At 40.2% G+C, this 72,089-nt stretch overlaps 1 protein-coding gene across 2 annotated transcripts; it reads left to right on the top strand.

The window, feature by feature from the left end:
• The first annotated feature begins 49,239 nt into the window (after positions 1-49,239).
• Positions 49,240-61,486, top strand: PTHLH (parathyroid hormone like hormone). 2 transcript variants are annotated; one of them, XM_029206027.1, is made up of 4 exons: positions 49,240-49,514; positions 50,029-50,151; positions 56,135-56,557; positions 61,011-61,486. In XM_029206027.1, the coding sequence occupies exons 2-4, from the start codon at positions 50,051-50,053 to the stop codon at positions 61,018-61,020; spliced, it is 534 nt and encodes a 177-aa protein (XP_029061860.1). In that variant the 5' UTR covers positions 49,240-49,514; positions 50,029-50,050; the 3' UTR covers positions 61,021-61,486. The 2 variants fall into 2 exon arrangements, with proteins under 2 accessions (XP_029061860.1, XP_029061859.1); XM_029206026.1 differs by lacking the exon at positions 49,240-49,514 and adding an exon at positions 49,565-49,863.
• Positions 61,487-72,089: the final 10,603 nt, after the last annotated feature.

The raw sequence follows: 72,089 nt of genomic DNA, 5'->3' as shown, positions 1-72,089 counted from the left end.
GCCTGCCAATGCAGAGGATACGGGTTTGTGACCCGGTCCGGGAAGATCCCATATGCCGCGGAGCGGCTAGGCCCGTGAGCCATGGCCACTGAGCCTGCGCGTCCGGAGCCTGTGCTCCGCAACGGAAGAGGCCACAACAGTGAGAGACCCGCGTACCGCAAAAAAAAAAAAAAAGCTCAGCAAAACAGCAAAGTTGATATTTGCTGTGTCAAACATTAAATTTTTATGTGCTCAAATAGATCCCAAGTGGTTTAGAGATTTACATATAATCCTACCATAGAGTAACTATTGGAAACCCTAATATTGAACAAAACAATAACTTACCCAACTTTAATTTTACAATATAAAATTCTTAAACCACGAATTGAAAATAGAAGAGCGACATGTAGGGGAGTTATTTCCACCAAACACGACATAGGGTTAACATGTGTAAAGAACTCCTGAATCTTACAAGGAGAACGTCAATATTCCAATAAGCGATAATAGTTGCTCCTAAAACCCTTCCTATATTCCCAGCGCTTTATTCATTCTCTGATTTAATCTTTTCAACAATCATGCAAGGTTAAGTGCTGTTATTCTAATTTTGCTTTTGGGAAAACTGTAGTTTAGCAAGATTAAGTTATTTACCCCAGTTTATATCACTAATAAGTGGCAAAGCCATCTTACAAATGGGACGCCAATGTCTTATTTTTTTCCTGCCTTTCCCTGCCATGTAAGTGAAAGCTTGAAGACTATGAACAGAAACGACATATATACTATATTATCTTCAAATATAATCTAAGTAACCTGAAGCAAATTGAGATAAAAAAAATATTTTTTAACTTAATGGTAACACAAATACCGGTAGAGGTTTGAAGATGTAGGAAAGAAGGAAACCTTTTACAATATCGATATTATGATTTGACAAAACCTATATGGAAAGAAATCTGGCAAGCACTTTTTTTTTTCATTCTTAGGGACTGTCTAAATATTCACATTCTCTGTAAAGCCTCCCCTGGCAGCTCCTTGCCCAGGCAGAGTAACACACCTTTCCTCTGTGCTTGGAAAATACTGATCTCTGTGTCTACAGTACACAGAGACTGACAGGCACACACAAAAACTTATCAATACATATTTATTGACTGAATGAAGAAATAACTCATCGGAAGAGGAAAAAAATTATATACACGGAGGTATTCTTTACAGTAGTAAAATATGAGAAATGAGGTCAATAAAACAAATGGTTAAGCGAGGGCATCACAAAAACATGATTGACTATTTCACAGTCTAAACAACAGTAATATGCAGTCATCAGTGAAGCCTGAAAAATATTAGCCATTATGGAAAAAAAAGGAATACAAAATGCAGTATAATTGCCCTAATATTAAAATATGTTTGGGGAATTCCCTGGTGGTCCAGTGGTTAGGACTCGAGCTCTCACTGCCAAGGGCCCGGGTTCAATCCCTGGCTGGGGAACTAAGATCCTGCAAGCCGCGTGGCATGGCCAGAAAAAAAAAAAAAAAATGTTTGCATAAGGACAAAAACTAGAAGTGAATGTGTTTTTTAAAAAAAGTAAAGTTAATGGTTCTGCGAGAGTGGTAGGATTAGATTTTCTTTAATCATGTCTCACAGTTTTCTTAAACGTACTTAATTATTGCTTATATTCATCTTAAAAAATGACCTAAATTGCTTATAAGATTCTTTGGAGGACAAGAAAAATTTTTCCTAGTTTCCAAAACTTCCTGTCTTGAGCATTAAGAAGCTCAGAGCTGTGGTGACTTCCTTAGTCATTTGTTTCTAATATTATATAATTATTTCCCCCACCTCTACTGCTATTAATACTTAGTTCTTACCTTTTACTCTTCTGTTACTGATTTGAGGGGCTTATTATATCTGCGCCTTTTATTATAAGCTGTTTCAAATCCTTTTTGGAAGTAGAAGGCTTATAAATAAATAACAATGAGACTGCCGTAGAATAAGGAAGCCATACATAATACTAAGGCGTTACTCAATGAATTAGGCAGATTCCATTAGCCGCCTAGAAAAACCATCTGAAGGCTAATTAAAGCTGACTATTTACTCTTTCGATCTTCTACTTCCTTCCCTGCCCCCAAAAGAACTAACACCCTTCCACTGAACTCCACTGCATTACTTACCCATGATGCCTTTTTATTTTAAACTTGTAACAACAGTAACTACCCTCAGCACAGGATGTACTGTAAGTATGAATGACCGGCTGAATCAAGTGGCATCATTTGCTTCCAGCTGGACATTACCCGCACCCATTCCCTTCCATGCCACCACCCTCCTTCCTCCCTCACAACCATTCTTCTCTCAGGATATGACCTGTACTTTAATCCTTCTTGCTCCATTTTAATGCTTTGTATTTTTAGCTGTTTTGTCATTCGCTAAAATCAAGACTCACATAACTCAGTTATTCATTTTATAAGCCATTCCACTTACAGAACCAAGTTGCTCATTTCAGCACAGCTCTTAAACTAATATAAAAATACATGTGAATTCATCACATCTGACTTTTTTTCAAGGTTTATTAACACTGCTTTCCACGCAGTTTCCTTTAAAAGAAATGCCGTCTAAATAAAACCAGCCTGAAAATCTGTAGGAGACTAGTTCAAGTGAGATATCAAAAGACTGATTATCTGAATGGACTGAGGCAGATACAATGACCTTGAACCCGTAGGGTTCTTATCAGCACTGCCTTCCGCCTTCCCCATTCATCCTATCACCATTGGTATAAATTGATATTGAACATAAAATTGAAAAAATCAATAGCATGTTATGCTGTTTCGTATCAAAGGAGTTGAAAAAGTAAAACTCACACAATATTTATATAATTCAACTATGTCCCACTGTGTAATTTGAAGATCTTCCAGGGGCTTGAAAGATTAAATATTATTTTCAGTGTGCAAAGGAAATAACTTACTTGATACCTGGCAATTAAGCCTTTGCAAACTCACAGGTTGACATGTTATATTTGATTTATACCAAAGAGAGTCAAAGTTGAAAAGAGTTGGAAGAATATATTTTGCAAAGTAAGTACAATTCTTAGCAAACCTAATCTTTTCTAAGTATCCAACAATATTTTCCCAACTGCCTCCGTTAAGAGGGATGAATGAAGAGGAAACCCGTACATTCTACATTGCATTTAAGGACAGGGGTTACATTTTTAACAGTGTTAAATAGAAAGTCTTGATAGTCATTTCAAAGGAACCACTAATACCAAAAAAAAATAAAACTGAGAGAATGCCTATTACAGGCATGTTCTTGCTTCTAACTAGTTGACTAACAATAGAAACACCTTTGGGATGTTCCCATGAAATGAGCACCAACATGATTTTCCCTTAGCCATGTGCCTTACCCATGGATGAATCAAGTCATTTAGAGAAAGCAAGTGGCAAGTAATTGCTGCTCCCTGCGGCATAATAATATGATTAATAGCTACAGAATCACAAATGTTAGTTCAACAAAGACCTTAGACTACTTCTAGTCTCCTACCTTTATTTTATAGGTGAGGAAACATGGGTAAGAGAGATAAAGTGTCTTGCCCAGGGTCAAATAATTAGCAATAAACAGCAGCGGGACTGAGATTCCTAATCCGGTGTCCTAGCTGCCATGCCATACTGTCTTTCATTCACCCTTCCGTCTGTCCATCCACCCAGCCATCCATTCAGTTTATTCTACAGGCATTTGTGAAGCTTGACCACATGCCAGAAGCAATGTATGGCCCCAGTGAATCATTCCTGCCCATGTGTATGCTCCTGTGCAGTGTAACTCTGCTGTTCCTCCCATCAGGAGATAGTTTATTTCTCCACCCACCGAATCTGGCCTGACCTTGCCATTGCTTTGACTTTACAAAAAGGTGGCAGAGGTGACATTAATACAGTTTCAGAGACTAGACCTCAAGAGGCCTTGCAGCCTCTTCTCCCCCTTTGGTTGTTCTGAGATTGCTGTACAAGGAAGCCTGGGTGAGCCATTAGAGGTGTGAAGTCATGTGGAGGAGAACCAAGATACCTCAGCCAACAGCCCCGGTCAACTGCCAGACATGTACATGAAGCCAAAGAAGACTAGCCAGTCCCCAGCTGATGTGCCAACTGACTGCAAATGCATGAATGAGCTCAGCCAATACCCCGTAGTGCAGAGGCCAGACATCACAGATGAGCCCTGTACATGTTTCTGACCCACAGAATCACGAGCAAATAAAGAGCTGCTGTTTGTAGCCTCCACGTTTCGGGGTGGTTTGTTAGGTAGCGATAGATAAGTGATCCACTGTGTTAAGAGCTAGAGTCTAGGGAAAGAGATAAACGAAGAAGGAGATGAGTAAGACAGTCTTTGTCATCAAGGAACTCACAGACTGGTGATGAATATAAACACAAAAGCCATCCTTTAAAAATAGAATCATAAGTTTCATGTAAGTTTTCTAAGAGAGAAATTTTAAAAAGGCTCAGTCGAGGTGTTGAAGGTAAATTCAACAGGGTTTGATGACTGAATAGGATGGTTGAAGAGGGAGTGTAGTGTGATGTCTAGCTTGATTGATCCTGGTAAGAGTAGGTTGCAGAAAGCCTGAGAAGGAGTAGGTTTAGGACAAAGGGGAAGAAGATGGGGAGTTCAGATGTGACATGTTGACTTTGATGAAAAACCTGGAAGTTTGAAGATGAAGTTCAGGCCTATAGAACGTCCAGGTAGAAAAGGATATTTAAGCCTGAAGTTCTGGGAGCAGATTAGGTTGGAGAACAACTCTGAGAATCAGATATTAATAGCAGTGTAGGCCACAGGCAGGGGTTACCTTGACCATGGAGAGGGCATCAAGTACACTAGAATTGAGGAAGTGGAGATAGGCAGTGGACCATTCTTTCTAGAAATTTCTGAAGTCGAAAGGAGAGACATACTGGGACACTTTAGATCAAGGGCAACTTTGTTTTGTGCCTCATGTCAGACTTGAAGTAAGATGCTGCACTTCTTCACCTTCTCCCCTTAAAGAAAAACTACTATATGGAGTGCCAGCTCAACACACAAAATCTACTTAAGAATTTGGGATTGAGCATGGGTAGATACATCACTCAGCACATAACATTTCTTTCCAAAGATCCTCATTAGGTGTCTTTCAAAGCCATTCATGAAGTTACAAGCTGCTGAGTCTCATTGTCTCTTCCTGGACACTTTCATGTCCCTTACATCTTGTATGGCCCTTTCTTATCCAGTGCAACTGAGCTCTGAGCCTGTTTTCTCGCGGCATCAGTCTACCCACAGGCCCAGGAGGCCCAGCCTCTGAGTGGGCTCATCAAGGCATTCATCCCAAAAAACACTTCACGGGGGTACCACTAAAAGAAAAAAAATTAGATTTATTCTTCTTGGTACATTCTGAAATGGGTTTCCAGAAGACACAGTAGAAAAAAGAGAATAGATCAAGGAGAAGCAGCACGGTGCAGTATCAGGCTGTGCATTTAGAAGATAAATGATCAAAAGTTCTGTAGTTGGATCTTGGCCAAGGATGATAGGGATGAGAGGCACAATGGGATAAATTGGCCTCAAGCCTTTGAATTAGGCATTGTTGGTTCTTATTTAACTAACTCGACCTACTTTTTTTTTTCTAATTGAAATATGTTCCATTTCCAAGAAGAGCTACAAATCAAAATGAGGAACTTCTTGTAATTTGAAATTTAACCTAGAAGCCGTGAAAAATAACTGAAAATTAAAGTTCTTCTTCAATTTTTAATTGACATTGCACACCTACAAGGAAACTATATATATAATTATATATAATACATAAATGAAATATATAATATATAATGAAATATATAATATATATTGTATATAATGAAATATATATTATATATAAATGAAAAATAACAAAATATTAAAGTTCCCCTTCAATTTTTATTAACATTGCACACTTACAAGGAAACTACATATACACCTATGAATGAGGCAATTTATTAACCCATTCTAGTTTTTTCATTAGCATTTCCTCTTACAGTGACAAATACAACTGCACAAATTTTTGAGAAAATTATTATCACTATTTTCTTTAGCTACTATACCATATTGGAATTTCCAAAGACCTCTGGCTCTATTTCTTATGCATTTTGTAAAGCAGAAATAACACTGGAATGAACTCTGAACTAGAAACTGCCCCTTATAGAATGAGAAAAGTCATTTCTGTTAAGGCAATTATCCTTGTTCAAAAAAATCTGCTGAGGTAAGAATTAATAGAACAGCCAAATTTTCCATCTTTTACTTGGAGGAATAAAAATTATTCCAGTATGTATCCAGCGCATCTCAAGGGAAGTTTCGTGATGTTTTCATATTTTACCAAACCACTTAAGAGTTTTGTGATGCAAATGAAAATAGTAATTTTAGCTGGCAATAAAAATAATTCTTCGACATTGGAAAAATTGGCTAATAATTATACTAATTAGGATTAAGAAACTATGACACTTCAACAAGTATTTTAGGGTCTGGTATAATTATAAAAGTCACATTTTTTCGAAGAAGTATTAATATAAGTTATTAAACAGTGGAGTGTGCACTGTCGTTAAATAGGCCTCATGCCTCTGCTCCTTTTCAGAGGCTCTGATGGATAGGGACACAAATATTCATAAACATTTGGATCCCAAGCAAGCTATTTATTTTTTGATGGTGAGATGATATTTTTTTAAAGATTTAGAAAGGAATTCAGATAACTTCAGAAGACCTTAAGCCTCCTTTCCCCATATTTTTCACCCAATCTTTAAGCTTCATATTTTATTTTTTTAATTAATTAATTTATTTATTTATTTATATTTGGCTGCTTTGGGTCTTGGGTTGCTGCGTGCGGGCTTTCCTTAGCTGTCGTGAGTGGGGGCTCACCGCTTCATTGCAGTGCATGGGCTTCTCACTGTGGTTGCTTCTCTTGTTGTGGAGCACGGACTCTAGGTGCACGGGCTTCAGTAGTTGTGGCATGCGGGCTCAGTAGTTGTGGCTCGTGGGCTTTAGAGAGTAGGCTAAGTAGCTGTGGTGCATGGTCTTAGTTGCTCCGTGGCATGTGGGATCTTCCCGGACCAGGGATCAAACCCATGTCCCCTACATTAGCAGGCAGATTCTTAACCACTGTGCCACCAAGGAAGACCCTAAGCTTCATATTTGCTGATACTGTTGCAATAAGGAGGCTTGGGCCATCACAGCCCCAGCAGACATCCTTATAGTTCTGAGAAGCTTCCAGTGCTCCACACCCTATAAGAACACCATATAGGTGACTGGAAGTATAAAAAAGTTTCTCTTTTCCCAAAATATCTTGCATCTTCATGTCACAGTAACTGAAACTTCACCATGAGAGATTTTATTCTTTGATTTCAAAGAAAGTTTGCTCTCAATGAACAAATATTTACTGAGCAATTGCTCAGTTACATGCTTAGGTGGGTGGCATATGCCCTGCGAGTTATAGAATATGAGAGAGGGTTGCTGCCATCCAGGAGAAACATTCAAGCTGGGGAAACATGGAGACTACAGAATCCAAAGCAAACGTCGCTGTGTTGGTCTGTATGATCTCTTGGTATGTCTGTCAGAAGAAAAAAGATACCGCAGAATATAGGGAACTCTGTATAGCCAAGGGTGTGTAAAGCAATGTAGGGGAGGCTCCAACAAATGTCTCTTGCACTACAATTCTGCCTAAGGCCAGACTGCCACTGACCACAGCAGCCCAGCAGTCAGAATGAATCACCTGGGAGGATCACATCTCAACATACAGGTTTCTCTTTACTGAAAGATGTGCTGCCCTTGTCTCGCTGACCTCTGATCTTTCTCCGTTACCTTCCACTACCCTCCACGCCCCGCACCTCCAAGTATACACACTTCTAGAAGTAGAGGGGAGAAGAGGATTCTGGTAAGGCAGGCCTTCGGAGAAAGAAGTGAATGTTTAGGTGGTCTCAAAGGACCCCGGGACAGAGCCAATGGCAGGAAAGTCTTGAATGGATCCAAATATTAGATTTCTTTTAGGATTTCCTGAACCATCCCAGGATCAAATGAGGTGCCCTTGACGTACTTTCTTCTTATATCTGTTGTAGTACAGAAGAAATATATTTCATTGCAACAAAGAAGGGAAAGGGGAAGAAAGAAAGTTACTTGGAACAGGTGGGCATGCAGAGTAAGATGGATGACAGTTGGGCAGACCACCTCCATCCCAGGTCAGCCGTCAGTGGCCCCCTTGTTTTCTGTGCCTGGGCAGGAGGCAGCGCTCTGAGATGACTCAGTCCTGGGCTTGTAATGTAGTGTGAAAACAAATAACACAACACCTTAGTCTGTAGAAATTTAATATCGTGTCTATTTAAAGATAATATTAAAAATAAAAACAGTCCTCATTGTGAGTACAGCTCTTCTCTTTTTAATGACATAAACTTAAATAGAAAAGTGCTGCAAAATATGACATGGGGATAGTCAGAGAATCCTGTAAATATATTTTAAACTGTGTTTTGTTTTGTTTTATTTTAAAATAAAGTTTCTGCTTTGAAGTTATTTATTTATTTGGCCATGCCACGCAGCTTGCGGGATCTTAGTTCTCTGACCAGAGATTGAACCCGCTAAGCCCTAACCACTGGACCTCCAGGGAATTCCCTAAACAGTGTTTCTAAAATAGGATTATGGGTTTATTTTACCAAACTTCATTTTACTGATTTACAGATCAGCTTTAAGCAAATCCCAGAACAGGCCTCAAACTTGGCTCTGCTTTCCCAAGGGTTGGGGCACCCATAAGCAGGTGCTCACGGTTGGGGGGTGACAAGGGATGTGAGTAAAGACTCATCAGGGGAGTCGACATGGAGTGCAGATTGATAGTAAAAGTAGATCCCCAAATTAGACTTTTGAAAGCCCCAAATGATGGCTTCAAAGAAGGCTGATAAATGTATTCATTCATTTCCTTTGGCTGTGCAGACATGGGGGACTTTCTGGTCAACATGCCAGGGATATTAATGGAGCCTGGCCTCCATCTCTCCCATGGAATCAGTCAACGTCTTCATTGTAATACCTTCCTTTGTAGATAGCATCTACATCCATCATTTCTTTCTTGAAATACCATCTATGTAGGACCAAAAGAGTGACTATTACAGAGGCTCATGAGAGAGTGACTGTTTTCCACTCTAAGTTAGGAACAGAAAATTGCCAAAAGGCTCAGTAATTCATATGCTCTTCACCTCTATCTCCTGCCCTGACCACAAAGGAAATACCTATCTCCCATCCCCTGAAGAGGACGAACAGTAGCTTTCCTCATGGCCTTTGCTCTCTCCACATTTGAAATATCCTTTCTTTCCTCTGTTCAAATCTATTTTCCTCCCTCTGTTCAAAGCCTCACCCAACCCCCCAGCCCAAAGTGAATGCTTCCTCCTTCGAACCCTCATTCAGGATCACCTCTAGACCTACTTCTCATCTACCATATATTACTGAATATTGTCAGAGATGAGTCATTTTAAATGGATTTCTGGGCCTCTGAAACTTCAGTTTGGAAAAGATTCTCTCATGGAGCATGGTATAGATGTAGATGTCTGCAGATTTAGTATGGTGGAATCTAGGAATGCACATTTTTAATCAGTTTCTCTGGTGATTCTGGTGCAGCTGGTCTAAGAATCAAGAATCATATTTTGAGAGGCACTGTCCTAGATACGCACACACACACACAAGCACACAGAGAAACTGTCCTTGGAATTTTCTCACACCATTAGTAAACAAGTATACAAAAACGAAACACTTTCATAACATTCACTTAAGAAGAGGGGGAAAAGAAAGCCCACTACGGAGTCCAATATTTTAAAACATTTCCTTGTATCCTAACTTCCCAATTACTGGGGTAATAAACACCTCTAACAAAGAAGGCTTTAGTGTCTTCATCCACTTACCTCACTCAAATCATGCTCTATTCACTCACCCTTGTTATTCTCTAACCTAATGCAGAGCATTCGAAATGGAACTTTTGCCTTTAGAAGGATAAAACAGAAGCTTCTCACTATTTCGAGAGGAGAAAGATTTTCCCTACTCCCTGAGGACTGAAAAAAAAATTGGAAGAATAATATTCTGATTACAGACTCTTTTCCCATTCCTCAAAAATTATTATAGAAGTAAAAGATCAAGGGATTTAGTAAAAGACCACTTCCATCCTGATGGGCCTGCAAAATGCAAGGATGTAAAGGGTTGGTACTCAGATTCAAAGGTGAGCCAATCTACCCTAAAACAAAAGTTATAAAACCCGCTGAGGGACAGGCTCATTTTGGCATCCTGTGATTCCAGATAGAGGGACCTTACTGGACACCAGTCCTGACAGTTCTCAGCTGCTCAGTCACCCTCCTGCTCCTTTGGAGAAGACCTTGAGCATTTCTGTTGGGTTAGCCACTCACAAACGCCACGTGCCATGGGTTGAGTGGGGCAGGTCCCCCTACATGGGCAGCCTGCAGGGCTCCCAATTGTCCCGCAGGGACCAGAGAGTGGGATGCTTCAATCAGGTGAGTGTAGGAGCAAGGCCATTCAGCCACACATCTGAAGCCACTTCTCCCATCAGTATTAAGGCTTCATTTTACCTCTGTCTCTCAGTGTCATATGTCAGGTTTCTCAACCGGGGAAGGAAATAAAGAAGTGAGAAAGAAATGAAAATTAAGAGAGGTCATTTCCTTACTGCATTTACTACAAATAATAATGACTATTGTTTTCTGAAGCCCCAGGCTGGGCAGTGGTTGCTTTGTCTCTGACTTCTGCGGCCTTATCTTACCTGATAAGTAATAGAAATTTCCTGGCTACATGTCTATTCTCCTGACTAAACTGTCAGTCCTTAAGGACATGAACTGGATATTATTCATAATTGTATCCCCAAAAGTTAGATACAGTCAGGACCAGCTTCATGGGCCTGTGATCTGTGCTGTCACTCAGGGTCCTGAGTTTGGTTTAATGATCTGTGGCACCATATTGACTTTCCTATATTTTTTAACTAGGGGGTCCCACATCTTTACTTTGCAACAGGCCCTGAAAATTATGTATACTGTCCTTGGGGTAATAGGCACTGAGTGTTGCATGTTAAGATAAAAGACAAAAACAGGCTCAAGGACTGACTCCTGGCTCTGCTATTTGCTATTTATGTGACCTTGACAAAATTTAACCTCCCTAAGCCTCAGTCTCTCACCTCTAAAGTGGGAATAATAATAATAACCATAGTTATAATGAAAATTGAATTCATTACTCCAGGTTAGGTGCTTGCTACAGTGCCTGACACATAATAAAATCTCAGTAAGTGTTCAATACTCCACTTACTACTGCTACTACCACTACTACTAGGACTGCTGCTACAACAACGTAAAAACCAACTGGATCCCAAGGAGAGGATATTGACATGGGCACAGAATGAACATCTTCAGGAATATTATCTGCTTGCTTGAGTTCTAGCTCACAAACTTCCCTCTGCTAGCTTTTAAGAAACCTCTGAGAGAATGGAAATTACTATTTCACGTTTTAGGAAACAAGAGACAACAAAGAGCATTTGCAATTCCCATCGCAAATAGTCATCACTAAACTAGATCTCCTAAAAGATTTCTGATGAGGAAGTAAGGAGATTGCCTGTCCATTATTCTGCATTCCTTGGGCCCATCCCACAAGTGAACAGTTGAGTTCTCCTCTCCTCTATCTCATCTAAGGAAAAGGGGGAAAAGAGAGTCTTTAGAGAGGCCCTCGTGTGGGAGATGGGGGCAATTAGAAAGCAAGCCTGTGAGGCAATGTGCACCCCAATTATTTAGGGACGACTCTTTTTTTGGTATTTTAGTCTCTTTTTCTTTAATTTTTTTCAATACATTTAACTCCCAGACAAATCATATTATTTGAAGTAGGTTTTCTTAGAATGTTCTCAATTTGTCACCTCACGGCTAATTCTTTTGTACTTTTCTGAACTTGTTGGAAAGTTTTGAATCTCTGTTTCTTCTTGACTAGTTGGGTCAGGTGGATTTCCAGGATGATTAGAATCAAGGTTTTCTCAGAAGTGGTGGGTCAAAAATCTTTGCTCTGCAACTCGTGAAATTTTCATTATTTCTCTCTCTTAGTTTTAGAAGAGGAAAGGATGTCAAAAGTATTTATAAGTCTTTTGGGGGCTAACATTCAAGTAACTTTAGAGTTTATGTCTCACTTCTTCAAATCTTGGCTTTTAAATGTATTCTATTCTTAATATAGACATAGTTTACCCACATGTCTCCCCAGCCCCATCGTAGCCGTCAATGACCTATGATGGTTAGACAGAGCATAGATTTTTGTTTTTTGGTGGTTTTGTTTCAGTAATTTTTTTTTAATTTTGAATTTTATTTTATTTTTTATTTTATACAGAAGGTTCTTATTAGTCATAAATTTTATACACATCAGTGTATACATGTCAATCCCAATTGCCCAGTTCATCACACCACCACCACCCCCGTCCCCCACAGGTTTCCCCCTTTGGTGTCCATACGTTTGTTCTCTACATCTGTGTCTCAACTTCTGCCCTGCAAACCGGTTCATCTGTACCATTTTTCTAGGTTCCACATATATGCGTTAATATACGATATCTGTTTCTCTCTTTCTGACTTACTTCACTCCGTATGACAGTCTCTAGATCCATCCCCGCCTCAACAAATGACCCAATTTCGTTCCTTTTTATGGCTGAGTAATATTCCATTATATATATGTACCACAACTTCTTTATCCATTCATCTGTCGAAAGGCATTTAGGTTGCTTACATGACCTGGCTACTGTAAATAGTGTTGCAATGAATATTGGGGTGCATGTGTCTTTTTGAATTATGGTTTTCTCTGGATATATGCCCAGTAGTAGGATTTCTGGGTCATATGGTAATTGTTTTTAGTTTTTTAAGGAACCTCCGTACTGTTCTCCATAGTGGCTGTATCAATTTACATTCCCACCAACAGTGCAAGAGGGTTCCCTTTTCTCCACAACCTCTCGAGCATTTGTTGTTTGTACATTTTCTGATGATGCCCATTCTAAGTGGTGTGAGGTGATACCTCATTGTGGCTTTGATTTGCATTTCTCTAATAATTAATGATGTTGAGCAGCTTTTCATATGCTTCTTGGCCATCTGTATGTCTTCTTTGGAGAAATGTCTATTTAGGTCTTCTGCCCATTTTTTGATTGAGTTGTTTATTTTTTTTAATATTGAGCTGCATGAGCTGTTTATATATTTTGGAGATGAATCCTTTGTCCGTTGATTCGTTTGCAAATATTTTCTCCCATTCTGAGGGTTGTCTTTATGTCTTGTTTATGGTTTCCTTTGCTGTGCAAAAGCTTTGAAGGTTCATTAGGTCCCCTTTGTTTACTTTTGTTTTTATTTCCATTTCTCTAGGAGGTGGATCAAAAAAGATCTTGCTGTGATTTATGTCAAAGAATGTTCTTCCTATGTTTTCCTCTAAGAGTTTTATAGTGTCTGGTCTTATATTTAGGTCTCTAATTCATTTTGAGTTTATTTTTGTGTATGGTGTTAGGGAGTGTTCAATTTCATTTTTTACATGTAGCTGTCCAGTTTTCCCAGCACCACTTATTGAAGAGACTGTCTTTTCTCCATTGTATATCCTTGCCTCCTTTGTCATAGATTAGTTGACCATAGGTGCATGGGTTTATCTCTGGGATTTCTATCTTGTTCCATTGGTCTGTTTCTGTTTTTGTGCCAGTACCATATTGCCTTGATTACTGTAGCTTTGTAGTATAGTCTGAAGACAGGGAGTCTGATTCCTCCAGCTCTGTTTTTTTCCCTCAAGACTGCTTTTGTTATTTGGAGTCTTTTGTGTCTCCATACAAATTTTAACATTTTTTTTGTTCTAGTTCTGTGAAAAATGCCACTGGTAATTTGATAGGGATTGCATTGAATCTGTAGATTGCTTTGGATACTATAGTCATTTTCACAATATTGATTCTTCCAATCCAAGAACATGGTATGTCTCTCCATCTATTAGTATCTTTAATTTCTTTCATCAGTGTCTTATAGTTTTATGCATAGAGGTCTTTTGTCTCCTTAGGTAGGTTTATTCCTAGGTATTTTATTCTTTTTGTTGCAATGGTAAATGGGAGAGTTTCCTTAAATTCTCTTTCAGATTTTTCATCATTAGTGTATAGGAATGCAAGAGATTTCTGTGCATTAATTTTGTATCCTGCAACTTTACCAAATTCAATGATTAGCTCTAGTCGTCTACTGGTGGCATCTTTAGCATTCTCTATGTATAGTATAATGTCACCTGCAAACACTGAGAGTTTTACTTCCACTTTTCCAATTTGTATTTCTTTTTCTTCTCTGATTGCCGTGGCTAGGATTTCCAAAACTATGCTGACTAATAGTGGTGAGAGTGGACATCCTTGTCTCATTCCTTATCTCAGAGGAAATGCTTTCAGTTTTTCACCATTGAGAATGATGTTTGCTGTGGGTTTGTTGTATAAGGTCTTTATTATGTTGAGGTAGGTTCCCTCTATGCCCACTTTCTGGAGAGTTTTTATCATAAATGGGTGTTGAATTTTGTCAAAATCTTTTTCTGCATCTATTGAGATGATCATATGGTTTTTATTCTTCAATTTGTTAATATGGTGTATCACATTGATTGATTTACGTATATTGAAGAATCCTTGCCCTGGGATAAATCCAACTTGATCATGGTGTATGATCCTTTTATTGGTTGTTGGATTCTGTTCGTAGTATTTTGTTGAGGATTTTTGTATCTGTATCCATCAGTTATATTGGTCTGTAATTTTCTTTTTTTTCTTTTTTTTTTTTTGTGGTACGTGGGCCTCTCACTGCCACAGCCTCTCCCACCGCGGAGCACAGGCTCTGGACGCGCAGGCCCAGCAGCCATGGCTCATGGGCCCAGCTGCTCCACGGCACATGGGATCCTCCTGGACCGGGGCACGAACCCACGTCCCCTGCATCGGCAGGCGGACTCTCAACCACTGCGCCACCAGGGAAGCCCCTGTAATTTTCTTTTTTTGTAGTATCTTTGGTTTTGGTATCAGGGTGATGGTGGCCTCATATAATATGTTTGGGAGTGTTCCTTCCTCTACAATTTTTTGGAAGAGTTTGAGAAGGATGGGTGTTAGCTCTTCTCTAAATGTTTGATAGAATTCACCTGTGAAGCTATCTGGTCCTGGGCTTTTGTTTGTTGGAAGATTTTTAATCACAGTTTCAATTTCATTACTTGTGATTGGTCTGTTTGTATTTTCTATTTCTTCCTGGCTCAGTCTCAGGAGGTTATACCTTTCGAAGAATTTGTCCATTTCTTCCAGGTTGTCCATTTTGTTGGCATAGAGTTGCTTGTAGTAGTCTCTTAGGATGCTTTCTATTTCTGTGGTGTCTGTTGTAACTTCTCCTTTTTCATTTCTAATTTTATTGATTTGAGTCCTCTCCCTCTTTTTCTGGATGAGTCTGGCTAATGGTTTATTATCTTCCAAAGAACAGGCTTTTAGTTTTATTGATCTTTGCTATTGTTTTTTTTTCTATTTCATTTATTTCTGCTCTGATCTTTATGTTTTCTTTCCTTCTGCTAACTTTGGGTTTTGTTTGTTCTTCTTTCTCTAGTTCCTTTAGGTGCAAGGTTAGATTGTTTATTTGATACTTTTCTTGTTTCTTGAGATAGGCTTGTATAGCTATAAACTTCCCTCTTAGAACTGCTTTTGCTGCATCCCATAGGTTTTGGATCATCGTGTTTCCATTGTCATTTGTCTCTAGGTATTTTTTGATTTCCTCTTTGATTTCTTCAGTGATCTCTTAGTTATTTAGTAATGTATGATTTAGCCTCCATGTGTTTGTGTTTTTTACGTTTTTTTCCCTGTAATTCATTTCTAATCTCATAGCGTTGTGGTCAGAAAAGATGCTTGATATGATTTCAATTTTCTTAAATTTACTGAGGCTTGATTTGTGACCCAAGATGTGATCTATCCTGGAGAATGATCTGTGTGCACTTTAGAAAAAAGTGTAATCTGCTGTTTTTGGATGGAATGCCCTATAAATATCAATTAAATCTATCTGGTCTATTGTGTCATTTAAAGCTTCTGTTTCCTTATTTATTTTCTGTTTGGATGATTAGTCCATTGGTGCAAGTGAGGTGTTAAAGTCCCCCATTATTATTGTGTTACTGTTGATTTCTTCTTTTATAGTTGTGAGCTGTTGCCTTATGTACTGAGGTGCTCCTATGTTGGGTGCATATATATTTATAATTGTTATATATTCTTCTTGGATTGATCCCTTGATCATTATGTAGTGTCCTTTCTAGTCTCTTGTAACATTCTTTATTTTAAAGTCTATTTTATCTGATATGAGTATTGCTACTCCAGCTTTCTTTTGATTTCCATTTGCATGGAATATCTTTTTCCATCTCCTAACTTTCAGTCTATATGTGTCCCTAGGTCTTAAGTGGGTCTCTGGTAGACAGCATATATAAGGGTCTTTTTTTGTATCCATTCAGCAAGCCTGTGTCTTTTGGTTGGAGCATTTAATCCATTTATGTTTAAGGTAATTATCGATATGTATGTTCCTATTATCATTTTCTTAATTCTTTTTGGTTTGTAGGTCCTTTTCCTCTCTTGTGTTTCCCACTTAGAGGAGTTCCTTTAGCATTTGTTGTAGAGCTAGTTTGATGGTGCTGAATTCTCTTAGCTTTTGCTTGTCTGTAAAGCTTTTGATTTCTCCATCGAATCTGAATGAGATCCTTGCCAGGTACAGTAATCTTGGTTGTAAATTCTTCCCTTTCATTACTTTAAGTATATCATGCGACTCCTTTCTGGCTTGTAGAGTATCTGCTGAGAAATCAGCTGTTAACCTTATGGGAGTTCCCTTGTATGTTATTTGTCATTTTTCCCTTGCTGTTTCAATAATTTTTCTTTGTCCTTAATTTTTGCCAATTTGATTACTATGTGTCTTGGTGTGTTTCTCCTTGGGTTTATCCTGTATAGGACTCGCTGAGCTTCCTGGACTTGGGTGGCTATTACCTTTCCCATGTTGGGGAATTTTTCGACTATAATCTCTTCAAATATTTTCTCTGGTCCTTTCTCTCTTTCTTCTCCTTCTGGGACCCTATAATGCGAATGTTGTTGCATTTAATGTTGTCCCAGAGGTCTCTTAGGCTGTCTTTATTTCTTTTCTTTCTTTTTTCTTTATTCTGTTCTGCAGCAGTGAATTCCACCATTCTGTCTACCAGGTCACTTATCTGTTCTTCTGCCTCAGTTATTCTGCTACTGATTCCTTCTAGTGTAGTTTTCATTTCAGTTATTGTATTGTTCATCTCTGTTTGTTTGTTCTTTAATTCTTCTAGTTCTTTTTTACACACTTCTTGCATCTTCTCGATCTTTGCCTCCATTCTTTTTCCAAGATCCTGGATCATCTTCGCTATCATTATTCTGAATTCTTTTTCTGGAAGGTTGCCTATCTGCACTTCATTTAGTTGTTTTTATGGAGTTTTATCTTGTTCCTTCATCTGGTACATAGTCCTCTGCCTTTTCATCTTGTCTATCTTTACATGAGTGTGGTTTTTTTTCCACAGGCTGCAGGATTGTAGTTCTTCTTGCTTCTGTTGTCTGCCCTCTCAGAGCATAGATTTTATATACATTTATGCAAAGGGCACTCACCTACACCCTGGGAATTCAGGCCCAGTGATTCTTCCTTATGAGAAATCTATGAAAGAATTCTCATTTTCACACAGCTTCGATTTTCCTCCCTTCTTTCTCCAATAATTCTTAAAAATTAGGAAAACAGAAGGGTACACTGCAGCCCTATAGAAAGATGATACTCTTCATGACTAGCACTTCTCTAGAGCACTAGTGACAGTTATTAATTTCACTGAGCCTGGATTTCTCAGCATCATCTATATTTTAATTTCTCTCCTTCATTGACTACATGCAGAGACATCTGTCTTCCAATTTTTAGATGCTCTGAATCTCCTAGATGCTTAGTTACTTATAGTTAATTATAATGTGCAGTTGAAAACATTCAGAGCTTCTTTTTTTTACTTTAAGGCCTTCCTGAATAAAAATATTTAAGGGTGAGAGGAGACTTTATTCTAAATACTGTTAAAAATATGTGACCAAGTTACCAGGAGTCCAGAATATCCTTTGAATGGTGGTCATGAATCTCAGTTCACAATGTCAGCTATGTAAGAGATGGAACTTCCTGTAGTTTTCATGACTGAACTTCATTTTAATTATAAGCCCTCATGCTTCAGGTAGGATAAATTGAAGCCCAGTTGATTTAGGCCTGTCGTTCTCTCCTTAGAGGTGTGTCTAGTTTCCAGGAAGTCATATGTGGTACCCAAGTCTGAGAGAGGTGTCATTTTATCAGAGTCTTCACCTGTGTGTGGTGGCATCTGTCCAGCTGTCCTGTTTCTCTCTGGTCTTTGACTCCATATAGGTCACTGCTCAGTTGTTCTCTCTTCCTATCCACAGGGCTCCTCCACGTCTATGTGTTGAATCTGTCTGTTTGTCTGTCTATATCTGTTTATATCTGTCTGTCTGTTTATGTCTCTCTCTGCTAATATCCATGCTTCTCTCCTTCTGGTGCCTGGTATCCTCCTGCTTCTCTTACAGAAGGGTGAGCTCCAGGAAACTCAATAGGACTATTGATAAGTGGTAATTGTGTCAGAACTATTCTTGGGTGCATGAGGCTGACTATAAAGTTCTGGGGCACGTGGGAATTCTGTGAGGCTATCTCATGTCCATCAGCCTGGACACACTCTAGAGCAGCTTTTCTACTTGCCACCTTCCTAAGCCCTTCTTGGAAAAAAGGGGCCCAGGCCTCTACTGCTCTCAAAACCTCAGGCAACTTGAGTTTCAGTTGTTCTCTTACTCTGAACCTGAGAGAGAAAGAAAGGTAAGGGTCTTTTTTTCTCAAGAACACACACTTTCTGTTCACTTTCTACTGCCCCTTAAATTTTCCCCCACTGCCTGGTCTAGGGATTCTTTGCTCATGTGCATACTTTGGGGGAGAAGGCCACAGGATGCCTTCTTTTCTCATCATAAGCTTTCTCTCAAGTCTATTTCACTTCCTCTGCATGAAGCTATCCTTTCCCCACAGCCACCTAGACTTTTGAAACTCAAAAGCCAGGAAATAAAGTCCTTCCTGGCTTTCTGGTTTTTCATGCCTTTCTTATAGCAGTTATTATACAGCCCCCAGCAACTTCCTGAATGGAAGTAGTAGAAACCTCTAGAGCTGTGCTGTCCAGTATGGTAGCTACAAGCCACATGAGGCTATTGAGCACTTGGATGTGGCTAGTCCAAATTGAGGTGTGAAAAATACATCCTGGATTTCTAAGACGTCTTTAAAAATGTAAACTATCCCATTAATTATCTTTTATGTTAATGCCATGTTGAAATAATAATATTTTAGACACATTTGATTTAAAAAAAGACTATGAAAATTAATTTTACCTGTTTTTCTTTTTTACTTTTTTAATGTGGCTACCAGAAAATTTTAAATTATATATGTGGCTTGCATCTGTGGCTTACATTATATTTATATTGGGCAGCACTGCTCTAGCAGAACAAGTAATGGGAACCAAAAATAAATAAGTCAATATTTTAAAACTATTATCACACATCTGCAGCATATCCTGCCCAAATTTGCTATTCAACAAACAGTCTGAAATTCAACAACTATTAAAGATGTGCTATGCACCACATTTACACAAGAAAATAGGGGAATAGGGCTTCCCTGGTGGCGCAGTGATTGAGAGTCTGTCTGCCAATGCAGGGGACACGGGTTCGTGCCCCGGTCCGCGAAGATCCCACATGCCGTGGAGCGGCTGGGCCCGTGAACCATGGCCGCTGAGCCTGCGCCTCCGGAGCCTGTGCTCCACAGCGGGAGAGGCCACAACAGTGAGAGGCCCGCGTACCGCAAAAAAAAAAAAAAAAAATTGGGAGAATAAGGATGAATAATATCTTTTCCAGCAAAGAATTCACAACTTGGTAGGACAGACTCATGAGTATGTAACTAACAACCAAAAATGTCATGTGATAAGTTCAGAGCCCAGGCATTGTTTCTCCTTTGAGGGCAGAATAGGAAGAGCTAAGTTGCTATCTGGGACGCATAGACCCTGGTGGGGAAAGGGCATTGCAGGTAGAGAGAACCACATAGGAGAGTCAGCGTGGTCAGGAAACAGTGAAAAGCTTAGTGTGACTGAGGACAAGCTGGGTCAAAAGAGAAGAGTCTAGAATCTTTGACTGGGACCAGATTATGAAAGACCTCTAATGCCTAGATGAGGGGGTTGGACTTTATTTTCTAAGGGAATGGGGACCCATTGAAGAATTTTAGGCTGAAAAATAGCATGGGTTAGATTGGAAGTTTAGAAAAGAGAACTGTGACAGAAGAGTGGAGGAGAGATTGAAATGGGGAGGGAAAAGCGGCTGGTGGGAGTTGGGGGGGCGTGTTTAGGTTCTTATCACTAGGTTTCCTCTAACTTTGGGAGAGGGTGATTCTAGAGCAGATCTATATGGTTTAATCATTGTTCATACTTGAAAATAAACTTTAAAAGAGGGCTTCCCTGGTGGCTCAGTGGTTAAGAATCTGCCTGCCAATGCAGGGGACACGGGTTCGAGCCCTGGTCCGGGAAGATCCCACATGTCGTGGAGCAACAAAGCCCGTGCGCCACAACTATTGAGCCTGTGCTCTAGAGCCTGTGAGCCACAACTGAAGCCCAGGTGCCTAGAGCTAGAGCCCGTGCTCTGCAACAAGAGAAGCCACCGTAATGAGAAGCCCGCACACTGCAGTGAAGAGTAGCCCCTGCTCGCCACAGCTAGAGAGAGCCCACACAGCCAACTTCTTGGGGAAGACCCAACGCAGCCAAAAATAAATAAATAAAATAAATAAATTTATTTAAAAAAAACAACTTTAAAAGACACTTTTTCCAAAATCCTACTTAAAACACAACTTGTCTAGTCTTCTATTCAAGACTATTCTATTTCTGGTTGCTCAGCAATCAAATGTTCAGGAAAAAAGTGTCAGCGGACTGACCCTCAGTCCACTTATGGCTTCAACTGGTTATATGCAGTTAATTCTTGTGTTTTCTTAGTAACACTTTCAGGGTTGATATGAAGAGCCTTCGGTAAGGTGAGTCGTGTATGAAACTGACTCCCCTATCCACTCTGGGGAGGTGAGCAGGGTATGTATTTTCTCGTAACTGGTCTAAAAGGGATCCAGTCAGCTCATCCTTCCCCGCGCCCCCCCCCCAAAAAACGGCTTCTTCTCAACACAAGGCACAATGAAGTGGCAAATGTCAGCGCCACTCCACCTCCTAGAGAAACAACAGCTGATCAATACAGCTAGAGGAGAAAAGAGAGCCTGGAACTGTTATTTAATAATCTCCACTTGCATCTTTGCATTTGTTGATTGACCATTTTATCAATTTCTAGATGAATCTGGGAGGATACACCAAGTTCTTGAAAAAAAAATCGTGCCCTTTTCGAATATGTTGATGTAGGTGGGGGAGATATGTATTCATTCTCTGGAGTTAACTGAAAACACTATTGACAGTAGGATAAGTCTGTCTGAAATAATGTTTAGAAATCAGCAAAAAAAAAAAAATTTTGACTCTTCCAATGTGAGATGCCTCTTAGTACTCCTGAAGGTAAATAACATAAGTAATTATCCATCAGTCCTATATTGTATCACACTACTACTGTGAACAGTATGATGGCTTTGAAATGTACAATTTAAATGATGGGAAAGATTATGAGTTTATACTTTTTTCCAGGCAATATTTCTGAAAAACTTATAGCATGAGCCAAGAGATTCTTGAGGTTAACCCTTGGATCCAGGTAAGACTGAGAATTACACCTGGTGTGCTCCAACCTGTGTTTAAAGGGGGATTTCCACCTAATTGCCTGCATTTAACCAGTAAGAGGAGTGGAAGGTTTTGGTCTCCTGGCTCTTAGGCTCAAAAAAGGCAGAAAATTGTTTAGAACAAAGTTGAGAAGAGGGTATCAGTAAGGAATAAATGATCACAAGAGTTAAATTTTTAAAATTGGTGTGACCAAAGTCCAAAAATTGGGTCCTATAGTTCCAGGTGAGGGTGCAATCACCAATAACAACTTATGTTTGCCTCACTGCTTCTCTGCGAAAGGAAATAAGTACCTTGACATATTTTTGGAAGTAGCACATAAATCAAGAACAAGCTTGCTCAAGTTGACTTGGACTTAAGAACCTTTGCAATTATGTGGTATGACCAAGCCTGCGAAATGCTTTGTTTTTACACAGTACCATAAGTACCTTAAAAAAATCTCAGAGCAGTGTAACTGTAGTAACTATGCAAAATAGTCAGGTTTGTGAGCAATAGCATGGACCTCTATGTGAATCAGAAAGAATAGCCAGGGATAGGCAAACCCAAGAGCTTTTCAAACAAGCATCCTGGCTGATTGAACTTTAAGCAGTTTTGCTTTCTTCTTTTGTTTTAAATGGAAGATAATTTATTAATCAAAGGAAATTTTTTTAATTGTTCTGTTTTTTAAATTTTTTATTTATTTAATTTATTTATTTTTGGCTGGTGGGTCTTCCTTGCCTTGAGCGGGTGGTGGCTTCCTTTGTTGCGGAGCCCGGGCTCTAAGTCTGAGGGCTTCAGTAGTTGTGGCTCACAGGGTCTGGAGCACAGGCTCAGTAGTTGTGGCGCACGGGCTTAGTTGCCCCACGGCATATGGGATCTTCCCGGACCAGGGCTCGAACCCGTGTCCCCTGCATTGGCAGGAGGATTCTTAACCACTGCGCCACCAGGGAAGCCCTGCTTAATTATTCTTATTCCAAATATTGGTCTTTAATATATTTTAGGTGGCCAAAAAGATTTTAGGGGTTTTTTTAGAGTAAATATTCGTATCTTTTTTATTTTAAAAACTAATACTTAGTTTAAATTCTGGGAAAAGTTCAGAGTCCCACCTTGGACCATTAACAAAAACAGACCCTGAATACAAGGCAATAAAGAACCTTCCTTTCTTTTCTACTTAAGCCATATTTGAGACAACCAGTAACTATATTCAAACAACATAGAATTAATCTGCATGAAATAAAACTCTTAATGTCAACAAAAATTCTAGTTCTTGATGGTACACATTTGGAAATCATTCCAGACTTTTGTTGCAGAATCTCCCACCCCTTTTGCAGGCATAGGATTTGCATATCTTCAGAATTAAAACCACTTCAAGCTTTGTAATCGGTAGATCATTATTTTGCTAGGACATACCATGATGGTTTCATCAACCCGATCAAATCTTTGCCTTCAGGCGGACATCTGCAGTCGTTGGCCTCCAGGTGCTTGAGAGTCCCTGTACTTCAAGGCACTCCCCATAAAGAAAAAAAAAGAGAACCTCCAGGAAGTCTGCAGGTGCAAGTGTGTTTTAGGGGAAATTAATGATGGATTGCCCTTTTATGTTTTATATTCAAATATGTTTGCACTGGTGTACTTCTGACCTTAAGTACACAGAACATGAACTCAGAGCCTTTTCTTGGTACTTGTGATGGAGTTCCCCTCTCTCTTGGCCAAAACATGTATTTTTAAGAGTACTGACTGAAATATTGAGGAAATGAGTTTTCTGGGGGGGAAAAATCTAAAGAATCTCAGTAAAGGACCATTGATACCACAGAGAATAAATTTATGGATACCATTGCCCTCATCACTTTGGACATTCATCTGTGAGTGAGTCAACATTTACAGGGCTGTTTTGGTCCAGAAGCCGAAGACAATGTTAAGTAGATGGCTTATGCCCAAGACCCCAGATTCCCAAAGCCACTGATTACCACATGCTTCTTTGCAAGTTTTTGTTCTTTATCCTTTTGGTTAGTTTCTTCCTTCTGTGCTGGTTCAAGAATCTAAATTATTAGTAGACACTCTTATCCTTTAATCATGGTACTCCTGATATTCTTGCTCTCAATAATTATTAGAAATAGGATTCATCCTCCAGACATGGGGAAAGATGAAGTACCTACATTAAATCAAAGAAAAAGCCACTTGGTTATCACAGGATTGAAGTAGCATAAGGTACACATGGATTATGTTCCACTTAAGTAATTTCCTGTCTCAGTGTTTCTATGTTGCAGCCAAATAACTCCAGAGCCACTTTCACTCCAGAAGATTCCACAAATAATTATCCAACAGAAAAGACTCAGAAGACCTGTCACTTGAGATAGCAAACACAGTCACGACCAACTGAACAGTGGTACTAATCTGGATTCATCATTTCCCGGAAAGACAATGGCCTATCCTTCCACTTAGACTGAAGAATGACCAGAAGGCGAGACTGATAGATGAAAAATGGACCTGCTGGCAGCTAGCTGGTGAGGAGGGCACTAAGAATGGAAACATAAATCACTACTTGCAAAACTGTGCAACTCACAAAACAGATGACATGACATGAAGATTAACTAACTAAGCTCAAACCCTCTTAACCCCAGCTCCTTCAGACCCAATTGTTCTAATAGTAATTCCACATCGACTCATGTGTTCAAAGACCACTGAGTGTTCTAGTAACTCACGTAGTCTACAGATTCTTGAGCTATCCTTGCTAAGCCCTTCCTATGACTAACTCTTGCCCCCAGACCCTTTAAGTACCCTTACTTGGTTTCCCCTTTTGAGGTTCCTCACTATTCCCCCGATGTGTGTTTCCCTTCCTGCAGCAACTAAGGAAGACTAACTTTGTTTGACTAAGTTATGTTCCTTTAGTCAGCGGATTTTAACCTAAGTACCCGTGGAAGGGAGTTCAGTATAGTATTATGGTTAAGAACATGGACTCTAGAAGCAAATTGCCTGGGTTTGAATCCCACTCTAACAATCACCAGCTGAGTGACCTTGGACAAATTACTTCTCTATAAACCAGTTTCCTCATCTGTTAACTGGGGATAGTAATCGGATCTACTTCATAAGTTTTTCATGAAGATTAAATAGTTAATGTATATAAAGTGCTTATAGATAATGCCTGGAACATATAAGTTGTCGTTGTTACTGCCAAGGGTAAATCAAGTATTTGGTAATTATCAGGGAAATGCAAATCAAAACCACAATGAAATATCACCTCATACCTGCTAGAATGGCTGATATCAAAAAACTAGAAATATCAAGTGTTGCCAAGGATGTGGAGAAAAGGGAACCCTTGTGCACTCTTGGTAAGAATGTAGACTGGTGAAGCCACTGTGGAAAAGGGTATGGAGTTTCCTCAAAAAATTAAAATTAGAGCTACCATATGATCCAGCAATTCCACTTCTGGGTATTTACCTGAAGGAAAAAAAAGCACTAATGTAAAAAGATATATATACCCCCATGTTCATTGAAGCATTATTTACTATAGCCAAGACATGGAAGCAACCTAAGTGTCCATAAATAGATGTCTGGATAAAGATAGATGAATGGATAGAGAAAATGTGATGTATCTACATAGATATAGATATAAATAGACACATATAGATATAGGTAATGGAATATTATTCAGCCTTAAAAAAATAAGGAAATCTTGCCAATTGCAACAATATGGATGAAACTAGAGAACGTTATGCTAAGTGAAATAAGTCAGAGAAAGACAAATACTGTATGATTTGCTTATATGCAGAATCTAAAAAAAAAGCAAACAAACAGAAAGTCCAAACTCATAGATACAGAGAAGAGGTTGGTGATTCACAGAGGCAGTGGATGGGGGGTGAGTGAAATGGGTGAAGGGAGTCAAAAGGTACAAACTTCCAGTTATAAAATAAATAAGTCCTGGTGATGTAACATACAGTCTGGGGACTATAGTTAATACTGTACTGTATATTTGAAAGTTGCTAAGAGAGTAGATCAAAAAAGTTCTCATCACAAAAAGATTTTTAACTATGTGAAGCGATAAGGATGTTAAATAGACTAATTGTGGTAGTCATTTCTCAACGTATACAAGTATTAAATCATTATGTGTAATCATATAGATTGAATGGAGCAGGAGAGGGTGAAAATCTCCCTTTGGACATCGCCTTGGGCTAAATCCTGTTTCCACAACAGGCATATGTGGCAGATGCTGTTCCTTGGCTACTTAAAGACCATTCCCAATCCCCTTCTCACTGGCCCCTCCCCGCCCCGTATGGTCTGGAAAGCTCTCTACTCACATCCTCAGACTTCCTTGCAGCTAGGGTAGAATGCCAAGTTCTGGCTGAGGAAAAAGAAGATGTCTTCTGAGGGAGCTCCTGGGAGAGATTTTTCTTTCTTTCTTTCTTGCCTTGAACATGAACGTGACACCTGAAGCTGTGTGGGCTTTTATGCAAACAAAGTTACAAGCATGAGGAAGAAAGCAAGTGTATGAGGGTGGTTGGAAGATAAAGGTGGAAATAATCTGAATCCTTGAGCAGAGCTGCTGAACCAATGTCAGTAAACACCGAACTTCGGATTTCTCGTTATGAAAGAGGAAAAATCACCCATTGTTTACTCTACTGTTAATCAGATTTTTTTGTCTTTGCTTGCCCCAAAAGAATTTCTATCAGATACAGCATGTTATTCAGAGGTTTTATGTATATGCTTGTGGAGAATTAACATCAATGCTTGCTTTGTGTCCCATCAGTTCTAATAATGAGTCCCTCACACTCCAGTGCTGCACAAAACTGAATACTTAGCAGTATCACTTGGAGATCTTTTAAGAAATAAAAATTACTAGAACTGTTACCCAGAAATATTGCTTCAGTAGATAAGAGGTGTGGTCTGATGTGGTACTCATAGTAAATCTACCTTAGCTTAAAAGGCAAGAGAAATATATCCTATTTTTGTGACATATTCCCTTTCTAAAAGAAGTTAGGAATTCTAATATCCATAGCTATTATCCAAGAATATTCAGGCAATCAAGAAAGGAACACACACTATAGGACTTTGTTTCTCAGTGTATGATCTTTGGAGCCCATCCCAGAACTACTGAAATGGATATTCTGAGGCTGGGACCCAGGAATTGGTATTGTAAACAAACACACAGCAGATGATGTTACAGACTACCATTCATTCCTTCAACAATATTTATTTTTTAATTTTTTAAATAAATTTATTTATTTATATTTATTTATTTTTGGCTGCATCGGGTCTTCGTTGCTGCGCGCGAGCTTTCTCTAGTTACAGCGAGCAGGAGCTACTCTTTGTTGCGGTGCACGTGCTTCTCACTGTGGTGGCTTCTCTTGTTGCGGAGCATGGGCTCTAGGCCCGCAGGCTTCAGTAGTTGTGGCACGCGGGCTCAGTAGTTGTGGCTCGTGGGCTCTAAAGTGCAGGCTCAGTAGTTGTGGCTCATGGGCTTCGTTGCTTTGCGGCATGTGGGATCTTCCCGTGTCCCCTGCATTGGCAGGCAGATTCTTAACCCCTGTGCCACCAGGGAAGTCCCAACAACATCTATTGATCAATCACCATATATCAGGCATTGTCTCAGGCAGTGGGCTAGCTGTGAACAAGGTAGACCAGGCCTTAACCCCTGTGTGGCCGCCATGGTGGTGGCGGTGGAGTGGGGAGATAGACAATTTAAAAGGAAAGGAATAAATCAATAGGAATTTCAGATAGTAAGTTCTATAAAGAAAACAAAACATGATGATGTAAGAGAGAATATATATTTGGAATGGGATGGAGGAAGACAGGGAAATTCCCACAAAAGAGATGACATTGAAACTTAATCCTGAAAGTACAGAGAGAGCCAACCTTACAGTGAACTGGGAGAACAGTCTGCATGGAAGCCACAAGGCAAACACCTTGAGCAGAAATGAGCTGTTATATGTGAGGAACATAAAGAAAGCACGTTTAGAGGGAGAGGTAAGAAAAGAGATCAAAGTAGAAATGCAGGGTTTGTTGGCCAGTATAAGTCTGGAAGAAATATCATACTATTTTTATGGGAAGCTGGAAAAAGGATTCTTTGAAACAGAGATTTCACTATGCCATAAATTAGTGTGGAATTAGGTTTGATCATACATAAATCATGCAGGAGATTGTGTCAATAAAGAATGGGACAGTTAAACAATAAAATGTATTTTTTTCTAAGCCTGTGCTACTCAAATTGGGGTCCATGGACCAGCAGCATCTACATCACCTGAGAACTTATTATAAATGCAGAATTTAAAGACTTACTTCAGACTTCCTAAATCAGAATCGCATTTTAATAAAATCCCTAGGTGGCTCATGTACACATTAAAGCTTGAGAAGTACTGCTGTAAGCCAATGGTCATCAACTGTGGCTGCACATTGGAATTGCCTTGAAGTTTTAAAAACTCTGATGCCTGGGTCCCAACGTTAGAGATCTGATTTGATTGGGGCTGCAGAGGTGGGAGGTGGAGGGGACATTTGGATGTTTATAAATTCAGCAAGCATTAAGGCATGATTGTTAAGCATTGACGTGCAAAAGATCGTCTGGGAAGCTCACACAAATGTGGATTCTTGGACTCTCCCCAAAGATTCTGATTCAGTAGGCCTGAGATGTGTTTCAGAAACCTGAATTTTTAATTACCGCACCCAGTGGATTCTGGTGTAGGTTGCCCACAGACCACACTTTGAGAAACAATGCAATAAGGAACTGTTGAAGGAAAAATAAAGAAACACTATGAAATGAGGAAGCCAATTAATTTGCTTGCTGATGTGTATCTCCTGGTGAATCTACTTAGTAACTTCACATCCTCTGAAAGCATAATAAAACAATGTAAATTTCTGATAATTATCATCAACATCAAAGATATCCTCCTGTCAAAAATGATGCTGGCTGTGAAGATTCTACAAAAACTTTCTGTAATCTAAAAAAGTCCAAGGTCATGCTCAAGCCTGTATCAAGGAAACCTGACATGTGGGGAGAAATTTCTTTCCAAGCTAGAGGAGGGATTCTGTTTTTAAACCACACACTGTCTAATAATTGACAACTGAATCAAGAAGGCCCTTACAGTTTTGGAGACCCTAAAAAGCAGGATGGTGCCAATAGAGCAGCCATAGCAATTGTGATTGTTTCTCTCCTAACCCTCTGATGCCTCACCTTTTCCAAGAAGGTGTCATGGAGCGCTCACACCTCCAGGATCTTCCTCTTGTCTGAACTTCAACTGGGTCTGAGACTACATATTACTTGGTTCTTGATTCATTACTGTTTCATTCCTTGCTAATTGTCTTGTATGTGATAGCTTCATTTTCCTAACTAGATTGTTAAACTACTTAAAGAGAAGGATGATGTCCATCTAATACTATTTCCCACAGTGCCTAGAATTTTGCTAAATACACAATAGAAGATTAGCTAATAGATGTTTGGCTAAATAATGGCAATAAACACTTCATACTGTCTCCCTAGATGGTTTCATTGATCATGATGAATGATCCTTAAAATGGCAAAGTCACAGTTATTACCAAGAGATTCTAAAATATGAGCCATCCATCAGTATTAAACAGTATTAAAATATCGATAAGAATGGCAACCAAGTAGTTTTACTGCACTTTATAGTTTTTAAAGATTCCATGAAAAAAAAAAAAAGATTCCATGGGAATTGTATCATTGAATCCCCAGAACAACCTTATGACAACAGTTGGAAAGTTTTTTTTGTTTTTGTTTATTATTATTAGTGTAGTAAGAACACAACATCAGATCCATACTCTTGACAAATTTTTAAGTGCAAAATACAGTATTGTTAACTATAGGCAACAAGCTGTACAACAGATCTCTGGAAATTATTCATCTTGCGTAACTGAAACTATATACTTTTGAACACCAACTCTCTACTACCCCCAACCCCTGGCCCCTGGCAACTGCCTTTCTACTTTCTGTTTCTTTGAGATTGACTATTTTAGATACCTTGTATGAATGGAATCATACAGTATTTGTTCTTCAATGACTGGCTTATTTCACTTAGCATAATGTCCTCTAGGTTCATCCATATTGCTGCATATGGCAGGATTTCTTTCTTTTTTAAGGCTGAATAATATTCCATTTTATGTATATACCACACTTTCTTTATCCATTCACCAGTAAATGAAAATTTAGGTTTTTTCCATATCTTGGCTATTGTGAAAAATGCTGAAGTGAACATGGAAATGCAGATATTTCTTCAAGATACTGATTTCAGTTATTTTGGATATATGCCCAGAAGTGGGATTGCTGGATTATATGGTAATTCTATTTTTATTTTTTTAAGGAAACTCTATACTGTTTTCCATACTGGTTGCACTCTATTTTACATTATCATCAACAGTGTACAAAAGTTTCAATTTCTCACATCCTTTGTCAACACTTGTTATCTTTTGTGGGGGTTTTTTGATAATAACCATACCAACAAGTGTCAGGTGATATCTCATTGTGGTTTTGATTTGCATTTCCCTGATGATTAGTTATGCTTAACATCTTGTCATATATCTGTTAGCCAATTGTACGTTTTCTTTCGAGAAATGTCTACTCAAGTCCTTACCCATTTTTAATCAGGTTATTTATTTATTTATTTAGGATATTGAGTTTAGGAGTTCCTTGTATATTCTGGATATTAATCCCGTATCAGATATTGGGTTTGTTAATATTTTCTTTCATTGTACAGTTTCCCTTTTTACTCCATTGATTGTTTCCTTGAGTTTGATGTAATCTCACTTGTCTATTTTTGCTTTTGTTGCCTGTACTTTTGGTGTCATATCCAAAAATTCACTACCAAGATCTATGTCATAAAGCTTTTCCCTTATGTTTTCATCTAGGAGCTTTATAGTTTCTGGTCTTATGTTTAAATTTTTAATTCATTTTGGGCTGATTTTTGTGTATGGTGTAAGACAAGGGTCCAGTTTCATTTTTTGCATGTGGATATGCAGTTTTCCCAACACCATTTGTTGAAGAAATTACCCTTTTCCCATTGTGTATTCTTGGGACCCTTGTCAAAGATCAGTTAGCTGTATTTGCATGGCCTTATTTCTGGGATCTCTGTTCTGTTCCATTGGTCTATATGTCTATCTTTAAGCCAGTACCACATCATTTTAATTACTGTAGCTTTGGAATATATTTTGAAATCAGGAGATGTGATGCCTCTAGGTTTGTTCTTCTTTTTCAAGATTACTTTGGCTATTCACAGTCTTTTGTGCTTCTATATGATTTTTTTAAATTTCTGTGAAAAATAACATTGGGGTTTTGATAAAGGATTGCATTGAATCTGTAGATCACTTTGAGTAGTATGGACAGTTTAACAATATGAAGTCTTCCAATTTTTAGTATACAAGTCTTTTCGGTTTAAGTTTGTTTATTCCTAAGTATGTTATTCTTTTTAACATTATGGGATTATTTTCTTGGTTTCCCTTTCAGATAGTTTGTTGTTAGTATATGGAAATTATTTTTGTATGTTTATTTCATATCCAGCAATTTTACTGAATTCATTTATTAGTTCTAACAGTTTTATCTGCAAAGTTTTTAGGGTTTTCTACCTATAAGATCATCTCATCTTCAAGCATAGATTATTTTACTTCTTCCTTTCCAAGTTAGATGAGTTTTATTTCTTTTCCTTGCCTAATTGCTCTAGCTAGGACTTCTAGCACTATGTTGAAAAGAAGTGGTGACAGTGTGCACCCTTGCCTTGTTCCTGATCTTACAGGAAAATCTTTCAGCTTTTCGCCACTGAGTACAATGTTAGCTGTGGGCTCTTCATACATGGACATTATTATATTGAGATAAATTCCTTCTATGTCTAGCTTGTTGAAAGTTTTTGTCATAAAAGGGAATTGAATTGAGAGTTCCTTCTGCTCAGTTTTCAGCTGATGAAATTAGGACTCAGAGCTTTTAATCAGGATGCCACTGGCATATATGGTACCTTTGTATGAATTAGAGAAAAATAACCCTCCCTCTTGGGGGAAGCAGCTGGGATTCTGATCAGCTGAGTTGAGTGCACATTCTACCTAAACTAGGTAACCTTATGCAGAGCATACTTTCTAAAATTGTAGCAGAGGCTTTACTTGCAAGAACTCTCCCATTGCCTCTTGACACATCAAAATGAAAACAAAGGCTTAGTGCTCTTTTCACTACCTATGCTGGTTGGGTCAGGGTATATGTATTTGAGTCTTTAAGGAGAAGGCAAGACAGCAAAATTTGCAATCTATAAACAGAGATAATTAATAAGCAAGGTGAACAGAGGGAAAAAAACTTTGCATAGCATAGATTTTTGCAACTAGAAGACTGTAAGGGAAGACATACCAGCCAGTCACTCTATCTTGAGAGAAAGTGATTGGCTGCAAAAATGCTCACAGTACTTTGTAGCTCCTCCATCAAAAGGTGAAGTCTGTTTCCCCACCCCTTGAATGTGGGCTGCCCTTGTGACTTACCATGACTGATAAAATGTGGAGGAAATTAAAACATGAAAGTTTTGCACCTGAGCCTCCACAGGCCCAACAGCTTTCCGACTATTGCATGGTGAGAGGTATGTGGCCTAGGCATCCTCATTTTCCTCACTAATAGACATCCACCAGACACGTGAGGGAGGCCTTCTTCACTCATACACAACCCCCAGCCAAGTCGCCAGGAGACCACAGACATTAGGGAGCCTAGCTACTCACATGTGTGCTTCAGATCTGCAGAAGCACCCAAATGACTTTCTTTATTGAAGTATGACTATTTTTCTACAACCTGGGATATTCTTATGCCCTGAGTCTCATCTTCCCACAACAGAAATTAGAGATCACATCCTCAGATTTCTTTCTAGTTAGAAGAAGTCATGTGACTGAGTCTAGCCAATCAGGAGTACCCACTTGATGCATTGATTCAAAAAAGAACAACAAGAGAGGTGACTGTGCTCCTAGGAAGTAACCTTCTGACAAGTGCAGTAGAAGAAGTGTCTGGTTCTTCAGTGACAGTGTGATTTGACTGTCCAGGAACCATCTTTCATTGAATCTGAGATGTTATCAACATCACTATTTCATGCACCTCTAAAATATTTTTAATACTGCCAATAAAGCTAGGATAGAATGTGTTCTTATAACTTAGGATTTTTATTTTATATTTATTGAGAAATGCATTAGACATATAGGCATATATGACAGGTTTTTTCATAAAATATATTGGTTAAGTTATTGACTGTCTAATAACTTTACCCATATATTTTATGAATGACTTTCTGAATAACTTTCAGACTCAGAATCAACCATGTCCATGTTTTGGCACACAGTATCAACACTTGCGCCATCTGGACTGTTCGTGATGCAGCATTTCTTAAGACAGTGCTCCACTATTGTCTCTAGGAATTTCTTCTAAGTCACTAGAGCCAATCCTACAAGTGTTGATGTGTGTGAACAAGCAATGAAAGGCTACATCATGACTGCCACTTGGCTAAGAGCAATTGTGAAATGCAGTCCAATTTCAGAGATGTAAGTATGCTAGGGGAAACAACTGTCTTAGAAAAAATGAAGTATGTTCTCCCCACTGGTGATCCCAAGGCTGTTTGTCACTCTCCATTGCTATGATATGTTATAGTCTGTCCAATGAAAAACTTGTTGGTAGTGCCAAAAAGACCATAAAATAAAGCAAATACCTCTACCCCTGGCCACCTGTCCTACAGTTTCCACCAGCCTAACACATAAGACTATGACACGTATTCTAAGTAATTTACTGAGGGATTAAAATAAGCTGTCCCAGAAGGGAGGAGCAAAAGATGTAATTTTAGCTGCTTTGGACTTTCATACAAAAAGTATGAAAGCAGGGACTTTCTTCCCTAGTGAACATTAGGGAAGACACCTTAAAACTTAGATTCCCATGTCTGTCATGCCCCTCAAGTCTCCCAGACCAACTCCACCTTTTCCTTCAGGAAAACACTTCCAGAAGATAAAATCTGATATTTGGTTGCTTTCTGAGTTCTCCATCTCAAGGTGTACCCTGAGCTTCAATTAGATCAACACTGACATTCACCTCTGCTCAATCTCATAGTGTAAAAGATGGGCTTCAGGTATGGGCAAAGGTGAAAGTAGTTCTCCCAAACTACAGAACACATAGTGTGAGCTATGTTTCCCTCAAACATTGACTATATCTGTTAGAAATTTCTTAGCTGCAAATAACAGAAAACTCAACTCAGATTGGCTTGATATTTTAACATTTATTATCTCTCCTACACAAAGTTCTCTAGGTGTCAAAAAAGTGACCTTGACTCTGCTCTTCTAAGACCCTCTTCAGTCTGCCCTCATCTGTAGGTTAGCTTCATCCTGAGACTGAGGGCAAGATGGGTGACACAGATCCAGGTAACATATCCAGATGCAACCCGTGTCTTCAGAAGGTAGAGATGACTCTCCCTGTTTCTCTTAGAAGCAAAGAAACTCTTTCCAGATTTTCCCAATGTTCCTCACTCTACAGACTTTACTGAACAGAACTGGATCACATGTGTATACCTAACCAATCACTGGCAGAGGGATAGACCCACTACAATGGGTTTAGACCCACCAGGACGTATCCCTAGGCCCGGGTCAGGGCTGGGGCTTGCCCACCCTAAAGAATGTGGTCACACAGAGCGGGTTAAATGCCTGAATAAAATCAGGGACCTATTAAGAAGGAGGAAGGATGTGTGAGAAAAGACATTAGGTAACCAATGGTGTCTACTAAGTAAGTAATCTCTCTAAGATATTAATTTTTCATAGAAATGGTACACAGTAATCATTACTGATGAAAGAACACTCATAGTGACAGGACTCTGCCCTCCTCTTTAGGAATAAGTTTTATTGTGCTGCAGTACACTGGGCCTTTTTCTGGTCCATCAGAATCCTGATGCCATCAAAAGGAAATGGAGGCTTTTGTATGTTCTTTCTTTCTTATTGGAGAAATGACACTGCATATGATTGAATTACTTTTATTCACGTTATTCCTCTGATAGAAAAGGAGTAAAAATGGAGGGCTTAAAGATTTTATACAGGCCTAATCTCTACACATACAAGTCTGTAAATCCCTCAGGGGAATAGACGGTGTCTTTTTCATATTTATATCTCCTATAGAGCTAGCCTCACACAGTAGGAACTCAGTTCAATAAAGAAATGATGAATTGAATTGTTAATCTCATTAATTCTTTCCAGGATTAACATAAGCCTTTATGACAACCAGAGTTAAGGCTCCAAGCTAGGTGTGGTCCATATCCATCCTGTGTGCATTAACAGAGATCCTTTGGCTTTAGGATACTTTCTTCTCCATGACTCCAGCCACAAAGATCACCCAGAAGCAGGGACTTTCAAGCTGCAATTCTAACGCTCTTTATGGTTATGGTACGGGCTTCGGTGGGAAAAAAAATTACAGTTCCTAAATCAGGCAAGAGCTATCTGGAGGAATTCAGACTTTGATCAGACCTTGCCAATCCATTTCGTTTCAGCTTTGCCCATCACCTGGGTTTTCATACTAAGAATTAGTGGGTTGAAAATCCCCTAGAAGGGAATATCAGAACTTCAACAAGTTCAGACAGATGTACACACAAATAGTAAGTTCAAATGAAATTCTCTATGTGATTTGAGATTTTTCCCTTTTCCTCCTTACCATCCTGCTCCCTTATTTAATCTCCTCAGTTAAAAGATTTAGGTTTTTCCCCTTTTCTTGTAACACAGTGTATTTGCTGAATATACTGATTCCTGCCCTTTGGTTCTTATTCCTTGACTTCCAATTCTTATCTCTCTATTCTGACCCCAACCTCGAAGTTTGTTGTTATGTCAGAGAAGTCCTTAGATACCACGGTTACACAAGGGGTCAAACTGACTCTCCCCAAAACTGAACGTTGCTGATTCATGGGGTGCCACAGGGATTGTAATAGCCACAGCTGAAGTAGCTATCAAAACAAAGATGCTCAGATAACATCAGCTATTGAAAAAGACCAACCCCTGTTACAAATCAATTAGCTACCCCTTATTTAAAAAATATTCAGTATGGTATTCATGCTGGGAATCAAGGAGAGTGGTATTTCCTGAAATGATTTACACAATGCTAATATTTATCAGGTAAAGGAAGGAAAATATTGAGAGAGTAAAAAGCCAGACAAAAACTCTCAATCTTAAAGTCATTTTCACTAATTGTCCTGATGTGTTATCGAATACTCATCTGAATGCCTGAGGAGGGAAAAATTCAGATTAAGATCTATGTATTTCTGTACAGAATAATGGTCAAATGTAATATATGCATTTAATTAAATATCTCGATAAGGATTTAACTTTACCTGTATTATTTCATTTAATCATTATGACAGCCCTGTGAAGTATGTGCTAATGCTATCTGCATTTCATAGGTGAATAAACTAACTCTGAGAGGTTCTGTGCCTTTTCTAAGTTTACAAAACTAGCTGGTGAAAGGAAGAGCCAGGACTAAATTCTCGGTCTTTGACTCACTTTTTCCACTGCCCATATTGCCAACATACATTCATGACACATACAGATGAATATAGCCCTCATTGCCTAAGCAAATGTAGCACAAATTGGAAGCCAACAGATTGTAATTCAGAGCTCCTTCCTTTATATGGAGCCTGTGGTTTTGCCTTTGTCTGTTTCTCTTTGGTTTAATGTTAGGTAACAATGAGGTTTCTTTGAGGAGCATTTAGGAGAACCTAATGAATGAGCAATATTCCCAAGGAGACTTGCACAGTACAATATGCTGAAGGCTGACTGAGTGACACCAAGGAAATTTCTCCTCTTGAAATTGCTATAGCACTCAACTTTTCCCCTGATTTTCAATATTTATACTTCAGTGATGTTCTAATTATTTGAGCTTCATCCTTTAAATCAAGAATATGACACCTTATTAAACATAAGGTCGTCTGATGTCTCTTTTAAAAGCAATACTTAAGGTCACGACGTTCTATTATCTCCAGTTTATAATATGAAAGTAGTTTCTACTATCCTTGGTTCTCTGCCGAAAATTTTGCCAACTTTTATTCTTTCAACAGCTTCTACTAGAGCTTGAGATAGGCCCCATTCAAACACTGTTCCTGCCAAGAACTCTAGGCCAAGATCTATGATGACTGAGCAAGACAGCAACTATGATTTTCAAGTCCTATCCAATGATGTGTTTTTAACAGGCGATGTTGCTTGCATTTTAAGTTTTAACCTATTGGGCCATGCAGTAGCCTTTCTTGACGGGATTGAAAAATAACCCAATAATAAGGTTTCATGCATTCACAGATGTCTGAAACTCCAGTGAGAGGTAATATGTAGGATTATAAGAGCTAGGATTTGTAGATCAGATTTATTTTAGGTTTTTAATATAATTCTTCATTCTACTGAATTAATGTAGCACGTATATTAAGCTCAAAACTCCACGGTGAAGTGGAAGGCTATTGCTCAAAGCTATTGCAAGGAAAATGTAGCACTTAAACCACAGCCATGACAGGTCATTGGAGGGGAAAATGTGGTTTTTAAAAATCACTGAAAAATGCATTCATAGGCATTATTATACAACTGGATGTGGCGGTCAGGTAAAGGAGTGGGGAACTGACTCAGGTATGATTCTAATCTGCCCAGCTCATCTACCATGACAATAACCTGTATTTACTTACTGTAGGAAAAAAAAGACAAGTTCAACATCCTTAAGGCTTTGGTTGATTAATGATTCAGCTATGATGGACCCACCTAAAGGACAATAGCCAGTCTTTCCCATTAGCAGGAATCCTTACTCAGGTGGGGTAAAATAACATTCTCCACTTTGGCTACATGATCTGATGATAGAGACTATTCTAATTGTGTTATAGTTTGGGAGGTAAAATGAATGCACACAGAAATGAAAATAGGACCTGCCTTTGATGGTAAAACTAATTCATTTCTGGGCAAGTCTAACTTATTATTACATAGGATATTGTGTTTAAACTGACATTATTTCCATTTATCAGTAATCCTTTAGTATATTGATATGATACTAATAAGTATGTGGCAATAGTGAAGAAAATTGCCAACTCAGGGTAGAAATCTGTCTTATCAAAGAAATATGCATATATGTATTTGTACCAGGATGTGCATTTAGGGGAAAAGTATTTGTACCTTTTAATCTTCATTTATTCTTTCACTCTTTGAAATATTTATTGACTTCTTACCACGTGCAAGCATTGTTCTAGATTCTGGAGGTACAGCAAAAACAGACAAAGATCTTGGCCTTCACAGAGTTTGCATTTATTCCACTGGAAGAAGACAGACAATAAACAATGTGAGTAAAATATTTCCTATGTCAAAATTCAAAGATTTATAATAAAACTGTCAAATGTTTAGTAAACAAGAAGTAAAGAGATTCACAGTTCTGAAGAGATTGCAAATTCCATGTCATCAGTGTAACCCCAGCACCTAACAAAGTGCCTGACCTAGTAGACATTTAAGAAATATTTATTGAATGACTGAATGAACAAATGAACAGACTTCATGTTCTCTGAAAATAGCCCTGACACTATATCTCAACCTTGTACTAGATTTTCTTTTATACCTGTTTACTTCCAAAAAAGATTTGAAGTAACTTACAACAAAAAGGGAAAGAAAGTAGCCCAAGCAATAGAGGAAGAAATGTAGTCATGGCATATAGTTTTTTTAAAAAAATACACGTCTTGGACATAGTAGGTGATAAATAGCTTAAATGAAAGTATATATGATAGCAATTTCCCAAAAGATACATACATATTTTTCACATGACTTTCAAAAATATATATTATGCCCCTTAACAAAAGCTGAAATTGTTAGGTCCAAATATGATGTTGAAAGGAAAGGGAAAGAAATTATCTTGAATAATTGCTATGGGCACCAGAGCAATAATCCAATGCATGTGACTTTCTTTAAAGCTCTAAGAATAGAACTTAGCATAAAGTAGAACTTCAACAGATGTTGGCATAAGACCATCAGATAAGGTTGATTCTTGAACTATTTCTGTAGTGTGTAATAAGATCATGTAATCAGCAGGGGGGAAAAAAAGAATGCTCTTCTTTTCATTTTGGTCTGTAGAGTTAGAGCATCCTACAGTTTGCTTTCCAGTGAAGATACTCAGCGTCTCAATAACCCTTGATGGAAAAATGGTCATTCTCAACCTCTTCAACTAAGTGCATAGCTTTCAGGAAATTACATGGATGGGTGAGAGAAGATAACAGTTGCCTAGCCAGTCACATTAGCCAAATCAACCCTTATAGATCAGTGGGTATGAGATGTGGCAGTCGGATCCTGTGTCATACTAGAGAGACCCATAGTGTCAGTCAAAACCAAATTCAAATCTCACTTCTAGTAATTATTTACCCTAGTTAAGAAAAGTAATGTTGCAATCTATTGTGAATGAAATAATGCTCTTTGAAGTCATCACAGTCCTAGGTACAGGAGCTCAATAATATTTGTAATTATTTTATTGACTGTAGATAGCATCTAGGATATCTTGATCTCTGGGATATCAGCAGGAAGGAAATTTAGGAAAATCATATGGTGAGGTGAAAAGAATAGACTTCATGAGACCTTGGAATATGAACTAGATAGGATCTTTAGATAAAGTAGTCATCTCAAAAAGGGGATGGTGTTGCTTACACAGAGGAGAACCACTGGGAAGTTTTAGATGGTGAGAAAAAGATATTAGATAGGATAACTTATAAACTAGAGTCAAACTGGTCTACCCAAGTCCAGATCAGCAAGGACTAAGGCTCCTATGGTATCCTGCCCCTCCCTCCCTAAGTGTGGGAAGGAGTCCAAGACATTGTTTTCAACCAGCATACAATACAGCTCATTCCTTTCTTTGAAAAAGGCCTGAAAATTAACATGGAAAGGAAGAAAAATACTTTACCATGTCTTATGGGCAATGGGAATATAATGGGGTGGGCATGGGTGTTCTTATTGACAAAGAAACCCTTCTTTAATTTCTTTCTTTCTTCCATTCTCCCCTTTCCTTCCTTTCCTTCCATCTTCCCTTCCTCTTCCTTCCATCTATTTTCTCTTTTATTTCCTACCTGCTTCTACAAGGGTCTAAAACAGAGTGATTTCCTCATTGTAATTCGCCACTGGATTCAGGATAAATCAGGTGCTAAAAGATGCTCTTCAGACTTCAGTTTGCTTGATTAGACCTGATATAGTTTTCATTCTCCTTTTCCACATTTCCTAATGTAAAAAAGTGCAGCATTCAGATGAAAAATAGATGGGTCATCAAGACAAGTTCTCCCGTTGGAGAACAGGAAACTAAACCTGTGATGACTGTGAATGAACTCTCTGAGAACCAGATGAAACTCACAAAAATAGAAACCAGATGTAAGCAATAATGAATCCAGGGCACTACACTGCCTCCAGTTTATTTTTAGCAGAAATGTTATTAAAGTCTTTTTCAGTACCATAATTAATTTTCAAGGATCGTCACTAACCTCATAGTGTAAAATGGGACAAGAAAATTTTTGCATATAAGGTTTAGTGGAAAATGTTGATTTTTAAAGTAGTTTGCTGCGTGGTTGTTGTTGGTGGTGGGTTGTTCTATGGTTTTTAGTTTTCCTGGTTTGACCTAGGAATAAGGAATCTCTAACCAGAATGTAATTCATCTTTAGATAATAGTATCTGTTTATATATTTAGGATGTGTCAACCTCCTCAAGGCTGGGAAGTATCATAGCCTAATATAATATTTGGCTTTCAAGTTTTGGGTATGTAACAAGAGGACCAACAGTCTTGTTAGCTAAAATCAACCCAAAGTATTAGAGTTTGGACATGAACTTGCCCTGCCCATGCCAGAGGGAATACAAGTACCTTCTTTCAGGCTCCAAATGAAATCATTAATTATGTCATCAGCTCCAGCGATAGACCTGGAGACACTTTGCCCCACTTAGCAAACAAGCTACCTTCTCAACTGCTTAGAAGTCTGGGGAAGGTCTTAAAGATTTGTACTCACTGTACTTACACAGCCCTTTCTCCGCAAATCCTGACTCTCCTTGATCTGGAGTCTTTTTGGTTTCACCACACCAGGGTTGGAATGAGATGAGGGAAATATGTGGTTGTGACGCCCAGACTGTGTATTATAGACCTAAAAGTACATCCTGGTGCACCTCGACAATGAAACCCTTTTAAAACGTGGGGTTTTGGGAACCATATCAACCACAGTTGAGTTGCTGCTCCATTTAAGGACATGCTAGGTCTTTTAAAGAGCAAGTTTAACTGCTAGAGACATGTACACTTTTGCCTGTTAAAAACAGCTTTACAAAGAATGTGACCTGTGTTTATAGGACAAAAAAAAAAAAAATTTATCCTTTCCACAAAAAGCAGCTTCCGTTTTTTTAAACCGTGAAAAGTACCTTGGCAGTTCTATGTACAATTAACAGCTTAGCAGGATGAGAATTAAAGGAGCAAAGTGCAACAAAAGTCTGCTAAGGTCAGTTTAAATTTTCTTAACGTAAGTACTCCCACATAATAATTGATCTCAATATATTATAATGCATCGTGAGTCCACATTTCCCCCCTCATTTACCAGTCTCTGGGAAGTGAAGCACAAATGAAATGAAGAGAGAAATATCTCCAGGAAAGCAATACCATGCACCAAACATTAAGGAAAGAGAGACTTTTGAGATAGAATAACACACGGGATGCCTCCCCCAAATCCACTGTGATTTTTAAAGAAAATGCCTTACACAAAGTTTTCAGCTGCAGAGAAATGAGCTTTATATATGAATTTTGGGAAGTAGATCTAAAATAATTTTAAAATATGCTTTCATTTCTCAAAAGTGCAGGTAGAAAGAACTACAATTCCATTTGATTCCACAGATATCTTCAGAAGACCTCCTCTGGGCTCATAGCAGTGCTGAGCACATTGGGAAAGTAAGCAGAACACAAACAAGAGATTGATGGATTTTTTCTTTTTTAGCTCATAAACAATTATACTGATTGAATACTTTCCTCTTGGAAGCAGAAAAAAATGTCTGGAAGTTTTTACAGAACTGCTGGTGGGAAGGATTAATACCCTCTCTAATAAATGGATAAAAGAATGAGATCTTTAAAATCTAACAAGCTGTTGGGGAAAGCTAATTTAAAAAAATAATGAAACTGAAGGAAATTGGATGAACTTTAAAGGGGAAACTCAATTGGTATCAATATGGGACAAAGGAAAATGCTAAGCTACCAGTGGAGGTGGAGTTGGGGAGGATAGCTTCCTAAGTTATAGGAGTAGATAAAGAATAAAAGAATGAAATCTATATCATTCTATTTTCTTCTCCTTTCATAAAAAAGAGAGTAAAGGGATATATAGAGGAAGACTAGTTACCAAAGAATTCATAGAACAAAACTAAACTTCTAAACTGCAAACCAATAATAATAAAATATTATTAGGCCAGTTCATTTCATAATTTTCAAGGAACTAGGTACACATTCAAGCCTTATTTTATTAATTTTTATAAATAGAGAAAAGGAAAGTAAAATGTTAATATCAATTTTATTGATATAAAGAAATACCTTATTTTCCCTCACTAATTATATTTATTTTATAAATGCAAAAGCTATGAAAATTATTGAATCATAATACTTTCTATTTTACATCAGGCATTCTCAGTTATTAATAGCACACACACTCTTTTTTTTTAAGTACCGCACTATGATAAGAAAGAAGGGTAGAAGCAGCAAGCAATGATATGTTCCAGTCTGATGTCTTGTTCAGAAACATAAAAGGTTCCATTATGTTCTGGATGTTAATTAAATATCCCCATAAGTAAAGGCACAAAACTCAGATAAGATTTATAAATGTTTACAATCTTTTTATTAACTTTTTGTAGTATTTAAAGAAGTTTGTTACTCAAATGGAGATGGGATCTCTAATAGAGATAAGTAGGGGGGAAATTGCCAAGAGAAATTAAAAGACAAAAAGGTAAGATGTGGGGCTTCCCTGGTGGCGCAGTGGTTGAGAGTCCGCCTGCCGATGCAGGGGACACGGGTTCGTGCCCCGGTCCGGGAAGATCCCACGTGCCGCGGAGGGGCTGGGCCCGTGAGCCATGGCCGCTGAGCCTGCGCGTCTGGAGCCTCTGCTCCGCAACGGGAGAGGCCACAACAGTGAGAGGCCCGTGTATCGCAAAAAAAAAAAAAAAAGGTAAGATGTGGTGATAATTAAAAAGGCAAAATATTCTCTGTCTTAAACATGTATAAGAGCTTAATTCAGTTCATAAAGATTTCTTCCTAAGGCCAGGTCACAAGAACCAGGCAGAACTGTACTTCACAGAGAATGGACCTACAACTTTGTAATATTACATGACAATTTCTTTGTTTCCTCCTTCCCTAAGAGTGGCAATCAGACACTGCTCAGGGCTCTGGGGAATAATAAAGCAGTCGCTCCTCTGAACAATAATATTCTACAAAGGACCCCAATCACCCCTCGGAAAGGAGCTGACCGAAATCCCTGAGACTCCCCACAATCTCCCAGCGCCTTCACCACTCAATAGAAGCGGCGAGCGTCACCCCAGCGATACCACACGGTCCAAAAGCGATGGTCAGTTCGTAGATGCTTTTAACCATTATGAGAAGCATAATAAGATCGGTGACTTGCTTCTCGCTCTTTTGAGACTAGAAACTTAGTGTAGGGAAGGGAGGTAGGCTGCTGGCTGGACCGACGTTTCTTAAAGTGCGAGAAGTGTCGCCTGAGGGGGAAAGACACCTTCAGGAAGGAGCTAAAAGGAAACCCACACTTTGGACTTGAGAGGTTTTTTCCGTCTATCTCTGGAATTATGCCCCTGCGAGAGCGCGTCGCGGGGTTGTGCACGCGAACACGTCCGGCCGGTGGCCGGCGCACACCGGCTCGGTGGCCGGCAGGCTGGGGCTGGAGATGTGGCAGCCCCCGGCGCGGGGGTCTGCGCCTCGCCCAGACGGCCCAGAACGCACGTCAAGGAGCCTTAAACACCATGGACAGCTCACTGGCTTCCCGGAGCCTGAGCCGCGCCGCTCCCGAACTCCGCGGGAGCCACCAGCTAGGTTGATTTCTAAGCGCTGGAGAGGTGCCATGTGTTCCACGGTCTACACCCCCCGCGATCGCCAACAGCAACCACTGAGCAGCTATATATAGATAGAGCGGGCTTCAAGAATTAATAATCCGTCTCCTTGCCCTCACATCAGGCCTTCAAGGTGCCACCGGATTCTAAGAATCCGACGGGGAGACTTGGCAGAGAGAACTTTGTTCCACGTCCCTTCATTTCCTCCCTCGGGCCCGCGCCCGCCCCTCACCCCGCCTTGGCTTTGCCGATTGTGTTAAATGAAATAAAGCAGACGGGCTCCGGGGCTCTGGCCGCGCCGGACGGACACGCGGGAGGCGGGCCCGAGGACAGCGAGTCCCGGGGCCTCCAGGAGGAGAGGTTGAGCCTGCACAGCCCCCTGGAGACCGGACCTGGACCGGGACAGGCCGGGGGTGGGGTACAGCCGCCCCACCCCCACTGGGAACTTATTGTCACTGTCTGCCAGGGGCTGATGTCAATCAAGTCTGAGTCATAGATTGCCCAGGAGGGAGAAGGGAGGAGAGAGCCCTGCTAGGAGGAATTTCTCTAGTGCCTCGGACCCTGTCTTCGGGTCACACTGTTCCCGAAGCTTCCTTTCCCCCGCAGCCAGAAGCAGGGCCCTTCTGGGAGGAGGGGGCGAGCTGGGCGGACATCTCTGTACTGGGTGCGAAGCCATGCAGTAAACTTAGCGGGATGGGCGGAGCGCGAAGGCCTCAATTCTACCGCTGCGAACAGAAGGATTCTGTGCTGCAATCGGAGTCCAGACGCTGAGAAAGAGAAGCCCAAGAACCCAGGGAACGTAGCTAGACCCTCCGAGGGCCTCCCAGGCCTCTAAATTTTCCATCAAGTCTAAGGTGCCCGAGAACCAAGCCTCCTTGGGTACCGTATTCGCAAGGGCTACCTAAATCTGTAGTGGGAGATGAGGGCTGATAAAGATGGTCCTGTCGTCTCACGCCTCTTCCAAGACCCAGGCCTCCTGCCATTAGGAGGCACACGCCTCCCCTTCCTGCGCCCAGAGCGCAACTACCAGGCCGTGAGACCCCAGAGAGGGAAGAGCGCGGCTTTCACGTTTGCTCTCCCGCGGCCTTATTTCTGACAGGAATCCCAGTAAGGGAAGGCAGGGCCCGAACACATCCGTAATCACAAGCTCAAGCTAAATACACACACCCTGGCGAAGTGTGGGTGTCTGGATGCCTTTCTGCCTGAGAGGATGGGTACCCTAGTCCGGTGCTGCCTTGTGCAGAGCTGAGAGCTGGCCCGGTTTGAAGGGGCGGGGGATGGTGTTAGGGATGTAAACTGCTTCCGAGGTCCTGCCGATTCTCCGGGGGCAGCGCCTTCCAGACAGCAGGGCTCAAATTTTAAGAAAGGACGACTCTGCTCACAGGAGAGCTGGGTCCCTGACAGGAAAGCTGCGTGACATGCCCAAGATCAGTTTCAGATGGAGGGGTTGTCGTCTGAGCCAGGTGGGACTTGGAACTCTCCCTGTGGCCTCGCACAAGTCCAGAGCTGCCTGCTTCAGGGAGCCAGGAACTGGGCCCAGCCAAGGGCATCCAGCGGGCATCAGTCCAGGAGATCAGGACTCTTGCACTACACAACCATTTTCTCTCTCTCTCTGTCACACACACACACACACACACACACACACACACACAGGGGCTCCATTCCTGGCCAGAAGACTCCTTCTCAGTCATGTTTTGATGTTCACAGGTTTGGAAGGTCGCACCACTGCTTGACCTTGGAGAACTTGTTGGAGACCCCGCTTTCTTAAAGACCTTCTCATCTCACATTGGCTTGGGCTCTCCAGGAAAACTGCCTCACCCGTGGGCTTTCTGGTCCTGTTTGGGAAAAGCTGAACATTGCCCAGAAAGTAGGGAAGGGCCAGGAGGGTATGAGACCCACTTTGCCAATAAAAGAATCCCATCAGCTTGATGGTATCTAGGCGCTTCTCCCTGAGGCAGCCCCTCCACAGGTCAGCAGCAAGTCCTGTTCCTAGAGAAGACAGCCCCAGTTTGAGTCCTATCCTCATCTAACTATAAAGAGATTTAATAATGAAACACACCCTTTCCTGCCCCTATGTGGGATTTAAAGGCATTACTTCCTTTTTTTTGCTACCTCGAGGTCAGCTCTCAAGTCCCAATCCAGGCAATGGTTCAAAGTGATTTGAACCATGTTCTAATGCAATCAAACGATAACTTTACATGAGCTAATTATGCAAACTTCTTTATGCTAACAAAGAAAAAGATCGGAGAAGAGAAGGGGTGAGTTTTGTTGTTTGGTCTCATAGGATTTTAGAGATATAGCTTGGACCTACAGATTGGCAAATGTTAAATTTGGATGTTTCTTTGTAATAAGATAAGGGAATTTCTGAGCCCAGGTGCACTGTTTAAAGAGCTGTAGGTGTTTTTTTTTTCATTTGTATGCTTCCTTGCTTGTTGTTTGAGACAAGGAGGGGAAAAGGGAGAAAGATGAGGAAGCTAAACATAAATGCTAGGGTTTTTGTTTTGTTTTTTTTCCTAAATTGCAAGAGGGGATATCCCTGGAGATAGACATCAACTGGTTATATAAACATGAATTTAAGAGTAAAAGTGCACTTGGAAATTTAGAAAATCTCTTTTTAAAATTGGGATATAATTCTGTCATTGGGGATGGGAAGATGGAAGTCTGGGGCTTGCTCATGGGTTAGGCATTCGTGTAGGAGTAGATCTCACAATGCTAATCTGTCTTCACATGGCAAGACTTCAGATTAAAGGCAGGTCTTCAAATCCTCCTTTGCTAAGGTGCATTTATGTGATAGCAAGGCCTAAGCAAACATTCTGCCTCTGTTGGCACTTTTTCCATTCCTAAGCCTCAAAAAAAAAAAAAGAAAAAAGAAAGAAAAAAGAAAAGAAAAGAAAAGAAGAAAGCCTTCTAGTGTGGAGTCATCTCATTTGCAGTCGTGTCCTCAGCATTATCATAGAGGTTACTCAATTATATTGAGAACTAGATTATGATGTCAGAAAATATCCTTCTCAGAAAAGTATATATTGAGGGTATATTTGAGGAGAATTTCTACTGAAAGTAATAAACAGGGTGGCTTTAGAAGAGGGACCTGCTTTCTAATAATTACCTTGGGTGGGAACAGAAGGCTCCTTACAGGAAATTTTTAATTCATTTAAGACTTAATTTTACTTTTTTGAAAAAACAAAACAAAAAAATTATTTCTGGAAGAGACTGCTGAGAAGATCTCCCTCCTTTGGCCAGAAGAGCAGAGAAGACTGTAAATCAAGGAAAAGGTGAAGTAATAAATTATGAGGAAAGCTTCAGTATTCCAAGTATATAAAGACTATTTATTTTTCCTGTGTCTATATTTTCTCTTTTTGTGGAGGAGAGGAAATTCTAAAAATATTTGATAGATGTTTTGCCATTAACATCAGAAAAGTGTGTGGGGGGGAAAGAAAGGAGGGAGGGAGAGGGGGTCAATTTTGTTTAATTAGTAGAAAAAGCAACATAAATCAAAGCAGTCTATTGAGGCCAGTCTTTATAATGTTCTGAGAATATAATGAATTTATTTACAGTGTAAGTGATTTAATATTTTCAATCTGCTTTTTGTTTTAACCTTTTATTGGGGGAGGGTTGACTTTCTAAAGCCTGGGTAGTTTGAAACTTGGCTAAGTACCTTTGGGTTTTTCATTGTGGAAGCAAATATTATCATTTTAATGTTAAACAACTTGCAAGTGTTAAATGGCTCATTTGTGATTTACTTTACAGATTTCCCCCTTCAGCTCTAATGGTTACATTAAGGCTCCTGCGTCTTTTTGGAAAGAATTTATTATAAATCAGAAAGTGTTAGAGGTTCAAAGATTGACATTTCTGAGTGCTGATACTTTGTCTTTTCATGCCATGCAAACAGGTCTAACATTTTTAGATTCTTAAACGTTCAAGGGAAGTTGTGGAAATTCCCAGATTTCTTTTTAAGTTGGAGGAAGCCAAGTTTTGATTTTTGCTTACTTTTCTTTTTTTAAGTGTGAAGTTTAAAGCAAGCAAATGAGGGAGATAACAGCTTCTGAGAAGGGGTGACACCCACCCAAACTACGCAGCAAACGTTAGCTAAAGCTAGTTAGCTAAGCAGCTAACAATGGGAAAAGGGAGCCGAGATGAGCGAGGGTCTGTGAGAGGGCGCTATTTCACCCAACCTTGGTAAAATCTGTGGAGCATCAGCCAGAAACCAGGCTTCATAAAGGTCAGGCTCCCTTAATCATCTCAAATCTCTAAGTCACACTAGCCTTCTACAGAGTATTGAAACCTACCAGTGGGGTTGTCTGTCTAGAAGACAAACATCTCTTGAATGGTTCCCAACCACCCGGGTTCATTTCCGAAAGATAGAGGAGTCCGTGGGGAGGGCGTTCACATCCGCTGCAAGCCCTCCCTAGACGGTACTGCCCAGTAATTCAGAGCAGTCTTTCTTCCCCGCCCAACAGTTTTGGGAAAAAACCCCTGCTTTCCCTTCGCTTCTCCGAGGCAGAGCAGCTTAGAGCGATAGTTCCGCTGCTCCTGCAGGCTGAAGCGACAAGGATAGAGTCACCCTAGAATATGTAACAGGGGACACGGGGTGGGTGGGGGGGCGGGGAACAGAGTAGGTTATCGGGGAAAAGAGCGGGTTAGACTCCTGTCTGTGGGCGGAAGGGCCGTGTGCGCTCCCCAGGAGTTTTCGGTCCCCCTCTGCAATTCAAAAGGGGGTCTCCATCCTGTGCGCGGGCTTTCTTGGACAGGCTCCAGATGTCCTCAGCTGTTCTGAGACAGCAAGAAATGCCATCTCGACCTGAAGTCTGAAACCGTTTTTACTCTTCTATGCGAAGGAGTCCCCACTGCCTAGTCAACACTCCCCACTCAGCCTGTCCCAGGAAAGGGCCAGGGAGGAGGGTTCCCATCACGCTCCCGGAGCTCCCAAAGCGGGCTTAAGGCTCCTAAGAGGCACTGGCCAAAGGCCCGCGACCTCCCCGCCGAGGATGCCGGGCGCCCGGGCTCTCGCCCCGGCTCCTCGGCCTCCTCCTTGCCGACCGCCCCCGGCGGCCTGGGCGCCCGCGGGGCTCGAGTCCCGCGGGTCTCGGCTGCAGCTGCGCGACGGGGGTCGTGGCTGCTCCGGGCGGTCCGCACGCTCTCGGGACCTCGGCTTGCAGATCCGCGGAGCGGTCCGGGGCCGGAGGGAACCGGCAGGAACGTGCGGATCCGCCCACGCCCCCGGCCCCGGGCTGGCGCGGCGGGGCCAGCGCTCTGGGGTGGGGCTCGGGGGAGCTCCGGGCAGCGCCGGGGGCCGCGGGGAGGGAGGGGGGCTCCCCGTGGCCGGCGGGATGTTCCCGGCTCGGGGCTCCCCTCCGGTCGCTCCGGCCGCCCGTCGCCTCCCCCGCCCCCCGCGCGCCCGCGCCCTCGCTCGCCCCGCGCGCGTTCCTAGGGCGCCACCTCTTTGCGACTCGCTCACTTCTCCGGCAGGTTTGCCTGCGAGCGTGTGAACATTCTTCTGCTCGGCTTTCAACTCTCCTCCAACCTGCGCCGCCCGGCCAGCATGCCTCCCCGGTCTTGAAGCGGGGCCGCTGCTGCCCTGTCGCTCGCTCAGGCCGCTGCCGCCCCTCCGCGCCGCTGTTAACCCGCCCTCGCCGCCACCTGGCCCTCCTGATCGACGACACACGCACTTGAAACTGGTTCCCAGGGTGTGTGGAATCAACTTTCCGGAAGCAACCAGCCCACCAGAGGAGGTAGACAGACAGCTAGGTATATATATGTGGGTCTCGCTGCAAGTGGCTCTGGAACAAGACGGCCTAGTTCGCAAAGAAGCAGACTTCGGAAGGGGAAACTTTCTTTTTTTTTTTTAAGAAGGGGTTAGCCCTGCTTCCCGAACCCAAGATACTGCCGGCCAGATTAATTAGACATTGCTATGGGAGACGTGTAAACACGCTGCTCATCATAGATACATATATAAACCCATTTCATTTTGGTTATTATTTCGGAAGAGGCGCCTCTGATTTTTCTTTTTTTTTCTTCCTCTTTTTGGTCCCTTTTTGCCTGTGTGGTTTGGAAAAAGCACAGTAGTTTGTTCCTAAATCAGTAAGTGCCGAGAGGCTCCAGAGAAAGTTTTTTTCTTGCTCTTTGCAACTTGGGAGATGCCCTTGAGGAGGCTATTTGAGAGCAGGCTGAAGGGGCGCAGCGGGGTAGTGCGGGGAGATGGAGATGCCGGACTGACACTTCGGGCCCCTTTCCTCTCCGTTGCAGGTCCCCAGAGAGAGAGGATACGATGCTGTGGAGGCTGGTTCAGCAGTGGAGCGTCGCGTTGTTCCTGCTGAGCTACTCGGTGCCCTCCTGCGGGCGCTCGGTGGAGGAGCTCGGCCGCCGACTGTAAGTGCCCGGTCCTCCCCAGGGCGCCGGGTGAGGGCTGGGGACCCCAGGGGGAGAGGCCACCAGGCTGGGGCGCTGCCCAGGGCTCGCCGCGGTCACTGATGCTCCTCGCCCGGGTTAGAGAGCGGAGAGATCCGCTACCTGCCCGGGGCTGAGCCCGGCTCCTCAAACCCGGCGGGAGAACTGGTTGAACCTCAAGGGGCAACAGGCAAGAGACAAATTTTTTGTGTTTCCATGAGAGGGAGCGTTTTACAGAATCTCCTCTAGGCAAAATCTCCTTTAGTGAAAAAAAAGGGTTACTTTCAGGACCTGGGAAGATATTGAAACTGTGAAGATTGCAAGAAACTTAGATAACTCGGAGGAAGCTGAGGGGTCCAGGCGACATATGTCTGTGTGCACTTGTATACGTACATACTGCATGTGGGTGACAGGTTTTGTGTGAAAAGCAAAAACTTTACATCTAATTTTATTATGAATGACATAATTTTAAGCATATAAAATGGACCACATTACATAATGTAGGCATATTATATAATGAAGTAGTAAAAACTTTGCAATGGCACAACTCCAACATTGGTATTGATACCGTTCAAGAACGCTAGAGTGCTTGATTCCAAAATGAATATTAGGTGTGGAAACTTTTTTTCCCACTTGGAATTATTGCTAAGAGCTCTTTAATCTGGAGTCAAATATTTGCACTGTAGACTGAAAACTTGTATCTTGGCATTTTCATTTGGTGATTCTTTAAGGATAATTTTGACTTTAAAATAATCATACCTCAAAGCACACCAGAGAAATAACACCATGTTGTGTGACTGAAAAGTTGGAAGAGTGGGCGAGTACACTAGCTTAATAATCCGTTGGACCTAGCAGTTCATTAATGTGTGTAAGACCATCTTTGGGTGATCTTTAAGCTGCACTCTTGGTGTTCAGGATGGGAAAACCGTAAAGTTTGAGAACAGAGACAAGTTTGCCTCTGGTGAAGGAATTACGGAGAACTTTTACACTAACACTAAAAATAGCAATATCTAATACTTACAATCAAGTTCCTGGTGCTTTCTTGTAAATTCCCAAGGGTGTACAAAAAGGCAACTTTTTATATGTGCCCTTAGTCTATTATTATTAAAGCAGAAAATCCTTAAATGAAATTACTTTAGACATGTCTGAACCTTGGCACCAAAATGAAAATCTATTATGAATCTCCTAAGGCAAATTGTGCAGGACGTTGTGCTGAAGATAAAGCTGCATTGTAGTCTTCAAATCAACATTTTGCTGATGTATTTCTGGAAATTGTATTGACTTTTTGCTCCTTTTGAAACTTGTATTTAATTCAGTCATGTAAAAAATCCATATATAAATATAGATGAAGACTAAATTTTTAAAAGCACACTTAAATGCTGTATTTATTTGGTCAAAAGATACTGTCTTGGAACGGAGCCAATTTTTTTCTTTAAAGTTGCTTAAGAAATACCTGCTTTCTCTTTTGAGAAACAGTAAATGGGCCATGATTAAATCTACAGTTATGGCATAAAAATAGTGCTAAGTTAGTCCTAAAGGCTATTTTTAACTCTTTCCTTGTTGCACCTTGCAAAAGACACATCAGAAACCACTTAGCAGCCAGAGACCCTGTTATAGGTTTGTCTGTGGGTGAAATACAATATTGCAGTTAAACGCTCACACTCAGCAGATGGTTATAAAACTACCACAAAGCGTTCTTATAGTTAGTGGCTAATAGATCATCACATTACAGCCATGGTTTTTCATGGAGGCTGAACTCATCAGCAGGTTAAAAGGTTTCATCAAATTATTGCAGCCAAATGGAGTTTAAAAAAACGAGTCATTATTTTTGCATTATTACCAAGTAACAGTAAATTTTGTGTGCTAGACAAAGCATTAGTCTACTATTACGACAAATCAACCTAGATCCTTGAAAGAAATTTTAAAGTATAATCAAATCATATTACTCCCCGATTACTTTTCACACCAAGTATTAGGGAAACTGCTTTAGATGTTTTCTAGCTAACGGCTAACTTTTAAGGGAGAGGAAACTACTACAACAATAACACTTCCCAGGCCATGGCAATGTAGGTTGTGAACCTTCTGGACCTGTGAGTCCAAAAGGACTTTACTTAATGAGTCTAGAGCGTGAGTAAGTTGGAGACCTGAGGACATTCTTGTCCAGATGTATGTGGCTTTCAGCAGGTGGCGGTCTTTGTGTTTAACTTAGAAAGAAAGCCCCAGCAGATTCAGAAACCTAAAACATCATTGACTGATTTGCTTGGGAGCCAGACTGGGTCTATTCCACTTAGTGAAAAGCATAACTTTCGACTGAGTCATTTGGGTTGGAAAGGACTTCTGGTGAGTCATCTTAACTCTAACACCCTAACCCTGACTCTTCCATGTACCACAGAACTTTTCTTCTTAAACCCAGATGCCTTCCTTAGGAGCCTAGCATCAGCACGGGCATGCCATCTCTTCCTGTGCTGAAAACGGAATTCCCATCACTCCAGCTATTCCCTATGCTCCATGAGAGCTCCTTAGAAATTGAATCTTCTTCCCTGAAAACTCCCTTGAGAGTGATTTTTTTTTAAGGCAGAAGAGCTGTATTTTGACTGAATTCAGAGTTATCTGTGTTAAGCATTTCCTCCACATTTTTGCATCTTTTAATAATAATCAAAGGAGACCATGAACATAGCATGCTTGTTTTTCCATGTTGGGTATGTAATAAATGTCATGTGAACCATTGTGCTATGCAATGTTTACAGGCATATAAAGTAACAGACTGTTACTGAGGCCATATTTACAACTTAAGTACTTCAGAATTATCTAAAGTGAAAGCCTCTCTAATTGGAACATGTTGCCCACCACCCGTGTACATCTAGTTTGTACATGCTAGTCACTTACCCTTGTCTCAGTTAATGTCTTATTTGGAAAATAAATAGAACACTCCATGGACCTTGTTGACAATAAAGACACTATTATGTTCCTGATCCTCTAGTGTAGTTGCTCAATCAGAAATTCATTCTTCGCAATATTTTAAATGCAGACACCTTTGAGCTAGTAAGTAAATTATGTAACAGCATTTCAGATTTAACATTTAAGAAAGTCTGTGTTTTCTAATATATTAATAATTACCCCTAAAGGCAGAAAGAATCTTTGTACCCCATGAAAGATGTACTATTTTAATCTGGACAAAGTTGTGCCATATTGTAGGCTTTTTATAAAACAGAGGATAGAATGATCACTCCATTTCCCATGAGAACCAACCTGGGAAAGAGCAGTGCCTGAGTTAGGAAGGCACCATGACTCACAGTTGACAGGCTAGCCAGGATGACAGGCATATATGCCAGTCAGAGGAGGCATGAGCAATGGTGGCTTGATTAGAACAGACCAACTGTTAAAAGTTTTGACCCCGAGTTAAGCTAGAATAGGCTGTATTATACATTTGGAGAACAATACAGATGGGTGGCTATCTGCCAGGAATTGAGAAAATAATAAAAGCTCCAAATAGTATAATTGATCACACCTAAGAACTTCTTTCTTTAACGTGACATTTTTCTAAAAGATACTTATTAAACTGCAATACTTATAATACTTGCAAGTATATCAGTCCTATTCTTTAAAAATGTTATTAGACAATATAAATCTGTTGTAGCAAAGCCTCCAATTTGTAGGTTATTAAGAGTTTCCAGGATACTAACTACTGCCACAAAGTAAGTGAATTTTAATCTAGTCACATGTGGCACCTTCAAAAAGGAAGAGAGACTCCTTCATGCCTCATTTAAACCAGGCTCCTGTTAAATTCCTTTCCATTAAGTCATGTCTTTTTTGCACAAGCTTCATGGCTTAAAGTCAGTGCACACGCTAAAATGCTGAAAGGAAGCTGGTATTCTGGCTATAAGGTCCGGAGAAATAATGACTGTGTTTTCATGCCTTACCCTTCTGGGACTCACAATATAACTAGACAATCTCTCCTTCCCCCAGTGATAATCCAGACTAGGAATCCTGGTTCGTTATTCTGGTGATGAAAATGTACTTCTTGGGACAAGCTTGGTCTTCAAGGAAACTGATAAATTGCTGTCCATTTGCCCCTTGCCATGGTGCCTACCACAGTCTCTTTATGACCTTCCTTTCTTGTTTCCTCAACATACAATTCAGCTTCACTAAGAGAAAGGGTTGAGGAAGTCTAAAAACAATCTTGGTTTTAGAATTAAAAGACTTCGTCTTTGGAGCCTGGTTCTGCCTGTTCTCATCATGTGAGCAAGTGTGAGGCCTTTAATCTCTCTGAACCTCACTTTCCACATCTGTAAAATGAGGAGAGTGCTATTTATTATTGTCATATTTCTCTGAGGAGTTAAAGTTGTATTAATGAAAGTAATGAGACCAGATAAATCTATCGTAGTGTCAGGGGAATGACAATATGTGGGATGCAGCCCTGTGAAATACCTTCAGATACTTTTTTTTTATTATTATATTTTTAAATGTTTGGCTGCATTGGGTCTTCGTTGCTGCGCACGGGCTTTCTCTAGCTGCGGCGAGCGGGGGCTACTCTTCATTGCAGTGCGTGGGCTTCTCATTGTGGTGGCTCCTCTTGTTGCGGAGCACAGGCTCTAGGCATGCAGGCTCAGTAGTTGTGGCTCACGGGCTCTAGAGCGCAGGCTCAGTAGTTGTGGCACACGGGCTTATTTGCTCCGCGGCATGTGGGATCTTCCCGGGCCCGGGCTCGAACCCATGTCCCCTGCATTGGCAGGCGGATTCTTAACCACTGCACCACCAGGGAAGGCCCCTTCAGATACTTTTGAAAATGAGCCACTTTGGAGGGTTGTTTCAGTGGTAGAAATTGGAGTTAGGTGCAGCATAGTTGTAGCAGACATAATATGACTGATTCATGTATGCAATACTTAAATTTGGTTAATAAATACACACAGAATAATACAAGAATGCATGAATGGACATTTAAGCAAGAGTTGGGGTGTTATCTAAAAGAATTGATAGAGAACTAGTTTATTCTTTTTCACTATATTTTTATTAGAGTGTTGTTTAAATAGGAAAATCATATTTGTTTCTAGAGATATTTTTAAGACAAAGAACAAATAGAAAAGTGAATTTCTCAGTTAAGTACTAAAGATATTACCCTCTGAAATTCTAAATTAAAAAAAAAAGAGAGACGCACAGATGAAATAGAATGATCTCACTTAATTTAAACACTCAAAGTCATTTTAAAGAGACCACCCACTACTTTACAGAAAATTATGCATGCTCTCTCTGACAGCTGGCCTTCAAATATAGGTTCTTGGTAGCCCATAGTCTAATATCAATCATGTTCAAATTCATTCTGTTAGGTGGTTTCCTAGACAGGCTTCACAGCTCACTTCATCCTTCAGTCTTTGTTTGCTTTTACTAGTAGAGCTTGCTCTTCTTTGAGATTCAGTAGTAGTATTATTTTCTCAAGTGGGGAGCAGTATGCGTGCATGCACGCCTGCTCATGCACAAGTATGTCTGGGGCGAGTACTCAGGTGAAATCAGCCACCTTTTTGTTTCCCAGACTAAGACACCTGGATTTATTTCCTCAACACAACTCTGAAAAATGTGGGGAAAAAAGCCCAGTGATTTCTGTCCATTTCTTTGAATAACTGAATCATAATATTTTAAATTGAGAAGACAGCATAGAAATCTCAGAATCTGATCCTTTCCTTTTAAACAGATGGGGCCCCTGAGGCCCAATAACATTCATGTTCTCACCAAGGTCACCGATCTAGGGAGCCGCATAGCTGAGGCTGGAGCTGGAGCCTCCTAACGGCCGGCTCTTCCCTTCCGCTCTCGCCCCTTCCCTGCTCAGTCAGCTTGCAGCTCTTCCAGCTTAGTTTGTATCCTGTATTGGATCAACTAGACAATTTAAAGGGCTTTCCTCAAGTCTTTGTGGTCTCTGCCATCTACTAAAATGTCATTGTTTCCTTCCCCTCCTGTTCTTTTTCCCTTAAAGCAAAAGAGCTGTGTCTGAACACCAGCTTCTCCATGACAAGGGGAAGTCCATCCAAGATTTACGGCGACGATTCTTCCTGCACCATCTGATTGCGGAAATCCACACAGCTGAAATCAGAGCTACCTCGGAGGTGTCCCCCAACTCCAAGCCTGTCCCCAACACCAAGAACCACCCCGTCCGATTTGGGTCTGACGATGAGGGCAGATACTTGACTCAGGAAACCAACAAGGTGGAGACGTACAAAGAGCAGCCACTGAAGACACCCGGCAAGAAAAAGAAAAGCAAGCCTGGAAAACGCAAGGAGCAGGAAAAGAAGAAGCGGCGAACTCGATCGGCCTGGCTGAACTCGGGCGTGGCTGGGTGTTGGCTGGAAGGGGACCACCTGTCTGACATCTCCGCGACATCGCTGGAGCTCAATTCACGGTAACCGGCTCCCGGGGCCCCAGCTCCTCCTCCATGCCCCTAGGTGGGGTGTGGAGCCTCTATTCTGCTTTGGCTTGCACAGACCTAGAATCTCCTCCCTATCTTTCCCTCCATCAATGGCTCCACAATTTAAAAGCTTACAAAACCAAGATGGCTCAGGATACGGCCTGCCTTAAAGCAGTGTGCTCCTAGCCCTTCAACACCCACGGGGGTTTAATCACCCTGCTTCTTTCTCCACCAACAAACCCCGACACAAATCCTTTAGTGCTCTACTAACCCCTTTCATTTTTTCACTCAAACTTTAGAAGCTACTGCACCTTCACCATTTGTTAGAGAAACGTATTGATTTCCTCCACTCACACTATGTCAAACTTTGTTTTTTCTTTCTTTCTTTCTTTCTTTCTTTTCTTCACTCCAAGGGAGAATGCAGAAGGATTTGATATGACCTACAAACACTACAGAAAAATATCTTACCATAAACAGTTCTCAGCCGTCCACATTTTTTAGTTTAAATTTACTTAAAATTTATTTTCATTTAATTAAATTTAAAATTTTAAACACAGACTTTAAATTTATTTAATTAAATTTAACTCTGGTTTCTACCAGTTCATGGAACAAAAATCATGATTTCTGAAAATTTTTAAGTATAGACTTGGTTATAAGGTATAAGTTTTTCTCATGTATCTGTCCACTGCAAGTTGAAATACTTCCTCTAGGGTATTATAGTAGGAATAATAAAACCACATCTATGTGGCTTGTTTATTCTTAGCTCACAGATGCTCATATGCACACACTTTGGAGCCAAAACACTTAGGTTCAAGTCTTGGGTCTAAACTTATTAAAGCTCATAACGTTGGGCAAGTTCCTTGGTCTTTCTAAGACTAACTCCCCTCTTCGGTGAAATAAAGGTAGTACTTGTGCCAACCTCACTGGGTCAGGTGAAGATTAAGTAAGATTACATGGAATTATTATTTGGGTGCTTTTAGATTTCGTTCTGGTTGTACCATCCATCTATCTATCTATCTATCTATCTATCTATCTATCTACCTATGTGTGTTTCTGTGAGGCAAAAATGGGGCAAGTATTAATCTCATTTTATAAAATAGAAAACGAAGGCCTTCCACAGTTAAGGCAACTGAGCAGACCTGGGAACTGGGATAGGCTGTCCTCAGAACTGCCTTTATTTCATTTCCTGACGCTTAAGCCAGCGCCATGTTAGTACTGCACTTTACCCCTGCATTTCCGCTGATAGGATCTTTTTTGGTTTTTACTTTTCAATACAGCTTTTCTGTGGGGTTTGAAAGAAAGAGGAAAGCTACACAAGAATGCATCATATGCAGTAATGATCTCATTATTTAAAGAGTCCCCTGTTAATTCTCCAATCCTTTCCCCTGACTGGTAGAGACAGGATGACAGAGTGATGTTTCAAAGGGGATTTTGACCATCACATCTATCTTCGAGTTACGTTGACAAAACCCATCATTAAATAGCATATAAATAATAGTTATACTGGCTAGGTAGTACAGCTTCAGTAATCAGTGGGCTGTGGCAGTAGAGGAATCTTTAGCATAGTGAATGATCTATTCTGCAGATATCTAATGGACCTATAAGGGGTAACAAACCCCATAAGTCTTGGCTTAATGCACACATTCAGTGTATTTTAAGATATGATCCTAATTGTACATATTTATAACTAATGCAAGTGTTTTACTTTATTGCCAGAACCTATTTTTATCCATTATATATATATATATATAAAACATATGTTATAAAAACAGAAGTAGAAATACTTTTGAATAAATTCTATTCATTTAAAATTTGCAATGCTCTTAAATATCTGTAGAATTGAAAACCAGCCCTCGTCAATTCTTATCCCAAAGGTGTCTCTAAGTTAAAGCAGATTTAGTAACCGTATGCTAACGCACATATATGGAATCTAAAAAAACGGTACTGAAGAACCTAGGGCCAGGACAGGAATAAAGACGTAGACGTAGAGAATGGACTTGAGGACACGTGGAGGGGGAAGGGGAAGCTGGGACGAAGTGAGAGAGTGGCATGGACATATACACACTACCAAATGTAAAATAGCTAGCTAGTGGGAAGCAGCTGCATAGCACAGGGAGATCAGCTCGGTGCTTTGTGACCACCTAGAGGGGTGGGATAGGGAGGGTGGGAGGGAGGCTCAGGAGGGAGGGGATGTGGGGATACATGTATACGTATAGCTGATTCCCTTTGTTGTACAGCAGAAACTAACACAACATTGTAAAGCAATTATACTCCAATAAAGATATTTAAAAAAGTAGATTTAGTAAAAATTAGGCAGTACCCTAATCAAATCCAGACCTAGGACTGAAAGAAGTAGAATACTTCTGCTTCTCCTTTCTGTTCCCTGGTTCTGAGGGATGTTCATGGAAAGCACTGTTCATTTGGCAGCCAGATGTTGGCATTCTCCCAATACAATGCAACAGAGGTGTAGGGAAGAGTGGGGAAATTCAGGAGTGTACTGATGAGAACATATGGGGTCATGCAAATTTTGTAATCCAGCTAGAGTCTTTTCAGAATAACTATTTTAAAGATTTGTAAGCCTCCAACCTTTTATTAATGTCCTCTCTTTAATCTCTTTGCATTATTATACTACGATCTAAGAGGCCTGATGATATAGCAAGCACAGACTTTATTATAATATATAATAGTGGTGGTATTTCTTAAAAGAAACTATTGCGCTAACACTGTCTGGATCCTCTCACGTGAACCATTCAGTGGAAAATACATAGCTTTAAATTTTGGAAATTACATTTTGGAATTTTTGATGTTGCAAATGAGATGTCCAGTTACAGTAGAACTCATTTAATTGAGACCATATCATTTGCCTTGGCAAACACTGATTTAGAAATAATAGAAAAGCTTTTCAGTACTCAGAAGAGCTAGAGGTCTAAAGTGTTGTCATACTCATATGTGTAATAAACATATACATATACTTTTTGGTCATGGTGTATATTTTACCTGACTGTTCCACTACATGCCTTTGTTAAAGAGAAATCAGAAGGACAGATAACAAGCAAACTGGCTGGGCAGGGTGAGACTTAATCAAAAGATCTTTTCCTTGGTCCTTTAATTTATTTCCTTTTTCTTTCCTTCTGAGGAAATAATTGTTCGAGACTATTCATTCGCTCCCTGCTTGTGTTACTCAATTCACTAAATACCATTTAGTACCAAGACCTTTAAAAATCAGTACAGTAAGCAAATTATTGAGTCTGACAGTTGCCTTTTGGACTTTATTTTCATAGCATCCATCCATATCCACCTACCATTTAAAATTTTAATCGTAAACTATTTTTTTTTCTGTGTAACTAGGAGCTATTTCATCATTCCAAACAAGACTCTTGGTGAAGAGGTCAATTCCTTAAGACATTAAGTCCCCCTAAATGCTAAACTTGTTTTTCATTCTTCAAGCTGCACATAAAATTCCTAAATTGTCAAGAGTTTGCTTCTTGGTAGGTCTCACAACCATGCAGGTCTGCCATGTAAAACTCTGGCTGTTAATGCAGTGACACAGCCAATCAGATTCCATTCCGTAGTTGTTTCCTTGACACCAATATGTATTCCCTGAAATAGACCACACAGAGAGGAGAGAAAAGGAGAGAGAAAAGCAGAGAAAAAGTCACTAGCTCATCTTAAAATACTGTCATTACAGTGTTTAGAAGGGTTCGAAAAGGTGTCAGTCCCAAATGGTAACTTATTCTGGGTAATAAAACAAACACAGTGATGTGAAATATTGTTATTTTATACTTTTAAATTAATTGATTCTTATTCTCTAATTTAAAATGGGCTTTCCCAATCTCTAATGCAAGATTCAGTCAAAAAACTAGCAGCAATCCTATCTTAGTTTTGGCTTCAAAAACTAAAATCCAATGATAGTTTTATTCATTAGTGTTTAAGCACAGCTAAAGAAGAACAGATATCTTCAAATCAAACATACTTTGTTTAATTACACATCCTTCTAACCTTTACCCCAAATCACACACTCTACCCTCACAACAGCCCATTATCTTAGTGAGAGATTGGCCAAATGAGAACCTGAACAGAATAATCAACCTGTGCATCACCTCTGTTGGGCATCACCGGGGAATAAACTTCTAAGCAAGGTGTATTTAATGATGTATTGCACAGCCTGGCCTTATTTCTGAATTCTCAAATTTGTCCCTTACCCATTTACCTTTCTGCTGTACATTGACCATTTGATCAGATTAAAGACTCGGCCTGTAGCAGAGGTTCTAGAAAGTCAGGTGGATCCCACAATCACCTTCTATAAAAGATATTTACAAGCAGTCCCCTGAATCTCTTTCTATTTTGATTCTATGTTCCTTAATTTACATCCTTTATTTTATGTCTCTTCATTTGTAAAGAGAATTAACCTGTTTTCTCCTCTTCTTTCCCTTCTTTCTCTTTACAGGAGGCATTGAAATTTTCAGCAGAGACGTTCAGAAGACATATTGCAGGATTCTGTAATAATGAACATATGGAAAGTATTAGAAATATTTATTGTCTGTAAATACTGTAAATGCATTGGAATAAAACTGTCTCCCCCATTGCTCTATGAAACTGCACATTGGTCATTGTGAATATTTTTTTTTTGCCAAGGCTAATCCAATTATTATTATCACATTTACCATAATTTATTTTGTCAACTGATGTATTTATTTTGTAAATGTGTCTTGGTGCTGCTGAATTTCTATATTTTTTGTAACATAATGCACTTTAGATATACATATCAAGTATGTTGATAAATGACACAATAAAGTATCTCTATATTGTGGTTGATTTTAATGAATGCCTAAATAATTATCCAAACTGATTTTCCTCTGTGCATGTAAAAATAGCAGTATTTTAAATTTGTAAAGAATGTCTAATAAAATATAATCTAAATTACACCATGACTCAGAAGGTGAATTTTATGTGTATATAGATACATCCTTTAAGATTTCTAGTAGAAGAAACATGATGTAATTTTTAACTGTATTTGAATATGGTCTTAAGTTTAGTATGTTTATATTGGTAGAAATTCCAACATTTTCACATTAGTTTAAAACCACTTAAAATGTATTTTGTCCGATATTTAAGTTCAATTCGGCAGAATGGCTGAATTATCTAGACATCATTTTATGAAGTACATCCAATTCAAGGTGAAGAGTGGAGAGGGCAGAAAAAAAGCAGAGAAAAGTCAGGAGAAAAAAAATTAAAGAAACTTAGTCCAGAGAGTTAGCCAGAGTTGAAAAACAGGAAGAGAGGCAGATCAGGAGCTTTAAGGCCAGGGGTAAGTTTAATCAATGTAAAGTTTAATTTGAGAGAGCTTTTGCCCCTATTGGTCACATAATAAGCATAAAAGAGCTACTTGAGAATTCTACCTGTTAACCTTTCCTACCAGAGAAAGGAGAGAGACTCAGGTTTGGGAGGTGTGTGGCAATTCAAAAAGCTGTCACCGGGGCTTCCCTGGTGGCACAGTGGTTGAGAGTCCGCCTGCCGATGCAGGGGACACGGGTTCGTGCCCCGGTCCGGGAAGATCCCACATGCCACAGAGCGGCTGGGCCCGTGAGCCATGGCCGCTGAGCCTGCACGTCCGGAGCCTGTGCTCCGCAACGGGAGAGGCCACAACGGTGAGAGGCCCGCGTAACAAGAAAAAAAAAAAAAAAAAAAGCTGTCACTGGTGAAGATAGCTTTCGTGGGACATACCAGTTCCAGGGACCAAGCTTGCAAACAGCATGGATGTAATGCCACATGCAATCCCCTTTACATTTTGCATATCATCCTGGTTGTTCCTACCTGGTTGTTCCATCCTGGTTGTTCAGATGAAAACACAAACATCTTCCTTCTACAGAATCTTTTTCTTTACAGCTGAGAACTCATCAGTAAAAATCCAACACAAGAAAATAAAAAGCCCATGAATCAAGCAAGCACATATTTTGGAAGTATACTTTGTTTAGGCTCAGTATCATGTTTGGTATCTGTTAGATGTTTGGAGGATGCACAGGAAGCAAATTTCTGTAAATGGGGACTTCCCTGGTGGTCCAGTGGTTAAGATGCCATGCTTCCAATGCAGGAAACCCGGGTTCGATCCCTGGTCAGGGAACTAGATCCCACATGCATGCTGCAACTAAGAGTCCTCATGCCACAACGAAGATCCCATGTGCTGCAGCTAAGACCCAGCACAGGCAAATAAATAAATAAATAAATATATATATATATATATATATATATATATTTTTTTTTTTTTTTAAATTCTGTAAATGCCCTCAAGAGTATACATACGAGTCCGCCTGCTGATGCAGGGGACGCGAGTTCGTGCCCCGGTACGGGAGGATCCCACATGCCGCGGAGCGGCTGGGGCCGTGAGCCATGGCCGCTGAGCCTGCACGTCCGGAGCCTGTGCTCCGCAATGGGAGAGGCCACAACAGTGAGAGGCCCGCGTAACGCAAAAATATATATATATATATACATACGTATACATGAAACAACTAAACGTTGTATTCAAGAAACTGAAATAATCCAAAATTCTGTGAATATTTAAAAATGGGGGCTTCCCTGGTGGCGCAGTGGTTGAGAATCTGCCTGCCAATGCAGGGGACACGGGTTCGAGCCCTGGTCTGGGAGGATCCCACATGCCGCGGAGCAACTGGGCCTGTGAGCCACAACTACTGAGCCTGCGCGTCTGGAGCCTGTGCTCCACAACAAGAGAGGCCGCGACAGTGAGAGGCCCACGCACCGCGATGAAGAGTGGCCCCCACTTACCACAACTAGAGAAAGCCCTCACACAGAAAGGAAGACCCAACACAGCAAAAATAAATAAATTAATTAATAAACTCCTACCCCCAACGTCAAAAATAAAATAAAATAAAAAAATAAAAATGGGAAAATCACATAGGGAGAGATTAGGCTGATCTGGATGTGAGTAAGATAATGTTTCTGGGAGGAATATTCTAAGATTGAACTTATTCATAGCTTCACTTAAGTCCCATAGCCTTCAAACAGTGCCCATCTTACTATTTTGGGTAAGAATGTTGAATCTATGTTAGTAAGCAAACATGAGAATTTGTGCTTAGCTTCACTTGTGACTTTGTTGCATATGGTTTTTATATCTAAGGAATATGCAGAAGTTAAGACCAATACATTAAACCTGTATAAAGCAACTAGCTTGAAGAGCCTTAAAACCAGATATAACCACATTTTGCAAAACTCCATCTGAAACTCTAAATCTTAAGACTGCACCAAACCCTTATGTGTTGTTCACATGAAAAGTGTTTTTTAAATGCTAATGTGGTAAATACCTGGACATAACGGCAGGGAAGCATCAGATTCAAGTCATCTTTAGGCTTTTCTGCACAAATAGTCCATTCCTGAAATGAAAAGGGGGAATTTATAGTTATCAGTTCTGACCAAAACATTATTAATGCCATTATTACCTTCTGTCATATCCTTGGTCTTCAAGTAGTGATAGGAGTAAAATCATAGGATAAGGGATGGGATGGGAAGATGAAGGAAGAAAAAAACCTTTGGGGGAAAAAGTCATTTTTTCTGACATTGTTATTTTCTATGAAAGAAAAACTGAAATACATAATTTAAGATAATAAGTGTTTGAATGTAAATAAACTCTTAGCAAATTACGGTCTAAGTGAATATGGCTCATGCTTGACTTAAGTAATGTTTATAAAGCAGTAATGATTTAAATAGAGGCAAGTTGGACTAAGTATTCTGGAATTAAAAAATAAAACCTAATCTGCTAACTCACTATTGCCTTCCACAAATTTTATTCAGAAAGAAATTTGGTATATAACTAGATACCTAAGACATATTTATGGACATTGGGAAGTCCAACTACAAAAGACAAGGAGTGGTACTTATGTGTGAAGACCCTATTCCTTGCCTCTGTGTTTTCTTAGCCATCATTGTAAAACAGGTGCAGGGCTACATAAGTGATGAACCCAGATCAGTGTTGACACTATTGGTCCTGAAAATACCTAAAATCAACATTGGCATCTAGCTTCCTTGTTACAAAAATTGGGAATGCAGGCAGCATCAGTCTGAGAAATAAGGGGAAATTGAAGCTTTTCTTAGGAAATAGCATAATTATACACCTTGATGGTTAAGAATTTTGTTTTAATTTTCCATTACCTAACCTTAGTACCTGTTGAGCAAAGTAGTTATTTAACTTTCTATAACAACCATACAAGGACAAAGGGAGTCAATCATTTTAAAATTCAAAAAGTTCTTTAATATACTATATATAATGGACCCAACAAGAACAAAATCAAGAATTACTTTGATTTTATCTTATAGTCAATTCATTAAGTAAATCCTGAAATATGGTTTAATAGATGCTCAGAGTGCTTAAAGAACACAAGTTAATGCCTTTTGCAAGAAATTCTGATATACTTAAACCATCACAGAGCATTAACTTTAGGATAATCTAGGGTTTAATTCTAGAGCATCTTACAGTTTAACTGCTATTTTTCCCTTTGGCTACAAAGTTCATGGAAAAACAGAACGAGCTGTGAACAGAAACAATATGTTGAAGTTCAGTGGGTTCATCTTCTGTAACAGGGTGCACTTTTATTGAGAGTTCTAAGTGTTCCCAGGAGGTATTCCCGGTAGAGCCATCGTTCATTCCTTAAACAAAGGGTAAAAGACATCCCAAGCACGAATACTGGCTACTTCTTATTTAATAACCCAGAAGGTGTTAACAGTAAGACTACCATCAAAGATTCTATCATTGGGCTTCCCTGGTGGCGCAGTGGTTGAGAATCCGCCTGCCGATGCAGGAGACACGGGTTCGTGCCCCGGTCCGGGAAGATCCCACATGCCATTGGAGCGGCTGGGCCCGTGAGCCATGGCCGCTGAGCCTGCGCGTCCGGAGCCTGTGCTCCACAACGGGAGAGGCCACAACAATGAGAGGCCCGCGTACTGCAAAAAAAAAAAAAAAAAGATTCTACCATACAGTTAGCAAAACATGGCCACATGCTAAGTTCCTCCTAAGGACTCAATCAAACGATTCAGAGGAGGTGTTAAATACTGGTAGCTACGAAGATTCCAAAGGCTGAAGGTATTACTTCACTGAATTATACTATCATTTGTCCTGGGTCAACTCCTTAAGAGAAGTACTGTTACTTCCAAGTTGCCAATGTTACTTCCCTAATTATTCTGTGAACTTATTGAGGGCAGGAACCTTGTGTTAGTCAATGTATATCATCCAACACTAGATAACAGCATTAGTACATAGCAGGTGCTCAAGAAATGTTCATTGAACAGAACTTAAAAGTTCTTTCAGTTTCTGGATGAATGAACTGAAAAGCAGAGTTAAGCAAAAAGTCTGCTGGACGTAGGAGATGCATCAGAGTTTTGAGTATTTCAGACTCCCGTGTCATGCCATTCTCTTATTCCAACAACAAGAAGCTCAGAGAATGACTAACTGCCCCAAGTTATCAACCATTCACCAGAATGACCTTTGTTTTTCAGCTTCTGGTTTACTAGGAACTTTTCCAGCCCTGAAAGTACAAGAAGCAAGGGTTTATGTTGAGTATACAGCAACCTCCCAGAGGAAGTGAGGAGAATTTAAAATATCAGGTTTCCATCCTATGAATATACCGCACAGACGTTACGCACAAGGTCCAGTTGTGCACAAAGAGGCACACTGCTATTTTGTCAGAAGATTAATAGACACAGGTCCCAACCAGAGCTACCCAACATCAGGATGAGAACATTCACATCTCTGTGCAAGTTCCTGATACGCTCACATTTACAAGTGCAAAGCACAAGGGATATGTTTTCAAACTGTGTTTTAATTAAACTTCAAAACATCTTCCAGAGAATTTCCTTATGTTTCCCTCCAAACTGGAAGACATTTACAAATGACAAAATGTGTCACCCCTGCAAACATGGATTGTTTTAATGGTGACCCTTACTCCTTGCCAAGTCTACTTTGCTTTGGGGCCTGAAAAGCAAAATCACCCATCTATCTTTCACTTGAGCTCACTGGCTTGTCACTGAAGAACTGCTGGCAGATAACTCTGTTGAGCTGCTCCATGTCCTACAAAATGAAAGCAAAACAATTACAAACTGCGCCATGTTGGATTTAGTAATTCTATATGCACATTACTGTTTCTTTCACTCATCATGAGTTTTAGTAGAACGCTTGAGTCAATGTAGAATACAAACAATACATTGAAGTGTTGTGTCATGGCTATCTATAGGTGAAAGAAACTAGAAAACAGGCATGTTGTCTTAAGGAGAATTTTTTTCTCTTCGGATGACAGAGTGAGAGATTCTTAATTCCTCAAGAACTAGAAATTTTATTCCATAACAACATTTTATGACATTATAACAACTAGTACGTCATAAAGAATAAGTTAGCCTAACACATTGCCTAATATAATAGAGCTAATACTTGTTTTCTACTAGCTTATTATGCCCAGGTTGCACTAACCTAATTAATCTTTCCAAGCATCTCATGAGGTAGAGGTTTGTTGTCTCCATGTCACAGGTGATGCAGTTTTGCCTGAGACGGATTAGACAACCTGCCCAAGAACAAGCAGAGGTCACAGGGCAGAGAAGGGACTCAAAGCCAGGGGCATCTGACTCCTGAGTCTGGACTCTGTGTGCCATTGCTACAGCGTTGCAGTAAAGCTTGGTCAGAACAAGCATCTTTGAGACAAAACTATTTTGGTCTTGATTTCAGTGAGTTCAATGAGATCATAGGTTTGAGATGATCCTATTTTCCTCCACTCTCTACTATCTGGGAGGGCACCCCTTACCAGCCTCTCTCCTCCTTTCCTCCCTGGCATCTTCTAAGGCTGACTACCGCCTTCTATTTCACAAAGCTCATAAAGTGCACTCTCTCTCTCTCTCTCTCTCTCTCTCACACACACACACACACACACACACACACACACACACACACGCGCGCGCGCGCGCGCGCGCGCGCAAGAAGCCCAGGTGTTTGCACAGTCCCATGAATGAGCAGCTGTTGCTTTAAAAGGAAGGTGGCAGAGGAGGCCAGGGAGCAGTGGCTGGCAGGCGGTGTGTAAACTATACAGAGAGCCACTTTCTGTAAGAAGGCTAAAACATATTTAAAATGGGACCACCTCAGAGATGAAATCTTCCCCCTCCTGTTACCTCTCAACCTGCTCCAAAACTCCAATATTCAGTTTTTCCAAGTGTCCCTCCCCCTCCCCCTTCCCTGGAGTTTGATGATTTTCTGTGTGAACACTTGGCACATTGCAGAGCAGCTGCATTTAGGAGTCACAAACGATCGCCCAATCGCCACAGTTAATTCTTTCCCCAGCTAACAGATGCACGTGCCCAGCCTGCGTGCCCGGCAGTCCACTGCCCACACAGGGAGACAATGAGTGAGCCAGCATCCTTTCTTTCCAAAGGGTTTTCCTCTCTGGGTTGGCTTTTGGCTACTTATTTATTCCTTTTTAAATTACCTGGAAAAGAGGAAAGAAAAATTTTCCATTGAGATCACCTTGATTTAGGGAAGAAGAATGCCGTTGATCGCTGGAGGGCGCTGTGAAGGAAGAGAGCCAGGCGTGATTTGTGTTTCAGCTTCTTTCTATTGGAAATCAGCCTGGGGATGAAGGTGAAGATCACACACCAGCTCCTGGAGGTGCTTGCTGGCTTGACTTGGGTTCGAACACCCCTGCCTCTTGAAATCTCCCCACATTTCCCTCCGAGTGTCTGAAATTCCCTACCTTTTTTAATCAAATTTATCTTTCTACTTTTATAGCTCTCGATCTAATTGTGAAGAATCCTGCCCTAATCGGAGCTGCCTTTCTATTTTACACTAAGTGAATCTTCTAAAGAGATACAACTAAATACATATTTTATTCCCAGAGGGACACACAAGTCTTAGGGTAATGGCTACACATACTTTATTAATTCACCGGTTAGGGGGAAAAAAACATATTTTTACTTTTTAATGTGCTGGACTATTAGACCGTGTCCCTCCAATTGGCTATAGCTCTCATGACAGACCTCCTCGTCCCACATTTTCCAAGAATCACATAGATTCATATGCCTGAGTGACAACAATGACAGCTACTCTGTGAACCTAAAGGCAGAGTCAATTCTGTCCTTTCCTGCAGATAACTAGTTTTCTGGTTGATTCTGTCCTGATATCACCTGCTCCTATGGTGTCATGATCAAGAGGCAATTAGCTTGAAAAGTCAATGTCAAAACAGACTGTGTGAAACTGATTAAATTGTTGGGCCTTCGGCTCATAAACTACTTGGCCTTTCTGGATGCCATGCAGAATCTGCAATTGCTTATTTTATCTTTTCTTATACCAAATATGTTTTTAGCCATTATTTCCTATTGAGTTCATGCTTTTCTTTGAGGGTTGGCCTAGCAGCAGCCTATTGCCTAGTAAATACATATCTTGTTAGTTGGGAGTGACTGGGTCCCCTGGAAACATCTTCTTCATCAGGGTTGGAAGTTGCACTTCCTTGTTTTCAACACAAACTGTAGCTTAATACAAATCCTGGACAGTTTCAATCATCTTTTACTGTAGTTATAATGGTGACAATAATAATAATCCCTTACGACTGTTTAGTGTTTCTGTAGTCAACCACCACAGAAATAACATCTACAGAGAACCAAATCAACCTTGAGTAATCTATTATAAAAATTCAAAGTTTGAGTGTTTTAAGTACATGCAATGTATTTTATAGCAATAAAATGATAGGGCTTTTCTGATAGGTGAGAAGTAAGAGCTCGAGAATGGTTCTAGGGTGCTTTTCTATTGTTCCAGAAGAAGCCCACTCAGCAGATGCCCTCCTCAACATTCATTCCACACACTTAATAAACATTTCTCATGAGTTAGGCCCAGAGGACATAGAGACAACTGAGGCACAGTCCCTGTTTCAAGGACCCAATAGATTACCTACTGCAGTTGAACTCTGCTAAGCTTTCTGCTGGTACCACCTGGAATTAGGAGGAGAAATATTTCTGCTTCAAATACTGCATCCCTTGTTTAGTGAACACATGTTGTTTGTCTTCCCAGGGAAGGGAAAATATTTGTGCTTCCAGTTGAAAACTATGCAACTAGATTCTAGGCAAAACTTCTCTGGGTTATCAGATTCCGATTCTGTGGAAGTTGTTTTATAATTCTCTGAATTGTAAGTGACTGGTAGCAAGACAAAATAATTCTTGTCTATAATTTTGTCCTGTAGAGGTTCAATTAACTTCTTCCCAACACCCCCAGCCTTGGAAAAAATAGTTTTGCCTCCATTGGCACATTCATTTCAATCTTTTTTGAATGTGTTATAATCTGTCTTGCCCTCTCATTGATTAGTGTATAGAATAAATCTGTAGCACATGTTCATTTACATATCTACCCCAGACTTTTTTTTTCTTTTTTTAAAATTATCTTGTAACAACAGTAGCTTCCACTTGAGTGATCCACCCTTTCTCCATTCCATGTGTTTTGGAGAACTGGAGGGTTAACACAACCTTCTAGTCCTCGGAGTGAGCAAATGACCCAAACTTTGTCAAACAGAGAACTCCATTATCCCTGATTGGTTTAGGGATGGGCACATGATCAAAAATAGCCAATCAGAGTTCTCTTGAACTTTTCTGCCATGCATTATGGGAATTATGTTCTTACTTCTTTTGCATTCTTGGGTTGTAAGAAAAATGTCTACATTTTTTTGTGTGTTCATCTTCCCCAGGTGCATAAAAGAAGCTGTCCAGTACAGGAGGGAAAGAATCCAACTTACAAAGAAAATCAGAGACAAGAAATGAAAAAAGACAACCCATTCAACCATTCAACCTAACAACCTAGTTTTGTTAGGTTCGGTCACATAGATCTAAAGGGTTCTGAAAAACAAGCCTGACTTCTAACTTTCCTGATTTTCCCCTCTCTTCCAACAGCCTTATATCTACTGCAGAGAATGTCTTTGAGCAGCTAAGCTACAATAACAGATCATTTTAAGACCACAGAGGTAACTGAGATAAAGAAGGAATAACACACTACTCACTTATATTAAGACAGGCTTAAAGCAGTAGGCAGTCTTTTCTAGGGTTTCTTGTTGCCACACACTTTCCAAAGCTGCAATAACTTCCTCTGGTACCAGAGCCCTGAGTTCATAGTTCTTTTTTTTTTTTCTCATCCCAGACCACCTACATGTTCAAGCACTCTCCACCTCTTTTCCCCAACCCAACAATATGGGGTACCTGTAGTAGTCTGGGTTCTCCAGAGGAACAGAACCAATAGGAGAGAGGGGGAGAAAGAGAGAGAGGGAGAGAGAGATTGATTTACTACTATAAGAAACAGGCTCATGTAATTATGGAGGTTAAGTTCAAGATCTGCAGTCAGCAGTCTAGGGACCCAAGAGAACTGATGGTATAGTTCCAGCTTAAGATAAAAGACCTAAGACCAGGAGAGCCAATGGTGTAAGTTCTGGTCCAAGTCCAAAGGAAGGAGAAGACCAATATCCCACGTTGAAAACAGGCAGAGAAAAAGAATTCTTATCAGCCTTTTATTCTATTCAGTCCTTCAACAGGTTGGATAAGGCCCACCCACACAGGAAGAGCAATCTGCTTTACCCAGTCTACTGACTCAAATGTTAATCTCATCCAGAAACACTCTCACAGTCACACTCAGAAATCATGTTGAACAGTATATGGACACCTCAGAGCCCAGTTGCATCGACACAGACAAGTATCCACCACAGTGGCCCACTCTCCTGCTAGAGCACACTGCAGAACAGAGTCAAGACCAAGAAAATGAGCCAACAAGGAGTACCTCTTAAAATCAATAAATATTTAAAATATTTTTATAGAGGAGAAGCCATATGCTATGTGAGGGAAGAGCAGAGAGGGGAAAACTCTTGAGGTAGCCAGCAATTAGCCTCTCTTCTATTGCCCGTCAACAGTTCCCCTATAACACCGATTTGCAATTCCCAGTTTAGCAAAAGGAAAGCTTTGAAGATAACCAGCCTCAGCCTCCTTAGAATGCAATTTAGTGATTCATTGTTGTTATTTAAGCATGCCCCTTGGGTGTCTCACTGACCCCACTCTAAGATGCTAATCAAAATAGTCCTTCAATCACAATCATAGTCCCCCAAGTTTTGGAAACACAACTTGCTCCATTCTGTACACATTCAGTGATGTTTTAACACCCTGCACAGCTATCCACCCCTTCAGTCTAGCTCTGGCTCTCTGTATTTTTCCTACAGACATTCTTTTTACACTGTATTTTAATTGCTCAGCTACTTCTCTATATCCTGGTAGACTGTAAATTCCATGATGACTGTATCTTTTGTTCCATCACTAGTGCATGGCATAGCTTGGCCAATGTTAGGTATTCAGTAAGAATTTGTTGAACAGGTATGAATACGTCACCTCTACATGAGGATCTTATCTACCTTACCTCTTTTATTGTATATTTGTCAGAGCAGTGCCTGAAACACAGAAATATATGTGTGTGTATTATAGTTTATTATATTATTATTACTATTATTATTCCTCTTGACTTTCTCCC

The sequence above is a fragment of the Monodon monoceros genome, unplaced genomic scaffold (genome assembly GCF_005190385.1).
Source record: "Monodon monoceros isolate NGI ecotype Baffin Bay Population unplaced genomic scaffold, NGI_Narwhal_1 Super_Scaffold_6, whole genome shotgun sequence".
NCBI lineage: Eukaryota > Metazoa > Chordata > Mammalia > Artiodactyla > Monodontidae > Monodon > Monodon monoceros.
The sequence above is the reverse complement of the archived record's forward strand: the minus strand, read 5'-3'. Positions and strand labels throughout refer to the sequence as shown.

Bases quoted from the DNA above. Each gene is read 5' to 3' on its own strand.
- PTHLH (XM_029206027.1), top strand. From the start codon at position 50,051: ATGCTGTGGAGGCTGGTTCAGCAGTGGAGCGTCGCGTTGTTCCTGCTG. The intron at 50,152-56,134 runs GTAAGTGCCCGG...TTTCCCTTAAAG, and splicing joins GAGGAGCTCGGCCGCCGACT to CAAAAGAGCTGTGTCTGAAC.